The sequence below is a fragment of the Pelmatolapia mariae genome, linkage group LG10_11, assembly GCF_036321145.2.
Source record: "Pelmatolapia mariae isolate MD_Pm_ZW linkage group LG10_11, Pm_UMD_F_2, whole genome shotgun sequence".
Lineage (NCBI taxonomy): Eukaryota > Metazoa > Chordata > Actinopteri > Cichliformes > Cichlidae > Pelmatolapia > Pelmatolapia mariae.
In genome coordinates, this window is record NC_086236.1 from 70,562,367 (window position 1) to 70,632,523 (window position 70,157).

Below are 70,157 nucleotides of genomic sequence, written 5' to 3' on the forward strand. Positions count from 1 at the left end.
TAATTTAAAGATCTGTTCATATCTTGGAAGAATTATTTCTGTCTGTATCTTATTTGCATGAATGTCGGTGGGAATTCTAAGGAGCTTGGAAAGAAAAGCGTCTGGACTGTAAAAAGTGGAAAATACGCGTGCGAACGTGGGAAGTGTCGCCTCTCATTTTCAGAGTTGTGTCAATTTTAACAGGTAGCTGTAAATGCAGCGCTAATTCCTCCTTTCCCACGAGAAATATCTCGATCATTTCGATGCTGCTTTCTCTGTACAAATTAAAGAATTTTCTGAATTAAGTATATTGGTTCGTCGAAAAATCTGAAAATATTTCTCCTCCTATAAGTGATTGTTTTTTATTCAACTTAAAATAGTTCTGAAATGAAAACTGGTCATAGGATCACACCGTCGCTCCTAAAAAGCAAGCTATCCTTGTTTAAGGCACGTGTCAGCTTTGCATGCGCAAATAGCCCCCCCCCCCCAAAGAAAAAAGCAAAATGAGTTACCAGCTTTTTCAAATGAAGCACAAGAGCAGGAAAAAGCAGAACAGCATCTGGAGTAAAATTATGTTTTTGATTTAAGTTAAATTTTCAAACGTTTTTACGCAAGACTTTTATGTACTTTTTTAACTTTACGCACGCGACTGCGCATAAGATTCATTTTCTTGTTTTATACTCTTGACATCAGATCGAGATTAGACAAGTTCAAAAATAAAAACAAATCTAGGATTTTTTCATTTGCAGTGTTACCAAACGGTGAGACCAAGGGACCTGGAGGAGGGGTAGGAAAGTAGGAGGAGTCTGAGAGGCTGTCAGGACCACAGTAAAAATAAGTGGCAGGAAACTAGAGCCTCATTTCCAGATCAGTAAAAGACTGCGAAGGAAGCTGTTACCAGTAGACCAGAGCAGAACATGGGACCATCAGTTGCTAGGAAGCTGTTACATGAAGCGGAGGAAGCAACAAATAACAGAAAGGTAAAGGAAGTCCAGACACTTGTCAAGTGACGTGATTTCATTTCATATAGAGATTCTCTGTTATTATCACAATAACAATCAGATTCATTGAGGATTAAAGCATCAGCTTTATCAAAATTTCAGTAATTTGGAGATATGAAAAAGTTTGCATCATTTAGTGAGCTGAATTCCCTCTAATTATTTAGTCATTTCCATTTGCTCCTTTTTTTCTTTTTCTTTTTTGCTTTTCTTTGGTATTTTTTTTCTTTTTACGCGGTATATAATTAAACAAAATCAGTAAACCACTTTTAGACTTTGGTTTTCTTTTTTTTTTTTTGCAATAGTTAATAAAATCTCAGGTGGAGAAACGTCGAAGGGAGAGAATGAACCGCAGTTTGGAGTGTCTGAGGACCATGTTGCTGCAGGAGCCACAAGAAGTAAGAGAAGTTTTTAGTTCTCTATGAATTTTATAGAAATAAATCGATGTGGTTCATATTTGTGGTGTTTATTAATTTATTTTATGAAACATGAAGGTTAACTTGCTGCTCTCATGCAGGGCTCCACTCAGCACCGAGTGGAGAAAGCTGAGATACTGGAGCACACAGTCCTCTTCCTCCAGAACACTGCCAAAGGAGACAAGACTACAGGTGGACGTGGGGACCAGAAACGCTCCTTTCAGGACGGTTTCTCCACTTGCCTGCAGACAGCTGCGGGGTTTCTGGGCCCCGAGGGGAAAGGGTCGGAGCTCGGATCAGCGCTGGATGCAGCTTTTGCCGCTCGTTTGACCCATTCACACTCACAGCCCGAAGGTCTCCAAAGCAGAAACTTTTTGCCACACGCAAAGTTTATTCTGCGGATGCTGAGGCAGAAGTCCAAGCTCAGACTGCCGGCACGTGCCTCAGGGGAGAAACGTTTGATCCGACCTTACCCACTCCCACTCCAACAAAGGTTTCCCAGAGTCCCCAAACAGCCTCAGAAACAAAGAGAGTCTGAGATCAGAGCGGAGAGAGGAGCGACCAAACAGAGCTCAGCCCAGAGCTCCCCGTCCAGCCACACTTTGTGGAGACCTTGGCCCTGATCACCAGGCAGTGACTTCAGAACTATCAATGACTATAAACTATTTAGCAAAAACGCACAACTTCTTTTTAAAAACTGTAGTCTTATGAAGACGCATAACTGCAGGTCCTGTAAATATTGTAAATACCCGAGTATGACTTGATCTGTATGTGTAATAGGGTTGATTCACTGTTTTAAATACTTTTCAATGAGCTCAGTCAGCCATGTAAGTGGCTCAGGGGAACGGGGACTCTCTCAGGCTGCGACACAGGTGAGCTGGATCAGCCGAGCGGTCCAGCTGGGATTGCTGCGCTGAAGAGCGAGTGAAGAGGTGAGTTTCACGAAGCCGAGGAGATTTTGTCCTCTTTGATGCACTACTAAAAGCTGCTACTATGTGCCGTCATGATTAAAGAGCATGCTGCGGTAGTGGATAATGACTGAGTGTCCATCCATCACATTTCCAGGTGTGGAAGCTCAGGGTTTGAGGATGGGAGACCCACGCAGACCTTCATATTCACCTCTCTGCTGGAACGAGCGACATCTGTGTCTCTGTGTACAACATCACTTGTATTCAATCTGAAGATATTTCTGGTCGGTTTTTGCACAATAATTTATTCTGGATTTCTCCCTATGGCGAGCTGTACTCTTCAAAGTTAAAACAAATAAAATAAATCTTTAAAAACATGTCATATGATTGTTTCAAGATTAAAGGAAACCCGGAGGCCTTTTACTCTTTCAGCTCTTTTTAGTCCGAGGCAGAGGTGTGAAGCTCGACCTCCTGCAGAGTTACATCCTCCAGGTGTGAAGTCTGGTCATGAAATGAAAGAGCTCAGCAGCAGCTCTCACTTCAAAGACATCACAGATAGCCATTGTCGCACTTTATTTACTGGCACTGAAAGACTTTTGGATTAAGATTAGTTAATATAGTTCAGATAATTTAAGACAACTCAATAATAATAATAATATGAATAATAATATTAATAACTACATCCACTTTTTTCTGCATCATCCAGTTTCATTTCTCACAGAGTTGCCTTTAAATGTATTTAGAATGGCAGGATCCATTAAAGTCAAGATCATTCCACATAATTAACACACAGCTCACATCTGCGTTTGTTTCCTTTGTATTCAGCGTCTATCCTGTCACCAGCATCGCCCCCAGCTGCCCAGAGGTCATTTGTTTTCCACACGTGTGTGGTGTCAGGTCCCAGGGAGCAAAACGTGTCTTAACCCCTATTGTAAGAATCAGTGGCATTTTTTTCCCCCTATCATCACCGTTAGTTTGAAACTATATTGTAGGCTTTATGTGACACTAGCATTGATAAAGTGACACAGTCTCAATGCTGGTCATCATTGGTCACCCTTTTGCTGCTAAAGTATTTATACCTATATTTATATCTACATTCTATATCCATACTCCATACTTGTACTCAGGTTGGTACTCTATTCATTGTATTATTTTATTACTTGTTATTCTGTTTTGTAAAAAAAACAAAAACAAACAAAAAAAAAAACTATTTATTTAATACTTTTTAAATTCTGTTTTTTTAAATTCTGTTTCTTTGTTATTCTGTTTCTTTTCACTCCGGGACTGTGTGTACATAATTTCGTTCCACCTCATGTAAACATGTGATGCGAATGAGAAATAAAGCTCCTTGAATCCTTATAGCTACACATTTTATATGAAGTGCAATTTATGGACCCTGAATGCCTCATCACTTGCAGCTCATTATAGGCAACTTCCCCCGACAAAACCTTTTCTCCATTAATTTCATTCTTCTGAAGAAAATAACTGTAGTAACTTCTTGACAGAGTTTTACTGCTTTATGGCTCAGTCAGCACCATTATACTTGTATATTATATCTAATATTCATATATAATGTACATGTATATATAACACCAAATAACAGAACCTGTTATACTGTGGTTCTGTTATTTGACTCATGTGCATCTGATAAGGATTCTTCCTGAATGTCTGTGAAGACATTCCCCCCACTACCTGCATCCAAACAAGTGACAATAAATAAATAAAAGAATGGATGGATGGACCACATCCTGTGCAATCAAAAGGCAAAACATTTTATTAGATAAACAGTGAGTTTTTAAAAGAAACTTTGGATCATGATGTCTGATGGCATATATACCAGGTCTTGGTTTTTACATTTCTTGAAAAAATCTGTGGTCACTTCCACAGACTGCTAAGTGTAAGTCTACGCAAGAGATCGAACAGGCCTGACTGGTTTGTGTTCTCCAGTTTGTTATCTGGGATGCGAGAAAGTTCAGTAACGATGTTGCCGTGCCTCAGAAACAACTTAAATTCATTGAGCTTCTTCCTCCTAAAGCCTCTCTCCATCTGATGCTGCCGTTGGTCCCTGATGAAGTCAAGTCAAACAAACAAAGGGGTATGACTTGACCATAACTTAACTGGCGGATAACTGATGACAAGCTGCACATCCAGTTCAATCACAAGCTTATTAACACAATTTTAAAACTGTAAATCATTTACTTGCATCCTATCAAATTAAGATTTGCAGCATGAAGTCAGAGTAAACTGATGTTACTTACTTATTCACTGCAGGCAGCTTATTCACAGTGTTTGTCTAGGAGGAAGAAAATGATAAATTACAGGATGCTTTTATAAGTATTTTATAAATATTTAGAATACAAAAGGATCACATCCAACGTTTCTTTTTTAGATTTGGGAAGTATTTTCCTAATTCATCTCTATGGGTTTGAAGTTGAGATTTGCCAGGCTGAAACATTTTAAAGGATTGGTATTAGAGCAGAACAGTTTCAGATCATTTTACTGCACAGGGCCTGCAACACTGTGTTTGAATGCAAACAAATGTTTGAGCAGGCTGCTGGGAAAATTCACACTAGTCCAATACCAAAATCACTTTCAAATTGCCAAGCATTCAGAAAGCTGCTTTTCAAATTAATAATTAAAATAGTAAAAATCACTGCTGCAGGTTGTAAGAATTAAACTTGCAGGTTTTCTGTTATCTTTCTCGCCTCTGTCAGTGCGCCCCAGGGCAGCTGTGGCTGCAATGTAGCTTGCCACTGCCAGTGTGTGAATGGGTGAATGACTGAATGTAGTGTAAAGCGCTTTGGGGTCCTTAGGGACTGAGTAAAGCGCTATACAAAAATGCAGGCCAAATGCAGGCAGGCCATCTTTACAGTCTGTGTTAAATCATTTATGCATCACAAATTAAGAATAAAACCTAATGAAAAAATATTTTGATGTGGTTCTGTTGGCTTCATCGGGTGATGGCCTCCAGCTCGCACTGGAACGGTTCGCAGCCGAGTGTGAAGCAGCGGGAATGAGGATCAGTACCTCCAAATCTGAGGCCATGGTTCTCAGCCCGAAAAGGGTGGAGTGCCCACTCCGGGTCGGGGATGAGTTCCTGCCCCAAGTGGAGGAGTTCAAGTATCTCGGGGTCTTGTTCATGAGTGATGGGAGCCGGAGATCGACAGACGGATTGGTGCTGCGGCCGCTGCACTGGTCCATCGTGGTGAAGAGAGAGCTGAGCGTAAAAGCGAAGCTCTCAATTTACTGGTCGATCTACGTCCCTACCCTCACCTATGGCCACGAGCTGTGGGTAGTGACCGAAAGAACGAGATTGCGGATACGAGCGGTGGAAATGAGCTTCACCCAAAGGGTGGCTGGCCTCTCCCTTAGAGATAGGGTGAGAAGTTCAGTCATCCGGGAGGGGCTCAAAGTAGAGCCGCTGCTCCTCCACATCGAAATCAGGCCAGCCGAGAGATATAATCTCTCCAGCGTGTCCTGGGAACGCCTTGGTGTTCCCCCGGATAAGCTAGAGGAGGTGGCTGGGAAGAGGGAGGTCTGGGCTTCTCTGCTTAGGCTGCTGCCCCATGACCCGGCCCCGGATAAAGCGGAAGAAGATGGATGGATGGATGGAAAAAATATTTGTCTCAAGGTTGTCTGCACAAATATTTTTTACAACAAATATTCACATCGCATGCTGATATTGCATGTCAATATATGAATCAGACTCTGTATCAACATATATTCACTATCAAAGGACTCGAATCCAGATTAGAGCCACAAAAACTTTATCCGAATATTTCCTGGCTTTAAGTGTTGTGACGGTCAACAATTATTGTTTCACCGAGTAACAATAGTTCTGCTTCATCCACAGTAAGTGTGGATGAAGCAGAACGAGTATTACTGGGTATAAAGAGTGGAAAGTTTTGTTCAATTATTACCCTCTGTAGCCTTTGATGCCAACCCCAAACCAGTGTTTTTTTGGCTCAGCTGAGTTCACCTGCCCCCCGTCATGGTTCTTGAATCTGTGTTCTCCCTCAGTCTCTGTTAAGTCATCATCTCATTCAAAGTCCTTCACCCTCCCCCTGTTTGTTTTTTTCTTCTAGGATATTGGTATTAGTCTATTTTCCCGGTTTCCATTCTTGATTAAAAGTTCAGTTCAGTTTTAAACTTGTCTTACAGTCTTAGTTGTGTTTGCAGTTAGGTCCTGAGTAATTTTAGTGCAAAAATGTGAAAATCATTTACTGAGAAGAGAGCAGAGTTAATATTTGTGAACTTACCAACAGTAGTGACACCAGTTATTCCCCTCGAGGATCTTGGACCTGTACAGAAAATATTAAAATGACTTCATACTTGTTATAAGTCACTGGTATTAGAAAATCTAACCGTTTTGTCCCCCAAATGTCTGAAATGTAATCTTTTTTTCAAATTTGTCCTCAACTTTCTCCCCCTTCTGCCCTTGCAACATTTCTACCTTTGAATCACTTACTGCCTGAAAGTCTACATTTATCACTTCATATCACTTCTAACATGAACCGTTTATAAGTGAAACTGCACAACATGCATTCTTCTAGATGCAAAACATTAATAACAAGAACACAACACTGAATACTTTTCTACTTGATAGATTAGCAAAAGCTGTTTGGATCTCACCTTCCCCATAACCAGACTTTGGATGATCGTCTGAAATAAAATACAAAGCAAATAAAAATCTAAACAGTAAATGTTATTTTACAGTCACCATAAAGATTTTATACAAAATGCTACGTGCTATCTGAAGTATTATATTTAATAGTTAAATTTGATATATTCCAATCTCTTTGAAATAATAATCAACAAGTGAGCAAAATTGAAATGGCTCCAGCCAAATAAAAAGGACCCTGAAAGCTTTGGTGAGTGGGTTGGGATGACTTAAAAAAAAAAAACTTATCAAAGCTATGATCTCCATCTTTAAGTAAAAATATATTAAAAACATATTCTTTGACAATATCATGTTTTCTGACAATAGTATATTAAAAATAACAGTATCTAACCCTTTGAGTGTGCATTAGGAAATACAAATTTGATTTGTTTCATTTCAATTACTGACCTTTTTGGAGTTTACAGGTCCAGACAGGTTCATACACCGGTTCATATTTTTTTGACAAAGCATACTGAAGTTTTAGATTGAAGCATCCTTTGGGATTTTCAATGTACACTTCATAGAAGTTTGGGTCCTGGCCATCATATCTGAGGGTTATTTTCTAGTTAAAAATATAACAGAGAAGGGAGAGGAGTTAGTCCAGTTCCATCAGAAGCAAAAACAAAAGAAATTTCAGGATTAAAAATAAAAGACTGGAAAGAGTCAACTGAATATGCAGCTGCTCTGTGACTTAACCTGGAAATATATCAGCAAATCTGATGACAAAGCTTGTGGTGAAAGTCACCAATTTTTCAGTGCTTCTGGTCCACACAGTGGATTCTCAGGCCAGTATTTCAATTATGTCCACATGTTCTTTATTGAGGAACAGAGACGTTTAACAAGGTAAATAAAAAGCTAAACCATCTTTGGGTGACAGCCGTTGGTTTCCAGATTGCATTCCAGCAAATGCAAAACCTGCTCTAAGTAACCGATTGAAAGAACTATTAGTGGACTACAAATGGAAACCAGAAATCTTACTGACTCTTGCTCACAGGTTAGTGTATTCAAATGCATTTATCTATTCATAGAGTAGTAGTATAGTACTAATTATTGGTATTGTAAGCCAATACTGTTTAAACCATTTAAACATTAACAACGTAGGATTGGTCTGAATCAGCCAATAGTGTCATTCTAGTCCACATGTAATGCTATACTAACAGAGTTGCAAAGCTAAAGAAAAAAAAAAAGGAGGCATGGACGCCGCAGAGCAGTCAACTTTTTGTTATCTCCAGCAATGAAATGTGACAATATCTTATTGCAGATTCCTCTGTGATTCCCAGCCATACTGGTCACACTATTTACAACCCGTCGTAAAAATGCGCCGATCCTAAAGCACCATAGTTGCTGACAGAGTGTAAAAAGCGTACCTTTGGTTGAATTTCTGCTGAGTCTGTGTCGGCTATGAGGGAGAAACCATGATGCATTTTGAGGTACTCATCTGGGCGTGGCTTGGTAATTTTTTCATATCCATAACACAATTCTTGCTTGTCCACTTTCTGTGACAAAAAAAAAAAAATTCAACTCAGGATTATCCAATCACAACACCAGGTGCCTCCAGGTGCTTTCTATTGTGAGGTAAAGACCCTACAAATATACGTCAAGTCCAAAAGTCCTTCAGGATTGCCTCAGCATTTTCATCTGTTGTCTTTAAAAACAGTTTAAAAACAATGTATTGAGTTTACTCTAAATTAGTGTAAATACATTTGAAGAAAAAGTGCTGTCGCCGAGAATAAAGATATTATTCAAAGCAGAATTAAAATAATCTTTATAACACTCTACTTTTGTATCCTGTTTGTTTTCAGAACTCTAGGATTATATTTCATATATAATTTATATTCATCTTTTCATTATCAATTTTATAATATTATTATCTGCTTTGGCTATAAATCAGTGAGATTATATTTGACCTAAGTCGGTATAATGTGACATTATCTGACAGACAGATCTCTTGATTCTTACATGAAGATGAACCGTTTTCTGTTGTCACTGCAACTGCATTCACATACATCATTAATCCATGGGTTACCAAAACAAGTGTTTACAGCCAGCTTATAAAAACAAAACTGAAATATTTTTCACAAATGTATACATAATATCTTAAAGTAAAATGACCTCCTTCTCATAATATTCACTTTTATCCCTTAAATTTTTTAAAATTATCTTAAAATAACTTTTCTTATGAAACACTATTCTCCAAATTTGAACATCTAACTTCTAATAAAACAGACCTTATAAGTAAGTTTCATAGTTTGTGAAGTCCCTGAACCACAATCGCAATTTTCCTAGAGTAGACCAGAGGAGTCTTCCCTTTCTAGTAATTAGAAAGAATGCATATTCCGCATTGGCTCCACTTTTCAGCCCTGCAAGTTAAAGGCATCATTCAACTACAGCATATGTCTAATACTCTATTGGGGTCAGTCTGAGTCTGTTATTTTTTCTGTGACGAATACAGATTCAGTTACCCGTTGTAGAGCAGGATCATTTGGAATCACATAGACGTGGAGTTTGAGGAATGGGGTGTTGGGTTTGTAGTATAGCAGCACGTTACAGCTGATTTTAACAGGGGGGCCCATCTTCATCACGACTGCTTTCGGAAAGTAAGTTAACTCGTTTAACTTGACATGTGATGCTGTGACCTCACGCACTTCTTCTACAAAATCTCCGCAGTCATCTAGATGCAGGACTGCAAACTTGTCGGGGATGTCATCTGCACAAAAATACACAGAAAACACAAACAGAAAGAAAGTTTGGATGAGAAATGCAAAAGGTTTTTAATATATTAGTAACTTCTTCATGTCCTCTTACCTATACAAACCCAGTGTGGCAGGTGCATTTCACTTAACTGCCCAGCAGTGACTGCAACATCAATTACAGGACCTGCAGGCATGTACTGTCTGCTTTCCACTCTTTCCATGTGTCCTCCCCAAGAGCAAAAGTGGTACTGAAAGCTGATCTTTTCCTTACAAACCCAGCGCAAGCCAGAGACACTGCATTCAAAGTCTCCTGCTTCAGACTGAAGGCTAAAGTGAAACAATAAAAAGGAACACAGCGTCATTTTTAACACTTTATTTTATGTCAAATGCAGAATTAATATTTTGCAAAACTGGGTCTTCTTCTGGCAAAAAAATCTGAATCACTGTTGATTTCCTGTAATTCACCTGTAAGTTGGAGCCTTGTCTGCATCTGTAGTGTTCACCCCAGGCTCAAGTTTAGTCCAGTTGCTGGAATGCTCCTGCAGAAGACAATCAATTAAATAAGTGCAGATTTTACATTGTGTAACACCACATATATGAACAAATACATATTTAAAAAATTAATGAAAGAAACGTGAGCGAATGTATGAAAGTACCATCATAGTTGCACAACCCTCGATCTCAGAGCTTCTGGAAGCTTCTTGTCTTGAAACACAGAGAATTTAAGTGGACAAACTACAAAGTACAATGCAAATGAAGCTATTTAGGTCAGGATGCTTCGTGAGAGTTAATAAAACACACTCAAACATCAGTCTCTATTTTATTCCTTAGCTGTCCTCTCCTATCAAGTAAGCCAAGTGATAAAACTTAAATCTGGGTCTCCTGAAGTGTCATTTCCACACAGAGGAAACCTGTTTGCATCAAAAATTCCATGATTTTTGCACACTGACTAATCAGCCTCTCATTTCTCTAATTTGCACCTCATCTTTTGCTATACTGAACAATGTCTCAATTGCTGAAATAGATCTGGAAAAGAGAGGAGCCTTTGACAGAAGCACCATAATCACGAATGCAGAGGTCTATTAAAAAAAAAAAGTATAAAAGGGGAATAGGTTGAATATACAAACCACTGCAGGGGGAAGAATCTACAAACAAATTTTTTGGATTCATACTTTGCTTCAGTTATTTAAGATGTTTAACTTGATGATCAAACTGTCTTACGTCCACTATGTGTGAGATTAAGGGGTCAAAGGGTAGAGTTTTTCACATGTTGTGAATTTAATTAAAGGTTATTCAAACTATTAAAAAGGCTATGGACAGAGTTACACTGTAATGAAATCACGATAAGCAATCATGAGGCGACAGCAGACACCCTGCATCCCCTATCGAACGATTTTAAAATTGTTTAGATTAATTTCAAACCACCTCATATTTCAGCAGCCTGCTACTAAATAACTTTTAAGAATATTAAAATGTTAAAACGCCTTTAAATTTTTCATTTTTAGAACAAAAACCTGCTACAGAAAGATTGAATGATAGCTCAGACAAACTATGGCGTTACATTCAGTTGACGCTAAACGCGGAAATAAAGCCCACTCGCTTTCTCTCCCGTTGTTTTACGACTTGCTTATTTAAATTCGAAGCTCTGAAACGGGGGAAAGGGTTAGGAAACAGCAGCTGGCTCTTTCAATAACACGCTCAAACCAGTGAAGTCTAAAAGTTAGTTATTGCCTAGGCTTTAAAATAGCGTCCCCACACGAACCGTTTCTCCAGCCTCTTCACTCCTAACATGAACGCTCACTTCACTGCGCACAGTCACAATGCAGTTTGTGTAACAACGGTGCATATGTCTTATATGCTAATACTTCAACTTACATGGAAAAAGGTTTGTGTGTTTTTAACATTAACACCAACTACAAGACAAAAAATACCTTTTCCTGTATCCTACACAAGCCCCGCCTCCTGACCGAGTTTCACCAATAGGATCTGCGGGATCTTTTCCTGGTTTGTGACAAGCTGTAGCAACATCCGGTTGTGAGAAGCGCAATTTCTTCACAAAGTATATAAGGGAGGAAAAGAAAATCACTTTAAAATTTTAAATCCGTCCAATGACTATCTTCACAAGAAATTCAGTATAGATACGAACACCTGCACTTTCTGCAGTACTGATACTGAAACTACAGAGCATCTTTTTTAGTCAAGTTCCAGATGCTTTTGGGATGATTTTCAGTACTGGTTAACCTCTAAAAATTTTGACTGCCCTTCTCTAACCTTTCGAGTAATTAGATTTGGCCAACAAAAAAGAAAATAAAAAAAATAGACTTTGGGATTAACAACTTATTTATAGTTGCAAATTTTTTCATTCACAAATGTCGCTTCTTGAAAATTACTCCGTGTTTTGCTGGCTTTAAAAATGAAGTCCTGCTGTGGAAGGCTTCATTAGATAAGTGTAACTTAGCTCACACCTTACTTGAATTTTTAATGCAGCTTTTCAATTGATGTAGCTAGATTGTTTGTGCGTACTTTTGTTTTTTGTTTTTACTTTTATATGATAGGTCACCTTACTGTACTTGTATGCTGTTTTATGGTATCTCTGACCTATACTGTTCTTTAAATGTTCTTTGTTCGACGACTGCTTTGTTCTTAACTACTTATACCTGTATATAACTTTTGTAAAATAAGCGCTGTAATTGTTATTTTGTTTGACAAAAAAAGTATATAAAGGAGGAGACAGCGATTTTTATCAATCCTGCACCACACAAAAAATAATTTAACCCCACAGAAATTAAAGAGTAATACCTGCAGAATCACAAAGTAGAAAAAATTGGTGCTTTCAGGCTTTTATTCTTAATAGAATCGCAGTTTTGTGTTCTTAACAGAAATAGTCCACTATTTCACATTTAAAATATATGTTTTCGTCAAATTTGGATTAATTTATTTGTATTCATTTATTTTGACTGTATTTATTTATTTACGACGAATTCTGTGTGAAGAAGCAATGTTTCACGGCGTAGTAAATGTAATTTTAGTCAAATCTGCCTGCTTTTCTCACGGTTGCGGAAGGATCTGCTTATATATCAAAGTTGAGCTTAAAGTCTTTAAAGATTTCGATATTTTTAAAGCAAATGTTACCGCGTTTTCCAAACACCGTCACAATAAATAAACGAAGTCTAGTAAACCTGCGTTTGTCCCTCTAAACACGCGTGCATCGTGCAGACAAATGTTGCTTAAGTGGGAGCGTGTGCTTCAGCTCTTCTCTCTGGTCGTGCGGCCGTGGAGCAGCAGGCTCAATCTTCGCTTTATTACTTGTTAAACCTGATACCTCACTTAACAAATGTACTCGGAGTGGAAGTGACTATCTGGTTCCCACGCGAAACACACGTGAGAGGTAGTCACACGGGTCCAAAACAAGCTGTAATTTTGTTGTGATCATGTAACCAAACATGGCGATGTGAGGAGTCGCGCGTAAAACCATGGATTTTACGCATATCAAAGTTTCTTTTGAAAATCATTGTACAAGAAATCAAAGATCGCATTTTAATAATTCAGACTAAAATGTGAAATAAAATGAAATCCCGTGTAGATTATCTAAAACAGAACAAAAGCTCAAGCTGCTTGTGGCTGGATGTGGAGCATATGCGCACTTTCACACTTTCATTGCTGATTTAGTGTGGGATCCCCTTACCGAACTCTTTTCCGTCAAAATGGAGCGGTGAAAACGGTATTTAACACTTTATGTATTTACACACTTTTATTCATTTACACACAAATAAACACAAACGTGTCTACAGACCATGAACTTCTTATGAAAAGTCAACTGTTTACTCTTACTGTGAAACATGCTCAGAATAAAGTTATTTGCATATATAGGAAGATCAGCACAGACTGGCTTTTTTTCCCCCCTTTAGGGGTTTCTAAAACCTCCGTCAGAGATGGCCATAACAGAGATGGCTATCACATCGGTAGTTAACTTCTTCTGCGTCAGGCTTTGTGCTCGCTCACATGAAAAGGAGCCTTTAATCCGTCATGTCATTCTTTTTCTGCAGAAATAATCCTTATGAATGGCAGCAACCAGGACAGGCTGCAGAAAATCATAAATGTTGGGATTTACCTCAAAGGACAGTAAAAAAGATGTTTTTACACCTCCAATTTATTACTTTATCGCTCAGTTTTGTCACAGATCTTTGTTAAATTTGTCTCACAGGAGCTGATGACGCCTCTCATATGCACGTGTCTTTCAAACTTGTAACGGGAGCCGCACGCGCCAGAACATTAATAAAGGGTTTAATTAAATAAATCGAATAAAGGGTTACGGTCTCCTTACTTTACACGGATAAATATGAAAGAATTCGGGCATCAACGCGACAACTGGTTTACGGCCACAGAGGTGACGTCAAAGTTACTGTTCTAGGGAAGTCACGAGGTACGAGGTAAGTGTTAAACAGTGGTAACAGTCTAGTTAGCTTAGCAACAGCATTTAGTGGTTTGTTTGTGTTTGTTTTTTCAAATGAAAGCTGCTTGGATCTCGGGTACAAAACAGAAATGTGGGTGTTTTGTTAAAATTCCACTGAACATGTGTTGTCATATATATATATATATATATATATATATATATATATATATATATATATATATATATATATATATATATGTATATATATGTATACTTCCAAAGGGAATTCCAAATGAAGCCCAACTGTGAGAAGTAAAACAAATTTAATGGAAAATATGCATATGCATGTATTCAGCAGTGTGGAAGAGATGGGCAGTACTGACACACTTCAGTTTTCGTAATGTTGTTTTTAGCCTTTACAAGTAAATTATTCCTCTGTGGGAATACATTTATCTTTGCATGAAGATCTAAAACTGAATGGCAATCTTTCAAATTGCTGTGGAGAAATTTTGGCTCAATCTTCTTTGTTGAACTATTTTAAATCAGCAACATTTGAGTTTTTTTTCTTTTCTTTTCTTAATATCATGAAAGACCTGTTTTAGACAAGTAAACAAATCTCGATGAAACATTGCATAAACATCACCTGGGGTACCAAGTAACAATATCTGGATTATTAAATTGTAAAGATCCTACAGTTACACAGAGAAAACCACCACAATCAGATATTCTCCTATGAGAAAGTACTGGGCAAAAGTTGGAAGGAAAATTCCTCTTTAACAGAGAGAAACCTGAAACAGAACCAAATTCAGGGAGAGACAGACATCTCCTATGAGGGTGAGCGGAGGGAGAGAGGACAAAAGTGGGAAGTGTGTGGAAGAGAGAATTTAATAATAACTGATTAAAAGCAAAGCAGTATGTAAACACACATCCATGCAGTGGGGTTGTCATTAACACAGAAAAGCCCATTAATAGATGACATTTTTCCATCGAATTTTTAAGTCAATATTATCATTTCAGAATAAACTTTGTCAAAACTAAATTCAAAACTAAAGCAAGAGGAGGATTCTCACTCTTGGTCTCAGACATTCGGGGCTCCACTGCATGTCAGAAAAGATGTTATACCTTTTCCTTTCAGCACACTGATCTGACAAGTTCAGCTGATGTTTCATCAGAAAGCGTTTTTCTACAATAAAAACCTCCAGGAAGTATCAGATCAGTATTTAAAATCAGCTTAACATCATGGAAGCAGTAAAGCAGAGGGAATGAGAATGAAAGGCACAGGACAAGAGAGGACATGCTTTATCTGTAAACTATTTTGGCCAACAAGGCAGCTTAACACAACACTGCTTTTCACATGAAGCGAAAGGCTTTCCCAGAAGGTCAAGCTTCATTCATTACTGAATCGTTAAATACTACACATATCAGAATCAGAATACTTTATTAATCCCTAAGGGAATGATGTGGGTTACTGTTGCTCCAAGACAGTAACAGTAACAGACTAAACAATTTCAACACTACAATATGTTACAGATTTTACACATTTAAGAAATAGCACTAATATATACAGCTCACTTAATAATAAATATCAAGAATTAGCACAGGTGATTACAAATAAATATCAAGAAACACTGACTTGTTGCGCTGACTTTGACATACATCACTTAAAAGTACACACAGACCATTATTTTTTAAATGTGGACATTTTTATTTCAAATTAAAGTTTATTTATAAGGCAATAAATCACAACAGTCCTCCCAAATCTCTCTGTACTGTATGGGAAGGACCCTGCAGTATTTGAGAGATAAACCCAAAAAGGGTTTAACAATCCCCTATGAGCAAGCACTTTGGCGACGGTGGGAAGGAAAAACTCCCTTTTAATAGGAAGAAACCTCCGACAGAACCAGGCTCAGGGAGGGGCAGCCATCTGTCGCGGCTGGTTGGGTTGATGTACGTTTTGAACTGTTGTGTGTATTGCCTGATCAAAATGGTAAGAGTCTAATGAATATTGTTATACTCCAGTAAAGATTTTATAGCTAATTTAAAACAGTTTTAACCAAATCAAGATTTTGTTGTGCCTCTTTAAGGACACGGTCAATACTTTCCCCATCTTGCTATTTTAAGGAATCAGTCTGTCTGACAGATCCATGTCCTGTCAGTCTCACTGATGCTTTCTTCTCTAAGATTTGACTGAGATTCATGAATTTCAGTCCAAATCCAGAAAAATGTCAGCAGTTGGATTCGGTACAGAAATGTCATCCTGACTGCTGTGTTTCAGCAGAACAGCAGCTCCGGATGTGCAAACAAGAGTTTTTGGAACTATGGACTGACAAGATCCTTCTGAACCTTTTTGAAATTGCTCACAGGATTCATCACATGGTGTATCCACATCTGTAGAACAAGTATTGTTGAGTAAATTATCTCTGCTGATGACAGACGTGTGCTGTTCAGCTGTGTTCTGGTGAGTTTTACTCAGGCACTCCAAGCCTAAAGTTGTCATTAGGACCCAGCTCAAAGCTTGTGAAACTACGTTTTTGAATCTAAACAGAAGGTTTACACAAAATCTGAAGCAAATAACACAAATTTCAGTGAAGCACATGCTGAGAGCTATAAGTAGTCCTCTTTTTGGCCCTATCTCCATGGCGACTTTGGCAGAATAATGAAGATCTTCTCTAGTCAAAGGGAATAAAATTCGAAGCATTACTCTGATTTTCGAAAGGCCATCTACCGCCATGTTGAGAAAAGTTGTCACAGTTGCTTTAGTGAAGTTAATTATGGGCCTCGTGATAAACATAGCAGCTCGGCATGAAGTCAGAACAGCAGCTCTGGGTATGCAAACAAGAGCTTTTGCAACTATGGATAGACGAGATCCGTCTGAACCTCTGTGAAATTGCTCACAGGATTCATCACATGGTGTATCCACATGTGTAGAACAAGTATTGTTGAGTAAATTATTTCTGCTGATGACAGACGTGTGCTGTTCAGCTGTGTTCTGCTGAGTTTCACTCGGGCACTCCAAGCCTGTGGTGTAATTCAGTGACCTTCGATCTGTGAACCTGTTGGCTACAAAATCTGTCTCAGTATTAGGTGGACAAGACTCTGCCTGAGGTTGTGCCAGAGCAGATCTCACGAGCTGTCGAGCCGTTTTAAAAGCCCAAGGAATCACATGATGAGTCAAAAGCAAGAGAGGCATGCTTGCTATAAAGGTAGTTCAGTGGAGATTACAGAAACTGTCTAGTACGATCCTTCAAGTTTTACAATCCTGCAAAACAGAGGTTTGTCCACCGTATTGTCAAGGTGCTGCTTGTAAGGGGGATAACTTCTATTTAAGGGAAACAGATCAAAGCAACTGACACGTCAAAAAAAAAAGATCAAAGGAACAACCATGACGTCAAGGTGATGTCACAGTTCAATTTTAGCTTCTGCGTTATGGTAACATTCCTGCTACCATGGCAACAGTCTTCAGTTTATCCACTTTTGCGCATGTGCTCAGGCGTTTTCATGCAGCAGTTTCTCGAGCAGAAGTGACAGAATTTTTATGGCTCTAGGAATCACTCAAAATCCAAGACATCTGAAAAATCTTATTCTAAAGTCGAGGTGTTCAAGATCAATTAAATCAATACTGAAACTTCCTCTGCGTGACAAGAAAATGTGTTGTTAAAAAAATCATTTTCATTTAGTCCACTTAAATAAATTTTTGTGTTTAGCGTCTATCCATGTGCGCACCCACGGAGATGAGCCAACTTCTTGCTTTAAAAATACATAAAGAAATCATTTTCAATATCATGTAACCAAGTGTGGCGATGTAAGGAGTCGCGCATAAAACTATAGATTCTTTTGAAAAATCATTATACAAGAAATCAAACATCGTGTTTTAATCATCCAGACTAAAATGTGAAATAAAATGAAATTCCTTCTAGGTTATCTAACACAGAACAAAGCTCAAGCTGCTTGTGGCTGGATGTGGAGCAAATGCGCACTTTCACACTGTCATTCACTTACACACAAATAAACACAAACGTGTCTACAGACCATGAACTTCTTTTGAAAAGTCAACTGTTTAGTCTTCCCGTGAAACATGCTCAGAATAAAGTTTTTGCGTATATACGGAAAATTGGCACAGACTGGCTTAACCCCCCCCCCCCCCACACACACACACACACACACACACACTAGGGCTTTCGACAAAACCTAAAACCTCAGTCAGAGATGGCCGTGACAGACATGGCTATCACATCGGTAGTTAACTTCTTCTGCGTCAGGCTTTGTGCTCGCTCACATAAAAAGGAGCATTTAATCAGTCATGTCATTCTTTTTCTGCAGAAATAATCCTTATGAATGGCACCAGGACAGGCTGCAGAAAATCATACATTTTGGGATTTACCTCAAAGGACAGTAAAAAAGATGTTTTTACACTTCCAATTTATTACTTTATCGCTCAGTTTTGTCACAGATCTTTGTTAAATTTGTCTCACAGGAGCTGGTGACGCCTCTCATATGCACGTGCCTTTCAAGCTTTTGTAACGGGAGCCGCACGCGCCAGAACATTAATAAAGGGTTTAATTAAATAAATCGAATAAAGGGTATGCCGGCTTGTACACATACACGAGAGATCTTCTTTACTCATGTTTACTGTGCTCTTGTCACGGCCTCTGGCCATAGGAAGTCTGTGTGACCTGCTGTGTTGTGTTCCCTTACTGTGTCTTAAGATTCTCTGCAGGTCCTTCCTCTGAGGAAGAGCAGTGAGCTGCTGATTGGATCATGGGGCACGTGACTGAGTTCAAAATGCCGCTCTGACAGCTGCCGGGAGAGAGAGAGAGAAGCGAGTGATTGCCAGAGTGAGCAGTTTTGACAGCAGACGCGGAGCAGGCCCTGGTTTCCGAATTCTTGTGCTACTTTGTATATGTGTAAGCGTGCTCTGTGAGAGCCGCCAATTGTGTGTATAAATACAGTGCTTATGCGTGCATAGGCTGAAGCTGAAGGGGTGAGCCGCCTTCTTTTGAACAGTTTTTCTCCTGTTTCTAGGCTAGGAAGCGAGGGATAGTTATTGTCATTTGTTTGTTTTGTTTCTTTCTTATAGTTTAGTCAGTTTTCTCTGGCGGGACGTAGGTGGTTTTGTTTATTATTTTGGCCTGGGTTCACCCTGGAGCTATGCTTCCTGACACTAAATAAAATCACCTTTTTTTTCTTTTCTTTTTTTACTCATAACCGGGTTCGATTGTTTGGTTTGGGAACCAGGGCGGGTACTTGCTTCTCTCTCCTCAAATCTTATGTGCGTCTCTACACGCCCAGACTAGGGGGGGTCACAGCTCCTCTTAACGTACACAGGTACACCGTAGAACTGGTGAATACAAATCTACAAGAAAATTATATTTCAGCAGTAAAACATATTGCAACATAAAATTCACAAAATATAAACAAACATAGCACTTTGGCCTGCAAGTGGACAAACCGGTGTATTTAGAAACTTAGGACTTGTTATTTCTTCTTTAGCTTGACATTCACACGGATAGACCGTCACCATGAGCAGCTTCTCTCAACAGGAAGTGACCTCTGCCCTTACCTTAAACTTACAAAATTAACCGATTATTTTCCATGTATCAAATGCGTAGTACACAAATCCGGTATGCAAATAGGAAAATGTTAACATGCTCAAGATAAAAAAATACAACATACAAAATAAAATGCGTTAATGACATTTTCATTACAAGAGCTCCGCCTAGTGGTCAAATATTAACATTTCAACAGCTGTTACAAAGGGTTACTGTTGCCTTACTTTACAGGGATAAATATGAAAGAATTCGGGCATCAACGCGACCTCAGACACCGTCTCTGTTATGTATAATTATTTTGCGTTGCAAAACAGAAGTGTGGGTGTTGTAATTCCACTGAACATGCGTTGTCATTTATATGACAAGTGTTTGTGTGAAGAAAGAGAAATAGGCACCTATAGCTTACATCAGCACCATGGACAGAGCTGGAGTTCAGTAGGAACTTTGACTGAGAGGTGAGGAAGACCGTAATGTGATCCATGCACACTTCTCACTTTCCAGTCTTTCTAAAGCGCTCGTAGTTCCAAAGGGGATTCCAAATGAAGCCCAACTGTGAGAAGTAAAACAAATTTAAAGGAAAATATGCATATGCATGTATTCAGCAGTATGGACACGGTGGGTAGTACTGACACACTTCAGTTTTCGTAATGCTGTTTTTAGCCTTTACAAGTAAATTATTCCTCCGGAGGAATATTCCTTTGGAGGAATAATTTAGCTTTGCATGAAGATCTAACACTGAACGGGAATCTTTCAAATTTCTCTGGAGAAAATATGGCTCAATCTTCGTTGTAGAATTGATTTAAATCAGCCACATTTGAGGGGGGTTTTTTGTTTTGTTTTGGGTTTTTTTTGGAAAAAAGCATTTATTTATTTATTTTAGCATGAACAGGCTGTTTGAGGCCATGCCAAAGCAAGTCAATAGTTTTTTGATCTAAACTTATGTTTAAACTATCTCTTCTTAGAAAAGTAAACCAATCTCGATAAACCATTGTATACACATCGCCTGGGGTACCAAGTACTGAGTCCCAACATTTAACCTCAAACAGAACCAAATTCAGGGAGAGACAGACATCTCCTGTGAGGGTGAGGGGAGGGAGAGAGGACAAAAGACATGAGAATTTAGTAATAACTGGATAAAAGCAAAGCAGTATGTAAACACACATCCATGCAGTGGGGTTGTCATTAACACAGAAAAGCCCATTAATAGATGACATTTTTCCATTGCATTTTTAAGTCAATATTATCATTTCAGAATAAACTTTGTCAAAACTAAATTCACAACTAAAGCAAGAGGAGGATTCTCACTCTTGGCCTCAGACATTCGGGGCTCCACTGCATGTCAGAAAAGATATTATACCTTTTCCTTTCAGCACACTGATCTGACAAGTTCAGCTGATGTTTCATCAGAAAGCGTTTTTCTACAATAAAAACCTCCAGGAAGTATCAGATCAGTATTTAAAATCAGCTTAACATCATGGAAGCAGTAAAGCAGAGGGAATGAGAATGAAAGGCACAGGACAAGAGAGGACATGCTTTATCTGTAAACTATTTTGGCCAACAAGGCAGCTTAACACAACACTGCTTTTCACATGAAGCGAAAGGCTTTCCCAGAAGGTCAAGCTTCATTCATTACTGAATCGTTAAATACTACACATATCAGAATCAGAATACTTTATTAATCCCTAAGGGAATGATGTGGGTTACTGTTGCTCCAAGACAGTAACAGTAACAGACTAAACAATTTCAACACTACAATATGTTACAGATTTTACACATTTAAGAAATAGCACTAATATATACAGCTCACTTAATAATAAATATCAAGAATTAGCACAGGTGATTACAAATAAATATCAAGAAACACTGACTTGTTGCGCTGACTTTGACATACATCACTTAAAAGTACACACAGACCATTATTTTTTAAATGTGGACATTTTTATTTCAAATTAAAGTTTATTTATAAGGCAATAAATCACAACAGTCCTCCCAAATCTCTCTGTACTGTATGGGAAGGACCCTGCAGTATTTGAGAGATAAACCCAAAAAGGGTTTAACAATCCCCTATGAGCAAGCACTTTGGCGACGGTGGGAAGGAAAAACTCCCTTTTAATAGGAAGAAACCTCCGACAGAACCAGGCTCAGGGAGGGGCAGCCATCTGTCGCGGCTGGTTGGGTTGATGTACGTTTTGAACTGTTGTGTGTATTGCCTGATCAAAATGGTAAGAGTCTAATGAATATTGTTATACTCCAGTAAAGATTTTATAGCTAATTTAAAACAGTTTTAACCAAATCAAGATTTTGTTGTGCCTCTTTAAGGACACGGTCAATACTTTCCCCATCTTGCTATTTTAAGGAATCAGTCTGTCTGACAGATCCATGTCCTGTCAGTCTCACTGATGCTTTCTTCTCTAAGATTTGAATGAGATTCATGAATTTCAGTCCAAATCAAGAAAAATTTCATCTTCTGAATAACTGTAAGATAGCTCACAGAATTCGTCACATAGTGTATCCACGTGTGAAGAACAAGTATTGTTGAGTGAATTAATTATGTCAATCAAATGCATGAGCTCTTCATCTGTGTTCTGCTGAGTTTCACTCAGGCACTCCGAGCCTAAAGTTTTCATATGGACCCAGCTCAAAGCTTGTGAAACTTTTTTTTTGAGTCTAAACAGACAGTTTCCACAAAATCTAAAGAAAACGAGAGAAATTACAGTGAAGCAACAGGTGAGAACTATAAGTTGTCCTCCTTTTGGCCCTATCTCCATGGCGACTTTGGTAGAATAATCAAAATCTTCTCTAGTCAAAGGGAATAAAATTTGAATCATTACTCTGATTTTCGAAAGGCCATATACCGCCATGTTGAGAAAAGTTGTCACGGTTGCTTTAGTGAAGTTAATTATGGGCCTCGTGATAAACATAGCAGCTCGGCATGAAGTCAGAACAGCAGCTCTGGGTATGCAAACAAGAGCTTTTGCAACTATGGATAGACGAGATCCATCTGAACCTCTGTGAAATTGCTCACAGGATTCATCACATGGTGTATCCACATGTGTAGAACAAGTATTGTTGAGTAAATTATTTCTGCTGATGACAGACGTGTGCTGTTCAGCTGTGTTCTGCTGAGTTTCACTCGGGCACTCCAAGCCTGTGGTGTAATTCAGTGACCTTCGATCTGTGAACCTGTTGGCTACAAAATCTGTCTCAGTATTAGGTGGACAAGACTCTGCCTGAGGTTGTGCCAGAGCAGATCTCACGAGCTGTCGAGCCGTTTTAAAAGCCCAAGGAATCACATGATGAGTCAAAAGCAAGAGAGGCATGCTTGCTATAAAGGTAGTTCAGTGGAGATTACAGAAACTGTCTAGTACATCCTTCAAGTTTTACAATCCTGCAAAACAGAGGTTTGTCCGACGTATTGTCAAGGTGCTGCTTGTAAGGGGGATAACTTCTATTTAAGGGAAACAGATCAAAGCAACTGACACGTCAAAAAAAAGATCAAAGCAACAACCATGACGTCACAGGACAACCCAAGTCGAGGGTTAATGTTGTCATCGGTATGCGCCACTGCCCTCTGTGATTTATGGGAGCAACGTGCTTGCACGCTAGTACATGGAGAGAGACGGACTTTATATGTTTTTACCTCTCCAGAAACCTTTGCAACGTTACGGGTTCTTTGAACACTGTCTGTCATGTTCGATAAGCAGCAGCCGTTCAACCGGGCCTTGTATGGTTGATGAAGAGAATGTGCATTAAAGGATACGCTGTGGAATTCCCAATACCAATGTGATCGTGTATTCTTCCTACTATCCTGCTAAGGTTTCTACCGCCTCCTCTCAACCACTGAACACAACCCAACATTACAAAATGGCGCCCGAACATCTCCTCTTGGACCTCAGTTTGCAGTAACTCCGAGCAGCTGATGATTGATACATTAAATGGTACATCGCGGCAAAGTAATGTCTGACATACTTCGCGGAAACAGACCAGGCTGGCCTCGACGCGGACGTCGGGAAGATCACCGGATCGCGGAGGTGCGTTTCCATGGCAACGAGTGAAGCCGCCGCAGCGCTGTTTTCGGGATATAATATCGTTATCTGCTGAACACCTTTACCGCGATGTTTTTGGATTAACGTGGATTCACGATACCTGGACACGAGACGGATGCCGCTTCTTCATAGTTTCTGAAGTGCATGTATGAAGCGCACCGGGGGTTTTTTCTCCCTCACCAGCTGAGCTCACGCTGCAGACTTTGCTTCATGCGTACGGTCTCTGCAAGTGGGAACTTTTCCACGGGACACAGCTCTATACCGTGTTAGGACTGGACGAGTTTGGCGTGGACTGGACTGTCACCAAACTGATGTTGTGAGTGTATATATTTAAAAAAATAAAAAGAAAAGAAAGAAAGAGACTCGTGTATTTTTCAAAATGACTTATTACTGATTCTCATTGGCTTAACTGTTTTTATTAGGAAGCTGTTTTAATTGCATTTGACTTGAAAAGGTGTTACTCATACACAGTTACTCATAAGTTTGGATCTAGTTTGCAGCTAAACACTTTTGGTTTGGGGTTCTTACTTCTTCTACCTCCACGTTTCAAAGTCAGATAAAGCATTTGCTGCTCAAATTAAGAATTCACATGCTTTGGATATTTTTGTGTGATCAGAACTGAAGTTGATTTCAGCACAACTGCTACCTTATGTAGATTTGGGGTTTTGATAAGTGTGTATTATGGCTACTCATCCTGACTTGACTGACGTGTGTGATGATATAGATTTTATGTTACACCCCAACCGACTTACTGCCAGACATAGTACTGCTGACCTTGGGCATAAAGTGCAAAGTTTACAAGCAGAGGTTGATATGCTTCAGCAGTGCCTTCATGAATCTTTGGACATCCAGAGGAATATTTTGGAGCAGTGGGCTCAACCAAAAAGACCAGTCCCAAAAGTACCAGCTGCCCAGATTACTCACCCTTTCCCTCTGGCCTCCTCTACTCCATATGTGCCAGGCCTACCGACCAGGGAAACGGAGCAATCTATCTTGACACCTGGCCCCACACAACCCACCAGGACCCTGTCCCAATCCCAGTCAGATTCACTGGAGCTAATTAATACAACCAGAGTCCTTGCTGCAGCATTGCACCAAACTATATTAGAGCCCACTGTGTTCGCTAATGATGGCAGTCTTCACCCAGAAGAATGGCTACAGTCTGTTAATGCTTATAAAACCTCCTTAGACCTATCAGACGCCCAAATCCTCAGGGAACTACCATACTTCCTAGCTATGGAACCAAGAAAGTGGTTTAGTGTGCTCAGTCCTCATGTATCTACTTGGGCTAAGTTTTGTGAACTTTTCAGAACTGTCTTCTTGCCTGCTGACAACCAGGAGCACATTTTGAGAGGCATCCTGGACCTTTTCCAGCACCCTGACGAGCCTCTGCCAATGTTTGTTGCCCATATGCTCAGTGAATTCAGGAGACTGAGGAGCCCACCATCTGAACAGGAGCAAATTGAGCTCATCTGTAAACACGCAGTGGAGAAGTACAGAGTAGCACTGTACGGAACGCCTGTAAGGTCAGTAATTGATCTAGTGCTGCGTGCCCATGAGCTGCATTCTGTTATCGGCACCAGCTTTTCACAGTCTTCCCGAGTTCAGCTGAAAAACAGAGCTGACGGAGGACCCCGCTGTTTTAAATGTGCCATCCGTGGTGTTACATCTCACACGTGCCCTAACTGTTCCACTGATTTTCAGGGAGCTCGACACTCTCCCAGGTCGGCTCTGGAGCTTCCTCAAAAGCTGCCTCCTGATCACCATCCAGTAACTCAGCCTGCAGATCCAGATGGAACTGACGCTGTCAGGGAGACGAAATCAGCTGGCAGAAGGCAGGGAAACCTCAGGGGGTGGAGAGTGTTTCACAGGGGCAACCCTCCCCCCAGCCAATAACTCAGTCCTCATTGCCTATGTCAGACCCAAGTGTGCCACCTGTGCTCAATCACGTTGAAGATGGAGCTTCGCAATCACCATGGAACACCCCTCTCAGAGTTAAAGTGAACTTTAATGGGGCAGCTCTGGATGCCACACTAGAAACAGGTGCGTGTCTTTCGGCAGTAAATGCAGACCTGTTACCTGAGAAAAAACAAAACCAGTCATTAAAGAATCTGTGGGATTCTCCACCCATAAGACTGGCCAATGGCACTAACTGCAGTCCATTGGGAATAACCTGGTTAACCATTGGATTTATGGGCAAGCAAGTCTATCAACGTTTTGCTATAGTGCAGGACCTGTCATCCTCCTTGGTTCTTGGGATGGACTTTATGACTCGCACTTCACGAACAATACATGTCCCAATAAGAACTGTAATTATGGATGATAACCCCCCATGTCTTGATGAACTCTGTGAAAATGGCTTTGTGGAAGCTGATCTTGAGTGTGGAACTATGACTCTGCAGAACACCCCGCAGCTCTCCCTCCATGATAAGGCTGAAGAAGCTAACTTGGATTCTGTGGAGAGAGAAGGACTGTTAGAGTTGTTAAATAGTTTCAGTGACCTGTTTGATGGCCACCTTGGTCGCACTTCTTTGGCAGAACATGTCATTGTAACTGGGGATGCAAAGCCTGTTAACTTGCCACCATACCGCACCTCACCAGCTAAAAAGCAAATCATAGAAGAGCAAGTGCAAAAAATGCTACAGGATAACATCATCGAACCTGCATCAGGACCATGGGCAGCCCCCGTGGTCATTGTGAACACGCGTCCATTCTTCATTCACACTGATGCATGTGATGCTGGTCTCGGAGCAGCATTAATGCAGAAAGATGAGGATGGCAAAGATGTTGCTGTGGCAATTGCTAGCCATGCTCTGCATAAATCGGAAAAGCCCTACTCAACTCCAGAGAAGGAGTGTCTGGCCGTGATCTGGGCCTTGGAGCATTTCCGACCCTATGTCAAAGGCTTGCATGTAACCATTTACACTGACCACAGCAGCCTCAAGTGGTTGCTGTCTCGACCAAATCCCTCCGGCAGGCTTGCTCGGTGGTCTCTTTGCCTTCAGGACTTTGACTTCAGCATTATCCACAAACCTGGAGAACGTAATAAGGTGCCCGATGCCCTTTCACCTCTCTCAGATGTGCATGCCCCTATCGATCTTCTCCCTCCCTATGCTGTGATTGTAAGCATGGACCCTACCTTCTGTAATTGTTTCAGACCACCCGCATGTTCGTCAATTGCAGCTTGAGGACCCAGTCACAGGCTCATTGCTCAATCAACTGGAAAGTGACCAACGAACTGGGGAGGATAATCAAGATCTGGAAAAGTACGTTGTACATGATGGTCTCCTCTATTTCCTCGTCCCAAAAACGAAATGCGGTCTCCACCCACTCAAGCAGCTTAAACTGTTTGCTCCTACTACACTCCGTGGTTATCTGCTCAAGTATTACCACGATCATCCTACAGCCGGACATCTGGGCATTGCAAAAACACTGGCACGCTTGCATCTCAGATTCTTCTGGCCACACATGAACTCTGATGTGAAAAAGTATGTGGTCTCATGTTGTTCGTGTCAAGCCACTAAGCCAACTCAAAGAAAAACAGCAGGCCTTATGGTCCTCATCCAGCCACAAAGACCATGGGAGTACACAGGGGTGGACTATGTTGGCCCACTACCCCGCACACAAAGAGGGAATGCTTATATCCTTGTTTTTGTGGACTATTTCTCAAAATGGATCGAGGTGAGTGCTGTGAGAGAAGCCACTGCTCAAGTTGCTGCAAACAAGTTCATTACTGACATGTTTGCCCGACACGGTTCTCCCTCCTACCTTATTTCTGATAGGGGAACACCTTTCGTCAGTGAACTATTTGAGCATGTTTTATTGACTCTTGGGACTGAACACAGACTAACAACTGCATACCATCCTCAAACTAATGCAACCGAGCGTGTAAATCGCACTTTGAAAACGGCCATTCAAGCATATGTTGGGGATAAACACACCTCCTGGGACAAATATCTTCCCCAGATCTGTTTTGCACTGTGCACTGCGCCTCACGAGAGCAGCGCAGACCTGAGCTCGTCCAAGATGCTCTATGGGGGAGAGTTGGACACGCCTTTGGATCTCCTCACTCAGCCCTTGTGGGAAGGACTGAATGACCTTGAAACGTCTTACTCAGATAACCTGAGAGCTTCACTTCAGGGTGCTCATGAACATGCTCGTTTGGTGCTTGCAGAGAGTCATAAGCAGCGAAAGTACTACTATGATCTGAGACGTCACCCGGTCTCTTACGAAGTTGGAGACCTCGTCAGAGTAAAGTTGCACTCAAAATGAGATGCATTGTCCAACTTTCCTGCAAAGTTGACCCCCCTTTACACTGGTCACTACCGTGTCTCCAAGAGGATGTCTGATGTGAATTATTGTCTCACCACAGTGGACACTGGAGAGAAAGTTGCAGTTTTTCATGTTGCAAACCTGCAACCATTGTACACCTGGGCCACAGCTTTATCTGGCAAACGTGCAAAGCCAAAGGCTGCAGCAGCTTTGGATCTCAGTCCCCCGGACAGCAGCTTGCCTCCTGCTCTTTCAGACCCAGACCGTAGTGACTGTGACGATGTTGACACAAGCCCTATTGTCTCTAGCAACACCCCTGCTGAGACTGACTTTGACCGTACCGACATTGTCCCGCTTTTCGTGGACCAGAACTCTTTACAAGAGACTGCTGACATTGCTCTGGAGCCAGAGCTTAACAGTTCACCTCCTGTTGACCACGGGTGTGCTGTTGGAGGTTCTTATAACCTCAGGCCAAGACGTGTTCCTAGAGTCACCACTGACTGGTCGGTCAATAGGTGAACCAACCCTTTTCATACCGACAGATTTGACCTAAAGTGACCTTATTTGCTTTTTGGTGTGTTTTATGTGGTCTACTGTTGTAATAGGACCGTTGTTTGAGTTTTCTACAGTACATGTTGGTAATATTTTCATGTTTTGGTATTGTGTTCCTGCTGACTGTTGCAGTTTTTGAAACCGGGGGGGAATATGTAACAGTCACAATGGTATAGTATCTCTTTAAGACAACCCAAGTTGAAGGTTAATGTTGTCATCGGTATGCGCCACTGCCCTCTCTGTGATTTATGGGAGCAACGTGCTTGCACGCTAGTGCATGGAGAGAGACAGACTGTATATGTTTTTACCTCTCCAGAAACCTTTGCAACGTTACGGGTTGTATGAACACTGTCTGTCATGTTTGATAAGCAGTAGCCGTTCAACCGGGCCTTGTATGGTTGATGAAGAGAATGTGCATTTTTGCTACCATGGCAACAGTCTTCAGTTTGTGTTTGTCTTGACATTAAAGCTGCTTATTTCTCAGTTAGTGCTTCAGTTGAAGCACAAAAATATGGGTGTTGTCTTTAAAAATCACTGATCATATATTAATGTACAGATTGTATCGTGCGGCGTTGTCATAAAATATTTATCACATGTTAATTTTTGGCTACAGCAATATTATACGCCAAATGTTTAAAGTTTCTCTCAGCATCATGGACACAGTCCATCAGGACTTTTGACTGAGAGTGGATGTTTTGTCACCAAAAGTAGAGGAATTTATTATTTGACGAAGTTGGTGTTTTAAAGGTCCGAGTCTCGTTTTGTGCAGGAAGTGGGAATGGAACTGAGACATGCATAAAATTAACTTTTTATTTGCAACTTGGCACATTACTGGGATTCCAGGACTCCAGTCTCAGCCACAAATGCATGCAGTCCGTGGGGACACAACTCACCGCTCTTTTAAGCACATTTTGTAAGTGATGTATTAGTTCTAACAGGTATATTAAAGTGAGGATCGAGCCTCCTAGAAAAAGCTGAACATTTATCTGCGTGATGGCGATTTTCCCCCTGCTTTAAATAGACTGGGGTGTTTCTTCAGTATACGCAGCCTGTGGGAGATCAAGTGTGCTTTACACACATAAGGAGTTAAGCATAGGAGTATCTGTAATCGTTTTTTTGTAATATGTATGCCATATGGACAGACAGCCAACCTGTGGGATATAGAAAACAATGGGTTCATAAAGTCTTATTTCACTTTATAAACAATATTATATATAACTTATGGATAACAATGATTGAATATTAAAAGGAAATGGCTGAAAATTAAATGAAACACTTTTTATTGAGTGAATAAAAGTGAAATTTCATAGATGAAATGTAATGTGTATTGTTCAGCTTTTACAAAATCATATTTTCTGTTGCAAAGCACTAACACTCATTTGTCTGTTGTCGTTTTTGGTATCAGAATAATAGAAAATATGGGGGAAATTTGATCATTTCAGTGTTTAGTTGCAGTCTATAATATTTTTTACCTTGTCTTTATTAAAAGAAGTCGCATACTTCATTTAGTACAACATTGCTTAATAAATGGCTCATCACCTTAATTGTCCAGTAAATGTGAACACTGTAAAATGTAATTCTAGATGTTTGTTATTTCAACATATTATTCTATATCAGTTTGACGATAGATGACTGAAGTTGTTGTTATAACATAGAATTACAAGTTAAAAACGTCCCAATTACACCAAAAAAAGCTAACTTGAAAACTCATGTCCAGCTAAATCAGAAACTTATGTGAACTTGACAATGCGGGTAAGTTGAGCACAGCAGGATTCAAAACTGCCTCACGTGACTGCTACCGAGGTGCATCATGGGGAATTGGCGGTTAACGACATGCTCACTTTACTTGGACGTTTTCTAATCGTCTTCTTTGGAATATGCTTTCAAGGTGAGTAACATTGGTTATAACTATAAGGAAAGAGAGCTACAAAAGTTGGAACATGTTTTGAATTTATGGCATGACGTGTGTTTTTCTCTTTTACCGAAATGTTTGCTTTAGCTAATGTAACTTTAGCCGACAAGGTCCAGCTTGTGTGTCATGACCAAACTTGACCTAATAAACTGACATATGGCCTTTTTTATGGGTTTAATGTGGCGCTGAGCAAATCACAAGTATTGTGCCGCTAGCTTTAAGGTTGTGCACTCACCCTGTTGCGATATTAGCAAGCTAACTCAGCTAATTAATAAAGCTTATTTCATATTGTCTCTGTACTTGTAAATTCCTTTCAAGTTCACAGGCTGTTGTATTTTGGTGGAAGTTCATTTTGGCAATATTTCCAATAACTGGCTGGGTTCAAAAAGACCTTTTTGGCAGGACTCGGATGCTTGTTGTCATCTGTTTATCCCTATGTAATCACTTAAGGTGTTATTAACTGCTGCATGCTAAGCTGCAAGAGTGCACTGAGGACAGAGACAAAATATGGTCTACAAACCAGCATTATATTAGTTTTTATCAGATAGTCCTCCAGTGTGCTTATTTTTTGCTTTAATTATATTGTGCAGTTATTTGTTACCCTGAAATGCTTTATGCTTAACAACAGTTCACTATTTTGACTTATTTTTGAACTCTTGTGATCAGTATGACTAGATTGTGTGAGTTTCCATACTAAACGAGCTGTAGTGATAAAATAATTGGCATCAGAGACACTGATTTTTGGCATGATATACTGCAGAAGTTTGTTTTTTTTTTGCATAATTTACCTTTTAATTAAACTGCATTCTCTGTATTGTAACAAAACTAACATTGTTTATATGTCAGAAAATTAGCAAACATGAATAAATGGCGAAAACAATATAATTATAACATATATTTTTATTTTACTTATTTTAGGTCTGTGAAGCCAAACTTGATGCTGGGGATTTATTTTTGTCAGTGGAGTCAAATGGTAAGTTACAATTTGTGCATTTTGTCATACTGGAAACACCTCAGATTATATTGTAATTTAATAGCTCTGTAGAACAAATGATATAAAGATTGTAGTGTCAGGGTACTTCTTAAGAAGTAATATGGCACTATTGATGATCACATGCAGGTGGCATAAACTAAATATTCAGACGTGTTACCAACAAATGATTCATTAACAAAAGCAATGGAGCAGACTGTTTAGGTTCTTGTGGTTGTAATAACATCCATAACTGCAGGTTTGTCATTAATTTATTTTCACAGGTCTAGATGATCACATTTGACTTTGTCATTTAAATGAGGTGGACTTGCAAACTTTGCGCTCTTTGGGGTAAATTGCTGTCCACTACATATACACAGAATCTGCACAGTATTTCAGATCTAAAAAGGGAGTATGTAATGGACTTGCTGGCTTTAATGTAAAAAGCCTGTTGTGTAACTTTAATGAGGCAGTTGGACTAAAACAGTATTGCTCATCAAGGTAAACATCTGAGGAATAAGGAAACTGTTACTTGTCCTTTTACTCAGTGTTCTTTTAATCGCACGTTTACTAAAGTTTTACATCACATAAGTCATTTTCACAATCATTCTACTTTAAAAGATTTCAAGACAGAGCTTATTGTTCTCTGAACTTCCTTGTTTGCTGAACGGCAGGTAAAGTGCATCTTTTTGTTTGTTTGCTTTTGTGTGTTTGTGTTTTCTCTAATGGGCCTCAGATGACTGTTTGCTTAAATTTGGGTCTCAAAGAATCTTTTTTTAATTCTGCCTGTACTCTCCACCCCTCTTCTTCTATTGCTCAGGTTGAAGCAGAATTTGCCCGTCTTACATCTGTTGACCTGAAAGGGTTCCTTTTTGCTGTGCTTGACCATTATGGAGAGGTTCGTGGAGCTGTACAAAATCAAGAGCGGCATAGAAAGGCTAACTAGGCTCATAAGATGCTTCGGAGATGATGTAAGTGTTCAACTGCGAAATCTAATCCTTTGTTTAAGTTTTAGGTTATCCAGTTCAACTGATGAACTCATTGAAAGAAAGCTGATAAGTAAAGTCTGTCATCATATTTCACAACTGGACATTTAGTGTGGTAACTTTTACAGAATCTATGTATATTGGTGGTAGGTTGGATATCATATTCTACTTGAATGTCCTGATAAGCCTGATTCAAAATCTCCAATGATAATCATATATTGATGGAATTATGCATCAAAAAGCTGTGAATTTGGAGCTGTCTACATGCTTCATAAACACTGTTTAAAAAGTGTTTTTGTTTTCTTTTTGACTTCTTTGACCAGAGCCCTACACAAAGGAAGAGGACAGAGGACCTCATTTTCTAAAGGAAGATCCCTCACACACTTTCAAGACTGTGAAGGTTAGCATTGTTTCTTTTAGTAAATTTAATAATGACAGCACCACAGTGGATTTTAAATTAAAAAGTACATGTGTACTTTTTCCTCACCAAATGTATTATTACAAGATCTTTGACACTGGATTTGGTCTGGGTTTCAGAGAAACTAACTGGCAAGCTAGCATTGATATTATTAGTGTCTTGTGTTTATTCATGTCTTCACCAGGGTCTTTGACATTTCGCTGCTGTACTGTTCACTTCAGCTTTACGTTTGATTTCTCACATTGTATATTGTAATGGCAGAGATATTAGGATATTTAAGGGGCTGCAGTGGCTGCTACAGCTGTGGGGGGCAATACTTTGGTGAAATGTCCTGGACCCTGGAAAAGAGACTGTGTAGACTGGGTAAGCAATTTAAGGTTACTGGCCGAGAGTCATTGGGCAGCTGGGTAAAGGTGGATGTTGATATTCAGTGCCAATTATGCAACCTGTTCAGCCATGTCTATATGCTCTTTTTTCATGCTGTTAATATAGGGGGAAAAAATGAACTTTAATCAATAAACTGATTAAAGAAGCATTGTCTATGGAGCCATAATCTGATCCTGTAGTGTAGCTGCAGTTTGCACATTTCATGTATTCTCAGCCAGATTTGGTTTAGAGCACAGCCAATATTTAGCATAAGTAGATTTAAATTCACACACTGGTGATGGCAAGCTACATTGTAGCCACAGCCACCCTGGGGCGCACTGACAGAGGCGAGGCTGCCGGACACTGGCACCACCGGGCCCTCTGACCACCACCAGTAGGCAACAGGTGAAGTGTCTTGCCCAAGGACACAACGACTGAAACTGTCGGAGCCGGGGCTGGAACCGGCAACCTTCCAATTATAAGACGAACTGTCAACTCTTGAGTCACGATTCAGTCATCCACCCATGTGTGTGAATGACTGAATGTGTAAAGCACTTTGGAGTCCTTAGGGGACTAGTAAAGCACTATACAAATACAGGCCATTTACCATTTAAATTGAAAATTTTGTTTGAATTCTGCAATTGAAGACATGCTCAGTTATTTATGAACATGGTCTTTGTTTAAAGCAAGAAATGGATTTGTAACATGGGGATGCATATCTCATTCTGAAAAAACTTTAACAACTAATAAGTGTTACCCAAAGCCAATCACCATCATCCAAAGCATCAGTATGGCTCTTCTTTGGAAAGACATGAATTGTTAAGCACACGGGATATTGTGTAATTGTAATTGTGTAATTTTTTTTTTTTTTTTGTCTTTGAACCCTTTTATAGCCGACAGGTATTGAAGACACGTTTTCTAAGAGGATGAAAGTTGGCATTGCGATGGTGAAAGAAGAAGACATCGATGTGTTGGTTGTCCTTGAGGCAGTAGTAATCCTGTCTAATCTGAGGGATGTCTCAAGTGCCATTTCCATGCTGATGGGCCTTCTTTTTGCCCTCAACATACACTATCCAAAGGAACTTAAGGACATCTTTGAAGTCATTCAGAACATCCTAATGAACATTGGTGGAAGGCAGTGCGTCTCACTAGTGCATGGTCTAAGAAACAGACTCTTGCAGAAAGCCATGCAGAACTGTAATTGTATGATCCTTAGTGTTAAGGACAGTTTTTATTTTACTGTTTGTTTTTTTATTCTTGCAAGTTCTCATTCTCACTTTTGTATGTCACTAAATGACTACACTTTACATTCCAGATTAGACAATTACTCATTTGTTCATGGTTTAAGAAACTTATGTGAACAACAATATAATGCTGGACTTTGCAGATGCTTATCTCATGCAAGTCAGTAGTTTTTCCTTTGTTTTGCAATTGAGCAGACTCAAACTAATGTTTCTGAAATATCCATATTATCAAATGTTTCAGAAGCATGCAGTCATTTTCAGAGATATTGGTTCTGTGGAATTTGTTGCAATTGTAAACGAAGACAAATACAAGAGTTTGATGTCTTAGTTGTTATAAACTGATCTTTACTGTCACTTATCAAAGGTTTTGTACTATTTTAATATTTCAAGTTTTATGCTAACAGGTGTGACTGAGCACAATGAAGTTTAAAAATTTTGTAAATGTAAAGAATAACTTTTCTAAAATAGCAAGTGTCCCGTTGATACATTACATTAATGCAGACTTTATGTTGTTACTTCACAAGAATCACTACTGCTCCTAGAGTATTGGTCAGAATTTAATCTTCACCCAAACTGGGCTCAAGACCAAGTTCAAATTTATTGTTTCACAGGGAGCAGCCTTTGAGTTTTGATGGATTGTGAGCCTGATGAGCTACGTCACTGATTTTTCTGTTTCTCAGATGACTAAGATGGCACAATAAATGTTGAATGTTGGGTGCTCATGAGTAATTGTCTTGTCATGTTCTTAAAACAAACTTTCTGTATGAAATGATCAGATAGACTTTAATGGAATCTGTGGGGTTTTATTTTTTTTCTGTAAACAACAGAAAATTAATTTAAAGGAATGTAGATATTTAAACCTGAGATCTAAGATAAACCTAACAGGTAGTTTTGCTGAAATGGATGTTAGAAAGCCAAAAAAAAACAAAACAAAACTTAAGATGTTTAATACACATTTTTCTTTACATCCAGTCAATCAACTCTGATAATTAAAATGAAACTGATTTACAAGTTCACTCAGCTACCTTAAGGAGCTCAGTTAATTAATAAACTTAAATCAACTTAGCTAACAGATTATGTTAGTTAAGCTAAAATAGATTCCTAAGTTAAAAGAACTACTAAAGTATTTGAATTAACTAAAAAACCCAAGTCAACTGAACTAGGACAAGAGTTTAAACAATAGATGATTTTAATTTAGCTGAAAGGGTTTTCCCAAGTAAAGATGACAATTAAAGGAGTTGAACTGACTAATAAATCTCAGTCAACTAAACTAAGATGAAAGTTTAGACAACATGTGATTTTTCATTAAGATAACAATTGGTTGTGTTATAAGAACAAACTCTATTTCTTGACTTAACTTAAAATTTTAAGGCAGCCCTTTACCTCATATTTTTAAGTTGAAACAACAAGTTATATTTTACAGTGAATGCACTGATTGTTTCAGGTGCTAACAGTGGCAGCTGTTAGACAGCTGCTTATGGAAACATTGAATAAATTGAGTGACGAGACGTTTGAAGAACTTTGAAGGTTCCTGATTTTGTTTTGAATCTCGGATATGTGCTTATTTAGCTGAGACACTCATAAGACCGAGCAGATGTAGTGGACCTTCTGATAGGAGAGTTTGGCTGACAGTCTTTGGGGCTGGTCTGGGAGGTTTTTAAGGACTTGAACTGAACTGAACTGAACTGAACTGGTGGAAAAGCTGTCAGCGTCCAACGGCAAACCCAACAGATCATCCTTACTGAAAACGCTCCAGTCGAAATTTTAAATAGATTAGAAGGCCTAACTGGGACAAATTTATAGAAACAAGAATATTTCATGTGTCATGTTGAGATAAGCAGAAAAGGGGATTGTTGTTTTGTTGTTGTTCATGTTATTAAAGTAATAAAATTATACAGCTCTGTTTGTAAAGAAAACAAAGTAAGTAAGTAAGTAAACTTCATTTATATAGTGCTTTTCACAGATAAAAATCACAAAGTGCTTCACAATACAAAGAATGAAAATACAGCATATAACAATGTAAAAAACATAAAAACAGCAAATTAGTTGAAAGCTTGTCTATATAAAAATGTCTTCATCTGCTTTTTAAAAGAATCAGTGGAGTCAGTACTGCGTAAAAACAGTGGAGGAGAATTCCACAACCGCTGCCTAAAAGGCCCAATCACCACGGGTTTTAAATCGAGTGCATGGGGCCACCAGCAGTCTCTGACCTGATGACCTTAGAGCTCAGGAAGATGAATGCGGTTTCAGCAGGTCAGAGTTATACTGGGGAGATACCAGCGAGCTGCACAACACAGACGCCATCTTGCCAGGTGAGACATAATCAATCAATACTACTAATCCTGAATGATCAATATGATATGATTCTTTATGTTTTCTTGAAAACAAGAAGACACTACATTGAAGAAAAAAAAATTAAACTTTCCCAAATGTGAATGTACACATTTGCTTTACATATGATTTTTCAGGCTACAACTATACCAGCTGTGAAACAGATTCTCTTGGAAACACTGAGAGGTTTGAGTGAAAAGGATCAGAAGAAATTCAGTCACTTCCTGCAGTTCACCTACTTCCAGAAGGGCCTCCCACAGTTCCCATGCTACCACCTGGAGTATTTACACACAACCATGAGTTAGTGGATCTGATTGTGCAGTTCTACAGCCAACAATCTGTGGAGCTGACCAAGGAGGTTCTGATGGACATGAACAGGACTGACACAGTGAAGACCACCACTCAATCTAAGACAAACAACTCTAAAATTACACAACAATGTTTCTCTCATAAATGTCTCGTGAAAGCATTGTTTTAAATAATTAATTTATTGATTGACAATAAAAAATATAAAAAGAAAGAGGCAGGATTTCTGAGTTTTCATTTGAAGCTGCCACTGTATCAGAAGTTTATTTTGGCCAATACTGCAGTAGCAGACTAGTTACTATGCAAATCTAATGTGAAACAAAGTTTTTCAATTTTTTTTAAAGCTGTATTACTTCGACAGCTCTGTTTGCAGCCTGTGCTGTGGGTTGTTCTGGTCTTAGAGCTGTGCTGTGAAGCCCAAAGTGTTAAAGAATGAGTGAAACTGACAACTGATTGTAAATTGTTAAAAAAAACAAAATAGTGATAACTGAATTTGTTTGGTTTGTTGGTGTGAGCATCGCTTATTTTTGTTTTTATTTTCAAACAGCAATTTTTTTAAAGGCAGTCTATTGGTAAGTAGTTATTCAAAGCTACTACCTACTGCAGCTATCTGTCTCTTAATGCATTTTCAGGCTGACTCCAACATGATGCAGAGATCAAGTCTCTGTGTGAGTTAAACCATCTGTTGCAGGACTCCTTGTTGACTCTGGTGTATGTTTGGGCTGGTTTACTAGCTGCATTTATGGTCCTGTTGATAGATAAGCCTGTACTTCTGAGCATTCATTAGATTGATGATCCAAAATTAGAGGTGCTTTACAGTTTAAATAAACTGTATTTTTTAAACATAACAGGCAGCAACATTGCCTGCTTACTATAAAAGGATCAACATGTTTTACAATCTGCAATAAACACCCCTAATCTTTATGTTGGTTTTGAATTTTTGAGAGAATGATATCACATGTGAAGCAAGTATATTAATCACATGACCACTGAGCTTATTTCCCACTATGTGAAAGAATGGTTGTTTAGTTTTTTGACAGTTCAATGTAAGTAAAAAGGAAATATCATCAAATAAATATGAAATATAATTATAAAAACAACAAAAAGTTCAAAGAGTTACTCGATTTGCATTTAACTCAGGATCACAATAACCAAAGGCAGCTTAAATAGTGCAGTCAGTAGACCACAGGTCAACTAGCCTGCAGGTTAACACTGCCTTTGTGAGCTGAAGTAAGTAACAGATGAGACCAGTAAATAAAATCAAGTTAGCAAACATCAGGACAATAAGACACAACTTTGTGTTTTTTATGAGCATCAAATAATATAATGTCATTTTTGGGATCAGTCAGGGGCCATAAATTACAACAGACAGGTCTAATTACACATTTCAGATTTTTGTTTTGTTTTGTTTGGTGACAGGATAAATACTGATCACAACACAACTTATAGGTTTGTTTCCATAAAGAACCTTTTGAAGGTAGCCTGACTTTCACCACTGCTGGTCACTGATATGGGATATGATAGATATGCGTAATCAATGCATTTGAGTCATTCTATACTCCAGGATCATCTTTACCGGTTACGAGGGGATTTCACCAAGAATCTGAAGATGAATACAGACTGAAAGGCGCCGCTGTGGGAGCCCATCATTAATCCTCCGGCGCGTGCAGCTGCTGCGATAAATGAGAGCTGCACGCGCCTGTGAAAGGTGTTATCAGCTTGTGTGAGGGTTATTTACATGTGTGACCAACATCCGCCCAAACAGCGTGAGATCAGACAAATGACTGTAAACTTTCAGGTGATCATAATGGAAGGAGAAATGAGATGTGTCCTCAGGCGACAGGTTCTCGGGTACTCAGCGCTGCTAGGAAGAAAATGTTTATGAAGCCCCACAAAACGCGAAATACAAAAACTCATTCAAGGATAGAAGCTTTCAGTAGTAGTCTGACTTTTTTCTTTTTATTCACAACTCTTCAAATTTTAGTAATCATTCCCTCGGTACAGAATGTTGGCAGCTTTGAAAACGTGGCCAGAAGTCTGTGTATCAATCCAGCTGTGAATGCATAATTTTTAGGAGCCCTGCTCATGGGAAACTGATTTCCACCTCTTCTTCCAGATACTCTTAATTACGACGTATCGATTTTAACAGGTAATAAAGTGTGACATTATTCCACTGCCCGATTCCCACGAGAAAGTTAGGTGAGGTGATCACATGCAACAGAAGAGCTGAGTGTGAGCATACGCATTTTCTGATCTTATATAACTTGCAAGGAATTCAATTGTAATTCAAGTTTTCAGTCTGGATTTTTGAGAAATTATATTAGATTGTTACAAAGTATTTTTAACAGAAATCAACTATCCAAGTAAAATAAATCTTTTTACGCGTAACTGTTCAAATTGTTGAGTCACACGAATAAAACAAAAGGAAATTTAAAAAAAAAACAAAAACAAAAAAGAACTTTTGGCTCGCGTGAGAACCTCCAGCATGTGCTGTGCGTGGGAACCCGAGAGCCACCTCTCCTCCAAGGACACAATGAAGCATCAATTTTAACAGGTAATAAAACAACGACTGAGCCTTCTGCTCCACATTCCCACGACTACAAAACGTCTCCCACTATGACACGTATCCAACATCTGTCTGCATGACATTTTTTTAATTATAATAATTATTATAATAATTAATACTTTTCTATTAAGATCAGTCACCTGACCAACTCAGAAATGCACAACAACCCATCCATCAATTTTCATCCTCATAATTCATACTAATTTTTCTTTTCGAGTTATATGCTGTGTGCGAAGTTCTGCGCTCTTTTTTTTAGGTTTTTTTTTTAACATTCAGTCCCCATAACTTCTTAAATACATGAGATAAAACTTTATCAAGTGTACTTTATCAAACAAGTACACTGAAAAAAGAGCATGTTGGATTTACTTAATTCAATAGTGGACATTGGTTGCACACAATTGTTTTGCTTTGGCAGAAACTTAATCAACACAAGTTATTCTGTTTTAAAACTGAAATCGAACCAGTTTAGCTCCTATTCCCGAGTCAGACAATATGAATCTTTTAAATCCTTGTAAATTGAGCCCACCTAAGGGCTTGGATCACAGAAGGTCTCAGGCCACCAGCAGTTGAAGACACTGCACTAAACTCCAGGGTCACAGTAAATTGTATGTTGTAATAAGGCAAGCCCGCCTGATTGAGTGAAGCCATTTGAGAGCTTGAAAGTCTCTAATGACGTTCTCATTTCAAAATTGTGTTATAAAGAGCCGCTTCCCTCGTGTTTTCCTACAAAAAATGGCACAGAAATCTGTCTCATTGAGCTCAGTCATTGGACAGTAATATCTAAGCAACCCTAAATAGATATTTAGTGTGTTAGTACAAAGATTTTTTTGGCGAATGAGCAAATACACTTCATGTGTAGACAGTCTACGTCTATGTTGGTTTGTTTTTGGTTATCTCACTGAAAAAAGACTAAAAGAACAAGCTCAGTCAGACAAATTTCTCACCAGAAAAATGTGGCAAATGAAGGACAAGCTTCCTCTGTGCCTGAAACTCAAAGGGTTACATGAGGTGTTAAGACGCGTTTTGCTTCCTGGGACATGACACCAGACACGCGTAGAAAACAAATGGCCTCTAAGCAGCTGAGGGTGGTGCTGGTGATGGGATAGACACTAATCACTAGAGAAACAAACGCGGACGAGAGCCATAAACAGTGTCAGATGTTCGGTTCCATCCTGTCATATACACTGATAAGCTATCGTGACTGATTGTTCAAATAAGGAATAAAGACAAAGATGCGATGCTCCTCTAGTTGGGAAAAGAATGTGAACTAATCCAGTGGTATTAGCTCAAAGAGGTCGAGTCTAAGGTCAGTGTAATTACAGGTAGAGGTTAATAATAGGAGAAATTATTGTAGAGAAAAATGTAAACTTACTAAACAACAACAACAACAACAAAAGAATAGAAATGATGAATATGAGGGGAAAAATACATGAAATGCATGGAATAATTTTAATTTTGTTATGTCTCGGTTTTCTTAAGTCTTCCTAGTTATAGTAACATTTTTCAGTGAATACAGAAGGCTCTCTGTGATGTCTTTGAAGTGAGAGATGCTGCAGAGCTTCATGCCCAGACTTCACACCTGGAGGATGTAACTCTGCAGGAGGTCGAGCTTCACACCTCTGATCCAGACTAAAAGGAGCTGTCAGAGTAACCGCAGACTAGAGTCCTCCGGATTTCTTTTAATCTTAAAATAATCACACAAAGTGTTGTTGTTGTTTTTTTAAAGTCTTTTTATTTTAAAGAGTACAGCTCACCATAGGGAGACATCCAGAATAAATTATTGTGCAAAAAAGACAAGATTTAACATCAGATTGAATACAAGTGATGTTGTACACAGAGACACAGATGTCGCTCTTGCCAGCAGAGAGGTGAATATGAGGAGCTGCGTGGGTCTCCCAGCCTCAAACCCTGGGCTTCCACACCTGGAAATGTGATGGATGGACACTCAGTCACAGCACAGCACACCTGGATCACGATAGCAGATATAGCAGCAGGGTTTGTTGTTTTTTTTAGCAGTTCATAAAAGAGAATAGAAGCTCTTGAGTTTCGTGAAACTCACCTCTTCACTCGCTCTTCAGCGCAGCAATCCCAGCTGGACTGATCCAGCTCACCTGTGTCCCGCGGTAGAGTCCCTGTGTAAGCAGATTAAATGGATGCCCCACTGACAGAGCTCATTGAAAAGTATTTAAAACAGTGAGTTAACCCTATCACACATACAGCGCAGGTAGAAAACATACATTTAGCTACATTATTTACAGGACATGAGGTTATGCGTCTTTATAAGACTACAACACCTATCCTTTTCAGTTACAACAAATAGATACCAACAATCATTATTAAATATTTTTGACTGTTTATGTTAAATAGTTTATAGTCATTGATAGCTCTGAAGTCACTGCCTGGTGATCAGGGCCAAGGTCTCCACAAAGTGTGGCTGGACGGGGAGCTCTGGGCTGAGCTCTGTTTGGTCGCTCCTCTCTCCGCTCTGATCTCAGACTCTCTTTGTTTCTGAGGCTGTTTGGGGACTCTGGGAAACCTTTGTTGGAGTGGGAGTGGGTAAGGTCGGATCAAACGTTTCTCCCCTGAGGCACGTGCCAGCAGTTTGAGCTTGGACTTCTGCCTCAGCATCCGCAGAATAAACTTCGCGTGTGGCAAAAAGTTTCTGCTTTGGAGACCTTCGGGCTGTGAGTGTGAATGGGTCAAACGAGCGGCAAAAGCTGCATCCAGCGCTGATCCGAGCTCCGACCCTTTCCCCTCGGGGCCCAGAAACCCCGCAGCTGTCTGCAGGCAAGTGGAGAAACCGTCCTGAAAGGAGCGTTTCTGGTCCCCACGTCCACCTGTAGTCTTGTCTCCTTTGGCAGTGTTCTGGAGGAAGAGGACTGTATGCTCCAGTATCTCAGCTTTCTCCACTCGGTGCTGAGTGGAGCCCTGCATGAGAGCAGCAAGTTAACTGATCTTTACGTTACATAAAAAAAGAAAACATTAATAAATAAACAGTACTGAAATTCATGAACCATATTCAAAGAGAACTAAAATATTATCTTACTTCTTGTGGCTCCTGCAGCAACATGGTCCTCAGACACTCCAAACTGCGGTTCATTCTCTCCCTTCGACGTTTCTCCACCTGAGATTTTATTAACTATTGCAAAAGGAAAAGAAAAGTCTAAAAGTGTTTTTTTGTTTTAATTTCTGTGTTACAAGTGATACAAAGTTGATCAGACTTTACCCGAGAAACAAACTAAATATAATCGCAGCTGCGTCTAAATTCCAATTAGATTGAAACAAACGACTAAATCCTCATTCGAGTCTTTGTCAAAGTGGCTGCATTTGCCCATGTGAATAAAAAAAATCAAAGTTGTTGTTTGTTTTTTGTTTTTTTACCTTTTTATTGTTTGTTGCTTCCTCGGCTTCCTGTAGCAGCTTCATGGTTGCCGATGCTCTAACACCTTCCTTCTCAGGCTGACACCGATCAGGTAATGAGGCTCTTGTTCCTTTTGACTTCTTTTTACTGACTCCCTGCAGCTAAAAGACTCCTCCTCCTCCAAACCCCTCCTCCTGGTATCTCAGCCTCGTCGTTCCTTAAAACCCAACCAAGATTTAATTAATTTAAATCGCCTATCACAGTCTCATATTCACCAAACACGGAGATCTTCCCCATTGCGCAGATATGTGCGCATATTTTACGTGTATGCATAAAAACTCACACGTAAAAATAACCAATAAAAATAATTTAAATAATAAGAATGACATTTGTAACTCATTTTTGTACACACTATAGGTGACAAACATTGAATGAAATGCTTCACAACAGCTCCTTTACCCCGAGTGACAAAACCAGATTTTGAGTGTTGGAAACTGTATTTCCTATAACGCTAACGCGGGAGTTTCTGGTCATGTGTCTGCGCTTTAATCCCTTTATATTTCAGTAAGATTTGGGGTCTTATATTCTATGAAGTCTCGTGTATTGTCAACACAGAATCTGATTTATTTAAAGAAACTTGACTTTTCCTTGCCGTCTCTGTACCCGTTGAGCTGTTTACGCAGTGAATGAAATTCTAAACAAGGTAAAAAGGTAAGGTAACATTTTATTTGTATAGCACCTTTCAAGACAAAAATTACAAAGTGCTTCACAGAAAAGCTAAAACAGAAAAACAGAAATCAACCAAATGCAAGTTAGGACAATAGTCCTGCTAATCCTGAGATTGTCTAAACTGGACTAAATGTTTCTTATTTTATCATTAAAACAGTTCACGAGAAGGCATTGACGCGTGTAAAACGAATAATATGGTATTCGCTATTCGCAGTAGATTGGGGGTTGATAGTTGTTAAACTGCATTTTATCCCACGTTTACTTAAACGCTAAATCGTGCGCCATCGTTGCTTCCCATTAAAAGTTGGGGGAAAATATTAAATTGTTTGGTAGAGATTTCGGAAAACCACTTGCATGTGCTTTTATAATTCTGATATATATTATCTTATTCAAACTTGTTCCTTAGGGCGAATACCGACACCTCCTTATTCACACTTCACACTTTTGCATTTGTTAGTCACCCCGCAGGGGGAGCGTGCAAGAAGCTTACATTTTTGCATTGACACCTCCGTGTCACAATGGACCACGCGTGCCATTTGGGCCGCCGTCTCGTGCTGACGCGCCGTTTAACCCCGCAGTTGTTCGACCTTTACTTGTGCAAATCCTTTGATCTTGGAAAGTGACCGTGGGAAAGCAGGGAACACACCCCACGTGACACCCTTATAATTTAACGTGTGAGGCAGTGATTCCCAGGCTGGAGAACATGGAGCCCCAGAGGTCCCACATATGGATTAATTATCATTCTTAATTACATTAGACCACAATGTAGGTGCGAAATTTTAATTATGATTCCGGATTGAACTCCACACCCCACGTGATGGCACACAGTCTCAGATTCGTTTTTTGATTACTTAGACAGTTCAAAGGAAGTGTTTGTTTGTTTTTTTTACTGTGAAAAATATAATTTAATGTTCCCTGTTTCATTTTTAAGCAAAGTATAAAAACACTCAAAATTGAAGATGGGTTTACTTAGCACATTTGGATACAAAAATGGCTCTTAATCAGTGACTGCAATGTTAATGCTTCAGTTCATCTAACCTCTGTGTACTGCTGATATGTAATTCTAACTTTGTTGTACAAAGGACTGAGCAAAGATGGGAAGCAACTAAGAGTAATTCAAGGTCAACACCCATTTCATTATCAGGCTGTTGCTTACATGATGGTGAGAACTTCCTACATGTGAATAGACAAAGACTGTATCCGCACAAAGGGTATAAAGGAGCTGTTATAATTTTACCCTTTGGTCAATGTTTGTATGAAAACTTTCCATGTGGTATTGATTCCTTTGCAAAAGTTTTATTATTTTTCTTTCAATAAATTAAAAATGAGAAAGCTTTATATACAGTAAAACATATTTTAAAAGCACTTCAAACTTGGACAATAAGCAAAGATATTACCCTGGATGAGGCAGTGAGCACATGGCCTGTAGGGCTCAGTAGTAAAAAGGACCCTCTCTATATAACTATCCAATGGCATTCTTGATATTACACATGACACTTCTATTCACGTCATTATGCTGAAGTGGAAAGGTTATAAGATGATATATTTAACTAAATGTTTAAGTCATGTTCTATCTTGAGACTCAAAGTCCAACTTTGAGTATAGCATATATTTATGCAGTATGGCATATAGCTTACAAATTGAATTTTAGCTGCAGATTCAATTATTTTCCACTGCACTGATTAAGTTGTGTTTTAATGGCGGGAGACATGCTGGGAAACATATTGCATGTGTTCCCTGACCTTGCTGTCTGTATAATGTGGTGGTGATATCTTTTAACTTGTTGATATCAACTATGTAACCATTTCTTTTTTGAAAAGTATCCTGCAGAGTTGTTTTCATTTATGTTTGACCAAAGCAAAACAACAACAACAGCAACAAAAAACGAGTATTCTCCGAGGACTTGGGAATTAAGCAGTGTTGTCAGTGACTTTGCTGAGCACAAGGCCTTAAAACGAACGGGTGAGTGGTTTGTATTTGTAAAGGACTGAAACATTTTTACTCATGTATATGTTGAAAATATGGACTCATACTGTAATATGTGGGTGCGATGTATCTAGAAGCTGGTCCACTGGAAATAACTGATGATGATGATCATGAGTAGGCTATGCTTGTTTGGTAAGATGCCTCCTCCCCTAACCCTGGTTGAAGAAGATGATGTCAGCGTATAGTATAAGTTTAGGTAAAAGTTTCCATTCCCCCAGCTTCTGGCTACAGTTGCTGTCCATGGTGCTGATCAGCAGCTATTGACGCTATTGATTATTGCTATATATTGTTTTTGCATTTACTATGTGTGTGTGTGTGTGTGTGTGTGAGAGAGAGAGAGAGAGAGCAAGATATGTCTGTGTAAGTTCTCTGTCATCCAGGTCATGGCCTTCTAAGGAGGTTGGAAAGAAAGCAAAGAAACTTAAAGATGTCCTCTCGGATGACCGGTGGAACGTCTTCAAAAAAACTTACAGAAGTCCTGTCACTTTCTTTGCGAGCGCCTGAGACCAGAGAACAAGAGAGTGTATCAGAGTGATTGAAATTCACATTAAACATGACTAAAATTTCAGATAATGAGATATGTTGGCATAATCCGAAAACTCTAAATTCTAAGTTTTTTTCTCTTCGCTCTGGAGGAGGTCTATTACCACGTGCTTATTTATTTTATTTTGCATCTACATTTAAAAGATAGTGAATTTTAGTAATTTGGACTTGAATACACTCAATCTTACTTTTACATTTGCACAAGTACTTTACTAAAGTACAGTCTTTAAGTATTTATATGATTTCTATTTTCTACTGCTGCTACAATTTGGATGAAAATTTAATATTTTGCTCTCCAACCCAATTATTTTAAAACTTTACTTATTATCTTGAAGATTTTAAAATATTAATATTTGATGATGTTATTAATAAGTAATTAAAATCACTAGCTGCTGTAAGAAATATACAGATGCATGCCTATAATTATGATCTATTATAATAATAATATAGTAAATTCTGAGTACTACTGTAACTACTTTAAGGACATAGTTTTGCTAAAACCTTTGCCATATCAGTTAAAAAGGATTATTACTTTTATTTAGATACTTATAAATACTAGTACTGTGGTACAATACCACCATTTATGCAGTAGCCTACATCTAAGCTACACAAGAACTTGATCAAATACTCTGATTTCCTGTGGGACCCAACAAAAGAAAAAAAAAAACATGATAATGCCCCTGAGCAAACACAGTACATGTGTAGTTTTTAGGTTGCATGCAATCCTTAGCCTATTGTTTAGTTTTGCAACATTACTTCTGGTTAGGAGTCAAACTGCTTTTCAGAAATTAATAATCTAATGTTGGTGATTGTCAACGATATTGATAAGTTTCCTTTTAAAGCTATGAGCAACATTCTCTGCTTTTGTACTGGAGTAATTATAGTAAAAAAAAACAAAAAAAAAAACACAGGTCCTCAACTCAGAACAAATTCAAACAGTCTAAATGGTGCTGATCCACTACAAACTCCAAAACAATGGCAAAATATCAGAACTACCAATAATTATACTACCATATATATATATGTGTATGATTGTGTGTGTGTGTTAGTGCTGCTAATGAATCAGTTACTGTTTGTGTCTTGAATAAAGTAGCCCATTATACTGCCCCCTAGTCTTTTAGTTTATTCATTATGACCCCATGAATGTGACCGATCTCCAGCTGCTTGTGAATACAGAGAGTCTTTATTGTAAAAGAGGTAGAGAGAGGATACAGGTGTTTCACTGTACAGAAAAAAAGACAGCACTGTTGATACACTCATTCAAACCATTAATATGGACTCAGGCACACCTCATTCACTTTACATGGACACATAAGCCCAGTAGAAAACAAAACAAAACAGAGAAACAAACACACGGAGTCTTTGGATTTTTCTCTATTGCCCTCTCATTCACTAAATGTCATCTCTCTTTATGAACTGTTAAAAGAAAATAGCTGTAGCACTAATATTAAAAGTAATAATATTAATAATAATGATATAGTGTGCTAAAACAATCATGATACAGTCGCATTTTCCCCCCCTCCCAACCACAAACAGATCTCAGTAACATGTCAAAAGTAGTGGAAAATAAACCCTACAACCCCAATGAGAAAACCACGCCAGCATGCACACGACACACACGTTCACTCTATCATCTGTGCACTCAGCTAATCAGACAAACATAATAATGACCAACGCTGAGCGCTAAGAAAAGAAGAAAAAAAATAGACAACTTACATTTAAAATAACCAAACCAAACAAACAATATACAAAAACAACTGCAGCCAAGTGGGAAGTGTGATATCATTCTTTCGGTCTTTTTCCGTCATCAATCTTTCCGTCGCTGTCGTTCTGTGTCAGTGGGTGGGGCCATCAGTCAGAGTTTTCTGACTGGTCGCTATGAGGCGAGGTGCCAGATGGGGGCGAGTTTCGACCCTGCCAGTTTCCGTTAGCCTAAGAAATCAAAAGAGAGAGAGAGAAAAAAAATAATGTTCAGGGTTATTCTGTCAATCCTGAGTGGCATCAGCTGGATATAATGTTGGGTACAAGATTGGCCGCATATGAATTTTCAAAGGCTGACAAATTTAAAAAGTAAAGAAGAGACAGGAGAAACACCCCTCAACCATATTTTAAGTGTTTATGTTGGATAGTTTGTCCACCAGAGGGTGCAACTCCCCTGTTGGCAACACTTATTTTAAATGCCACAAATACAACAAGTTGATCCTAGCAGATTCAGGCAGAGCTTAAACAAGTAATACATAACTTGCAGTAACAATAATTTATTTATTTAATTTATTTATTTATTTATTTTTTTTGCATTGGCTCAGCTGCAAGGAAAACAGCATTTTGAGCTTTAGCTACACAGATAGACATGCTGTTAGATGAAACCTTTGTTGGTTTGATTATCATTGGATCTGCTGATAATACGAATTTGCACAACTAGTCATCTAGATGCTAGTCGGAGCGAGACATTCTGTCATTCTCTCGTGGACAACACAGTTCTGCATTGCTTTGATGTGAACGTAAACTAACATATAAACACACATCCAAAGCGCTCTGCAGCCACATTCTGCACAGGCAGAACCTGTGAACCTGATGCTGCTAGCACTTCTAACAGCAGCCTCAGTCAGTAAATTAATATGACACTGTCTTATATACACACTATATACACACTCAAACACACACACGTAGAAAAACATATTTAGTATACACATTCAGTAATGTATATACCTTTACATATTGTACATATATTTATTACTTTTTAGATTAGCCATTTTTATATTTTGCTTGTTTTACATTATTGTATTTTGCACAACTCTGTTGCTTGTGAAGCTCGCACACAAGAATTTCACTCACATGTACTGTACCAGTGTACCTGCACATGTGATGTGACAATAAAAGTGATTTGATTTGATTTGATTTGATGTTCTACAAAACACTAAGTGTTAAAACATGATTTGATTATCCAAAGATGTTTCATTTGTTACTGTTTTCTGAGCTTTTTTCTTTCTTTTAGACCGGGCGACTAAACTGATCTTACTTCTCTACTAAGTTCCCAATTAGAAAGGAAAAAAATACAAGAGAGGCACAAGTTAATATTTAAACATATGTAAATACCTGCACTCCCATTTGGTAGGCAGACTGTTCACCGTTCACAGGTGGAACCCCGAGGAACAGGTCAGCTGATCCGGACAGAGAGAAGGACCCTGACCCTGAAGAACGACAAACCTTGATAGTCATTTGTGACAGACATATTTTTATAATTCACCATAAAGAAATCCAAGGGGTTTTTACTGTTACCTGACATTTAATAAACAAGTCATTAATCATCAGGCATATCGGCATGACTCATGTAGGTGTGGAGAATCAGGGGCCAGAGAAGGGCTGAGTTGATAAACAACTGAGTTTATCGCCTAAAGGCAAGTAGGCATTTACTGTTAATGTCATTTTCTTAGTTACCTGTGGAATTGGGAGTGTGTGGGGAATCATCGCCCTGTCTAGCTCCCAAGGCTGTTTTCATGGCGTAGAGATTGGCTTCCTCTTGGAACTTGCCAATGTTTTTCTTGTAGCGAATTCTCTTGTTGCCAAACCAGTTGGAGACCTTCCAAAAATAAAAGGTAATCATTAAAATGACCACATTTTGAAGAAGCATTCTTAAACCTCCAGTAGCCATTTCAAACAGCTTAATACAAATTGTAAGCATTTGAGGTCACCTAAGCAGAAATCAGTCACTACTTTTTTTTTTAAAATTAAAATCTTTAAAATCCTGCCTGTAACAGTTGGAGAGTAAATGAATGCTATATGAATCCATGGACACCCACAACTTTTCCTTTCTCCTGGTTTCTTGACGCATGCTCACCTGAGAGACGGTGATACCACACTGTTTGGCAAGTTCCTCTTTGGCTTCTTCACTGGGATATGGGTTAGACAAGTGGGAGTAAAAATACTCATTGAGGACCTCTGTAGCCTGTTTGCTGAAGTTGCGCCTCTTGCGTCTGAAAAAGGGTTAGAACACAGTGAACAGGGGTTTTCCTGGCTCAAAAAGGATGTTTGGGGGTGACGACATTAGTTTCTGAAATCATACCGATCCATGAGGAGAAAAACTGCTTGAAACAGATCATTTAAAGCAGTCTGAAACTGGAGCTGGTAACTTGCAGGGATTACTTTCACAAACACTAACTCCATTAATTGAAACTTTGATCACATTTAATGTAAGCATCTATCAGTGCAACATTCTATATGACCTAATAAACCATAACAGGTCACCTTAAAAAAGAAAAAAAGAAAAACTACAATGCTCACCTTGCATCTAGAAAGCGGGACCTCAGTATCATGACCGCCTCACAGGTGCTCTGCTTTAGCTGGGTCTGGATCGAACTGAATTTGCGGTGGATGATGCCCACCATCCGCTCAATCTCCCGTGGAGTCACAGGCCGTGTGCGCGACTGCTCCCTCAGCAGGTTCATCACATGGGTGGTGAACTCGGTGCACGCCTGGTGAAAGGTGGTGCAAGACGAAACACAATGAAGGAGAGAAGTGAAGCTGCTATACATGTGTTATTTTATAAAACTTCATTACTTCTGTTAATTATGATGTTTTCTAGCTGGAAAGACAATTCCATGTTGAAAAAAAACCCAGTTTAATTGATAATAAGGATAATTGGTACGACAATTGTTCTTATTGGTAAGCACGCACACTTAGTGGTCTCTTTATTAGGTCACTCTGTGCACTGCAACAAATTGTCGTGAACATGTGGTTATTACTAAAGGTGTTTTCTGGGATTACACTAATGATTCTGTTCTTCTAATGACAAGGAATGAATATTAGAAATACCTCTGAATACTTACTGTAAACTTCTTGTTGATATAATTAATATTAATATATTATATTACATACAATATACTAATATACAATGCTATGACATTAAGATAACACCCACATCCATTAATCCAATGTTTCTCACTTTCTGGCTATAACAAAAAGCATATATTGCACTGGTCTACAAACAAACGCTTCCAAAAGCAACATAGTCAAACCTTACTCATTTTGAGTCGCTGAAACTGAAATGATGCCTAAAATAATTGGTGGGCACTGGTTTTCATGAAATGCTGCGAAGTCAGATATAAGACCACAAACTGAAACCATATATTACTAAAATATATTATGACCCTGAAGTGTTGGCAAAAAAATGGCTCAAAGCTAGTGGTGGTTTTCAGATATCCACTTTTCTTAAACTATTCATCTGATTTCAAACTGGACTTGAAAAAATGGAATGTATCAAATACGAAATGTCAAATTTGAATTTGATGTTACCTTGGACGTTTTTTAAAGCATATTAAAATATCAAAAAGGTAAGAGTTTAATTTCTTTCATAATATGTTCCTAAGAGGACTGTGACTAAAATGTATATAATCTCCACATTTCATCTATTAGGGTCCTACACAGCTAAATACTTTGATATTTAACTTTGACACTTCACTGTGAAGTGATGAAACCAACATATCTACATTTCATAATATTCTGGGTAACTGATGAAATTGACATTTCTCCACAGTAATTCATCGTGACCAAGTCTGGCATAGTGGGCTCTAAAAAGATTCAGTGTTTTCTTTTCAACTAAAGTAATAACTTCACTATCCTTTCTAACATAATGTTTGATATTAACGCTCCTCTATTTTTAAATGGTTACATAATGAAGAAAGCTATTATCATAAGATACCACCATAAACATAACAAGATATAAGTTTACAAAACTTGACAAATGTGAAAACTTGCAAACTTGAAAAACAAAAAATTATTTTGCAAACAACAGCCATTAAAAACTTCTGAAAAACTGCTGACCAGTGTTATCAAACACACCTGTCTTTTTTTAAACTAGAGTGCAAACCCTGATACTCCTAAACCTACTCTGCAGTTTATGTGTCCTGGCAGTTCTACTACAAATGTCAGCGGAAAGTCTTGCAACTAGCTGCTGATGGGCGCAAGTTTGGAAATACAGTTTTTATGACAAGGTGATGACTGGGATCTCATACTTGATCTCCTTGAATATGCCGCTCTTTTTGTTCTTAGATGTTTTAAAAAATCCGCCCTTGAAAATGTGACGGAGTTTGCATAGTTTTTGGTTTTCTTCTTAAAACTCTAAAACATTGAAATCTTCATTTTACTAAAAACTAATATTGCATTGCTGGAGGGTGGTATCGGTTGCCTTGGAATAGTTTTTCGACTACATGACCACAGTCAGATAGACACCCCTGACTGATATCAGCATATCCTTAATCTTAAGTATGGGGCAAAGGTTTGTGTTTGTGTTTCGGGAACTTAATTGTATGTTGCATTTAAGAGGATTTTATAGCAGATCTAATTTTCTCTTTGATACGAGCTCACAAGTAGGGCTTCAGTGGAGCTTATTGGTCTAATAAGCCTAAAATGCCTCTCAACATAAAGATTTACTGAGTCATACCTGACACAAATGGAAAGGAATGAATCCGCCCTGAAGCAAAGTTATGTGCTGTGAACTCTTGATCTAGCATGCCAGTGTACAACATTGCTTCCAGGTACCTCTAGTACAAGCAAGCACGTACAGGCAATGTCAGTGCTAAGCTGCTGTTGCGACACAATACCTGCTCATACTTCTCCAGCTCAGTGTGGTAGATACTGCGAATCTGGCTCAACTTGCTTTTGTAGTCGGAGTGCTCGAGAGAGCTGTCAGGTGACATCCCCCCAGAGCTGGTGGCAGCAGAAACAGCAGCAGCAGCCCCGCCACCCTTCTCTGGCCCCGCTACGCCCTCCGCCAGCAGCATGTTGTCCAGTCGCACCAGCTGAGGATCTTGAGGCTCTTCCTCCTGGGTGTTCCTCATTGAAAGGCCTGTCAATGAGACAAAAGTCTGTTGGTTTTGAAGGTAAAAGATAAGATGACCTTTATTAGTCCCACAGGTGGGAAATTTGTTTGTTTATTAGTCCCACAGGTGGGAAAAAGACTCGCAACTCTCTTAAACCAAAGCCTTTACAAATAATGAACCATAAAAAAATGATGGAACCATGTTTGGAAATAGATAAGTAGTTTTTTTGTGTGCTCTCCTTTTGTTTTGTGCATCACTCTCATAACATTTTCACTTCAGACTGTACCTTGGTGCAACCTAGTTATTTTAAGTGTTCATCATACCTGTACAGGTTCCTTTACCCTATGACAGATATTGTAAAATATCTTGCAACTCTAGATCTGTCACTCATGGTTCAAAGATTATAGTTTAATGACTGGAAGGGGACAATTACAATAAAGTCAAAGCCTTTAAACTATATCACCAGTTTATCACCAGAAGTCATAAATAACCTAATTTGTTCATTTGAAAGGTAAATATTTACAAGAAGAATTTAGAAGAATCTAGTTTTTTGCTGGTTTTGAAGTGCAACTATAGGTGAAATCTAAATAAAAGATTACTCATCGCCCTTCTGTTATATAAATGAATGCAGTGAGTTGACCCTATGCTTCGTTGTAGAATGTGAAGTTATAATGCATATAAAATGCGATAAAATCAGTTTTATTTATCCCAAGTTGGTGTTATCATGGCCAAAACATTAGACACAACACATAACACAACAGCTTAAATAAAATAAAAACAAGACAAAATAGCTCAATAAGTTAAGCATTACTCAAAAAGGCGCACAGCTAAGTAGAAAATATTTTTAAAAATAAAATAAAGAAAAATATCCCAATGTATAAAAATCACATCTATGTGTGTATATAGTGTACAAGAGCTTACCACCTCTGTACACTGACTTTTTATTTATTTGCATTGCACTTCTTCTTGTTGTATACCATCTTGCTCCTTTTCTTAATGCTTTTGAACTATTTTAACTACCCTTTTTTCTCCATCATGAATACTAAATATAATACAAAATTAGCTTATTACGAAGAAATCTATACAAAGTCAATACAGGTGATGTAGAATGAGGAAGAAACAATTTACTTTATCAGTCCTTGTGGCAGCTTAAAGATAATATAGTCCTGACAGCAACCTGATATGACTATAATATATTGCACTGTAGCAATTGTACCTTATGTTTGTCCAGCTGTTGTCATTTGAGTCCACTTATACTCCAATAAGCATTTATTAAGAGGGCTGTCGGATTATTTTGCTTTTGACTCTGAAAGTATAAAAACTATCTCTGTGTGTTTACTTGGCCATTCAGATTGTTTATGTCTTTATTGGTTCCTGATGACAGAATGTCAACACAGTCTAATAACGCTCCCAAACAAAATTAAAGCCATGGCTGTTGACAGAGAGCACAAGAAAACTCCTGCAAATAGAGCAGAAACCTACCAGTTTTTTCCTTGATCTCGCACAAAACGCTGAACAAAGCGGGTTTCATTCGGTGACAGTTGAGCGCATGTTTCCTGTACATAAAAAAGAACAAACATGACCTACCAGCCTATTTGTAAACAAAGGCATAGAATGACAGTACGCAAATCGACCAAAACAAAAACAGAAATCACAAAGTGACTACATTTAGCCGAGCTAGCAAAAGTTAGCTCCTGGCTAGCTGATAGTTAAGGGGGTAACCTTTCACTGCTAGTATGTCTGCATATGACAGCCAACATGTTATATAGTATATTTAGTTGTTTACTATGTAATTAAATTGTAACGCGTGTTATAGCGCAGTGTTAACATTTATATCGGCGCGGTCCTTAGCTACCTATTTTAGCATTAGCTTGTTAGCCTTGGTTAGTGTAGCATGCTAACAATACCTACATATTAAACAGCCGCTGCTGAAAGAAATGCGTGTTCCTAACTTACAGCACAGAAACAGTAAACACTGGCATGTGAGTTTGAATCTGCACAGGTTACACCAAAAGCAACTTTATGTCATTAGTCCAGCTAATTAGCTAGCTTCTAGCTGAATAATCTAAACAATAGAGTGAAGTTCAGGAAACTTTGTCACTGCGAGACGGAGTCGACAAAGCAGCACAACAAAAAGCTGCTGCAGCGTCAATACCACTAAATAACAATACTTAAAAAGAAAAAAACATAGCTGTGACTCACTTTGCTTGTGCCTCGTCCAAACTTTGGTCGGTGATAGTCATTATCTGCTGCAGTATGTCCCCAATATCTCTGCGGGTTTCATGTCCGTTCTCTGTACCCTCGAGGCCCGACTCCGCTCCGTCGGGCCGATGCTGGGAGGGTTGGTGAACTGAGTTGAGCGCGTGCATCCCGGGGTGGCCACTCACGCCGAGTCCCCGGCCGTTGGATGGCCCATTGCCCGTCAGAGGCTGCTGCTGCTGCAACATCTTCGGCGACGCACAGTGGCGACGACTGCTGCCCGACTGTGCTCACAGACACAACACAGACCAGAGGCATCGCACAGAGCTGGGTCCCCTAGCGACTGACAGGAAACGGTGCAAAATGTGCATGCACAGTGCAGCGCGTGATAGACAAAGCGTCGCTGTGGGTACAGTGGAGTAGCACTATTGGTTTAAAGGTAACCACAACAGCAAAACATCTGCACTCCCTGCATTTTCACAAAGCAGAAGTGCGCGGGGGTGGTTGCATGTGCGTGGGTGGATAACAAAGAAATGACATTTAATTATACAAAAGTAGTTTATGTGGCTTTTTGATAGGGCCTCCTGATCCCAACAAACTGAATCTGGGGCAAACAGATTCATCTTGTGTGGGAGATGTTAGGCTAAGAAAGAGACTTTCTTTTTTTTGTTTAACTAACTTAAAAGACTGACACATATGAATATACAGGCGACGTGTGTGTAAAGGGTAACTATTCTAAATAGGCTCTAAAATGTTTTATGGTCTTATGCGATTGCCTTTGTAAACCTCTCTTTTTCTATTTTGATTCTGGCTATTTAAGCAGATTTTCTGTCTAATCAAGTTTGGGTTTTACTAGAGCTGCACATTTCATTTTCAGCCACATATTTCTTATGATACTCACGTGTTAACTTTAAAAAAAAAATTAAATGTGATATTCCCTAGTTACCTAACTTATTTCTCTTTTTAGAATGAAAAACGTGGCTACAAGCACTAACAGAAGCATTCAAATAAAAGAAACTGCTTTTTCAGTCTGGTTTTTCAAGTAATAATCTCGCTTAGACAGCTTCCCTTACTTGTCTGAGTCTACTTCTCGTTTTAGCTGCAAGTCAACAGGATGTGAAAACCACAGAGAGTTAAGAAAAAAACTGCGCCTGTTTCAACATGCTGCACTTGGGGTTAACATAACCAAATGAGCAGCAGTTAAAGCAGCAGCTGCTTTAACAAGTGTACATGAGCATTATAAAACCTTTCCTTTGGAACATGATTGCATTAACCACACACATCGCACATATAGAGAGTGATTCTGCTTTTAACAGTAATATTTCATGCCAACCTGACTTGTCAAATATGGGCCGAGTAAATAGGGGTGGGCTGTGGTAAGAGGAACAGGAAGAGATGAGATGAGAGAAAGACAGAAGGTAGCAGGGCAGATAGAAAAGGCGAGAGCTCATCACGACGGCATGTGAAACTAGCAGATTTTCTTTTTTTCTTCTTTGCTCTTAATAAAGACGTTGACAGGACGAGTTATAAGCCAAAAATGCTGTGTTCACTGGATCAAGACTTTGAAAGATGATGTTTTGAGGAGATAAAAGGAAACGAGGCAAACGAAAAGGTAAGGGCAAAAATTAACTGAAATTTAAATCACTTTGTGGTAGACAGTAGCTTTAGGGGGGAAATAACAATGTGATCTGTCAGCAAGAGTTATTCGACTGAACTGTTTGGGAAAATACACAACAGTGATCACCTACCAACAAGACGCTGACATTTGTGATCACATAGTCAAACGTGGTTGTTTTTACATAGCTAGGAGGAGTTTGTGACTTCAAGTTTCTTTTAAATTTCTGCCTAAACATCTGTTGCCCACATGCTGAAACCTGTCAAACTGGTTTCTCACACGTTTTGTTTCAAAAGAAAGGCACAGCAGCTCTGCAGTACTCATCATGCTTTTAAGTTTCAGTGTTTATAGATGTCGTGTTTTTCCTTATGGTATTTTTTTAAAGTACTAACCGAATTCTGATATTTTGGATCACCTTTTTTTTTATTCACCTCCAGCTTCTTTCTGTTTTCTCATAAGGATCATAAGGATTGTAAGAGAGACGACTGGACAACACAGATATCAAAGTTGAAATGGCTGAAGAGGAGCTGTTGGAGCCTCTTGTCATCATTGAAGATGGAGATTTGGTAGAAAGTATTACTGAAATTAGGGCGCCAAGCGGTGCAGATGTCACTGTACAAAGCTGTAGCGAGGAGTTTGCTATCAAAAAGGAAGAGGAGCACACAGAAGAGGAAAACAGTCAACAAGAAATAGCGGGTGAAATAAATTTAGAAGAGCAAAGCCCGGAGAAACAGCAGATAAACAGAGAAGAAGACAAACCAGAGATAACAGAAAGCACAAATGATGGACTCAAAGGAAATGACAGTAAAAGTGAAGGGCAGCCGGATGAAGTGCTTAAAGAAAAAACTGAAAAACCCTGTAGCACAGAGGATGAAAAGGCCACACAGAATGACCCTGAGGCAGACACAAACAAGCTAAATTCATCTGAGCTACAACCCGAGGGGGGACCAGACCACAAAGAGGATCTCAAAAAGGTTGGTATTTGCTCTTCTTACCCTGAGATTACCTGTGTTGTAAATCAGTTGACTTTAACACTTTGCCACCAGCCACTGCAAGAGAAAAACAGTCTCGTGGTGGAAGAACTGCAGGTACCACTTTATTTCAGAGCATGTGGGAGTACGTAGGAGTGGATTCTTTTGCTTTGCCAACAAACAGTTTGTGCCACTCACTCAGAAACCATTCCTCTCTCCCTCCGTCTTTTTCACCCTCCCACCTGTGTTTTCTCAGGCTCACCGGTTAACCCCTGACTTCCCAGAGGCGCTGTATGACCTGCTTTGCACCTTTCAGGAGGGCAGACGGCTCAATGACCAGCGCTGCTCCTTCAGGCTGGAGAGTGGGGTCAGGCGGAGGAGGTGCCACTCTGAGCCCAACACCTCCAAACCAGTTAACAGAGGTAAGCGCTCTGTTTTGCCATGGTAAAGTGTGGAAAGGGATACAACTTTTGCATTTGTTTTTGAGTTATGACTCATGTTGAACAACCAGAATCAAATGTAGCCACCCATTCTCCCTGACTCAGGAATTTTCAGCTACCATGTTTCCATGTTTTTTTCCTTGACCACTGACCACTGCCTTTCCCCCGCCTTTTGACCATTTAAGCTCTTTTCTCTCTCATTTCTTTACAGTCGTCTTTTCCTCCATGACTTCACTGCAGAAAGAGGAGTTTTTTGACCTGGTGGCCACTGCACAAGGACGGCGGCTCGAGGACCAGAGGGCACAGCTTGGAAGGTCTTCACCGCCAAAAACAAAGACCAGAAGTGTCAGAGGGAGTATAAGACAACTGTCCCTGTCTGTGAAAAAGCCTGCACCAGTTCCTGCGCCTAAAGATGATCTGTACGATATGATTCTAACCACACAAGTAAGCAATGAGCTTGTTTGTTTAGATGTGTTTGTCATGAGCTGAGGTGTTTTCTGCTTTGTTTCTGAGAAGAAAAGTTAGTTTGGCGCCTGTTCTCACTAATGCGAGAAAGAGTGTTGGCAGCAAACCTTTTGCCTACTTTCATTGCATTGCTTTCATTTTCACAATTTGTTTTGACCCACAGGCTCAGGGCAGGCTAGAGGACCAGCGCAGCAGGGCTCCAGGTCCCATGGATGATGAGGACTTCTTCTCCCTCCTCCTGAGGGTCCAGGGGGGACGCATGGATGAGCAGAGGACCGAACTACCATGCTTGCTGCAAACCTGAGATGGAATAAAACCCAAAAGTGTGGGGCTGCTGTGTGTGCCAACTGCCAATGTAGCCTCCCTGCTTAAGTTTCTATTTAAAGAGGACTTTTTTTTAACCCCAAAATGCTTTGTTTTGGGGGCTGGGGTGGAATTGCTGTATCTCCTAATAGTGTTAAAGTTGTCAAAATTGGAGCAAAAACGCTAATGTTTGAGCAACAGTGCTGTTAATGTAAATTAGGAGAGTTCATGATGAGAAGTTTACTTTTAGTTAATTTTTTCCAGTAACCAGGATCAGTAGATATGTGCTTTCTCTGGAATTATTCCATTGTATTGAATGTCTGCAATGAGCTCTTGAATGGTTGCTGTGTGTGTGCGCGCATGTCCTAATTGTAGAGGAGGCAGTCTGATGAATTCTATTGTTGTCATTATTTGTACAGATCTAATGTAGCACAACAGAAATAACAGTGAGCTCCAAGTTCAGGAAGTGCTGGGACTAGTTCTCCAAAATAAATCGAATGCATCCTGGAGAGTTTATTCTTTAATTTTCATTATGTCTTTACATATAAATCTTGTAGTAGCCTGTAACTACAGGCATTTTGCTTGTGACACAGGGATGCATAAGACCTGTTCTGCTATGTTCATCATTAGGCATCATTTGCTGTTCTAGTTCACATTCCCACAACTTTGTGATAATGTTTAATCTTTAAAAAAATCCCCCTCCGCACATAAAACACTCACATATGAATAGATGAGCCTTTTAGGGAACAGGCGAGGCTAAGATAAAGCTGTTAATTTTTTACAGACTTTGTGGTCTGAAAACAGGTGTTATCTCAGAGTTCCTGAATTTCTCTTTAATAATGTGACGTAACCTCAAAGGAAATCAGTAGTTACTCGTTGAACATTGTTCTAGATGTATGTAATATTTTCTTCAGTCTATGCAAAAAAAAGTTAACAGATAATCACTAACCAGCTGTAATGGCTACTTTCAATTTAAAATGTCCCCCAAAATTTCATGTAACTCTAATAACAAGAATCAGTCAACTAGGGTTAACCTAAAAACATGGCACCAGTTGTGAAGTTAATTGTTAACACTGCTTCAGTGTATTTGCTTTAAAACAGAGTATTGTAGTCACTGCAACCCGTGGTCACTTTCTGTAGTGCTACAGGCAATAATCAGGGCCACTTTGAGCGGGGCTCTTAGAGCAATACTGTTTAGTCCACTCAGCTCAGAGGACAGCTTTCTGAGGAAGCCCTCGTTGATCAAGGCAGCATAGAGTTGACAAGAGGATGCTGTGTCACTTCCTTAAACAGTATAGAGTTATATAAGATGAGACAGGATTGTAGGGGGAACTGAAGAAGAAAGCATAAATACTGCATATATATATCTTCATATACATATATATATATATATGTGTGTGTGTGTGTGTGTGTGTGTGTGTGTGTGTGTGTGTGTGTGTGTGTGTGTGTGTGTGTGTGTGTGTAGCCACACTTTTCACCTAAATTGTGAAAGAGTAAAACAGGAAGAAACAACAGAAGTTCATCTTACCAAATTCAAGTTCCACTTTTAAGATGAGTGTGTTTATAGGGTTGAGCCGAACATGTTGTACCCCTTCCCCCGTTGTTAGACAGATTACTGGCTGCTTATCAAAGACCATACAGGAAGACCATACAGGAAGATATATTTGCCATAATATTTATGGAACCCAGGTGATTTAGAGGTCCTTCTGGGCTCCAACAGATTCAGGAACGTCTTTAAAAACTACAGTTACGCAACTAAGTTTTAAACTAACAATATTCAAGGGGAAAAATATTGAAAATGTCTTTTTAAAGTAGGGGAAAAGTTCAATCTGCTTCTGTTATAAGAAGTCTAATTATTATATTATATTATATTATATTATATTATAAATATTATATTATATTATATTATAAATATTATATTATATTATATTATATTATATTATATTATATTATGTTATGAAAGGTGTTTGTAATAGCCGCTTTTCAGGGTAGGACCGCCTACCAGGTGACGTCATCAACCACATGACTTCATGAAACTAGGACTTTTTGAGAAGGATAAGTTTCGAAGTTTTGGAGCATTTAAAACAGTCTTCACGCCTAAACCGTGAGAGCTATTTAGGATTAATTGGATTTTATTTCTTTAGTGCGATAATTTTCCTGCAGTGTAATGTCTGTCGTTGGTAGCGATCGCTCCGTTCTCTTTCTCATACGTCATTGTCTCCTCCCGGAGCTTTCGGCCGAGATCAAAACAACCAGTCCCTGTAGGAAACACTTGTAGGCTGGGATGCACTCGAAGAAGACGAAACTTGAGGCCACAGCCGATCTTCGTGCAGCAAAATAAAATAAGACTTTATTGAGAACATACGTGAGGGCAAACAGACAGAGCTAAAGGTATGTTGACTCAAACTTATACTGCACTTTTTCACTTTTCTATCGCAGTTATCTGTAACCGCTAACGATTCCAGCGACTGATTATGCTTTGATTTATAGGATCAAATCATAAGTATTATTAGATTCAGCTGAAGATAAATATTAGTTAAACGTTTTCATATTAAAATCATTGTTTCTGTTTTTATACAGTATTTTTGTAGTCAGGAGCTTTAGTTTTTACGGTAATACTAAAAGTTTCTTTTCATTCATTTTCCAACAAGTCACAAGATGAGGTTATAACTTACCGGTGATAGTATATACCCACTAATGCATGGGTATGAAAAATATAAAAATAAATAAATAAATAAACCCTTCAGTGGCTGGACATTTTTCTGCTTATACTTTAATATTTCTACTCCAACAAAAAAGACTTTACACTGTTTTATTGGTACTTTTACTTGAGAATACTGAAACTCTTTACGAAGGAGTCATTATTGGTAAAAAGAAAAAATGAGCTTCAACCAGATATTTTGAACGTGAACTCATCATTTAATTTCCTAACACATATACACATATTTAACTGTAGTTATTAATATCTCTGTCTCTTGTTCTTAGATGCTTCTGTTCCTGTCCGTGCTGATCCTCTACGTGCCGTTAGAGGGCAGCAGCTCACCAATCAGTTGCTACAATGACCAAGGAGATGCAGTTGATTGGTAATTCATTAATAACAATTCCTGAGAAATCACGTACAAAAGTCCTCCTTATTTGTTTGTTTTAACCTAGATGTATTATTCTGATTAAACAGAAGCAATATTTTCAATAACAGTTTAGCATTTACAGACATGCACCAATATAAGCAGTTCTTACATGTACAGCCTTTCTGTCTGTGTCTCTGTTTGATTTAGGTTCTATATATACAAACTTCCCAAAGAGCATGGCAGTAAGTCTCCTGAACAAGGTGAGATGTATTTGCTTTTGGACCAAGGGAGTGAAGGATGGACTGAAGGGAAGGGGACAGTGAATGACACCACGAGCGCCCTGGGCAGGACGGTCGGACAGCTGTACACGCAGGGGAAGGTTTGTTTCCACCAGGTTTCTTTTTTCTGCTACAAAGGTGGAACTGAGTACAAAGTTTAAAAACTGTAAGCTCAGTTTCATTTGGAAAAACGCCCACATGAAAGCAAGTGTTCTTCAAAATGTGATTATCATACTCTTTTAGGTTCTTTATTATTAATTGATTTAGCATATGCACAATTAATGCTAAAAGGCAAAAAAACTACAGCTGTTTTAAGATGAGTGGACCTTCAGTTTATATTTGACCCCAAAATATGTCATGTTTTAGAAATACTGATTTGTCACAAGGTAAAATGTAATATTCTCCTAAAACCATGTATAATAAAGTTGAGTTGAACTTCCAATTCTTACGACTCACAAAACTTAAAATACATTTTTGTTTATCACAATAGCCAAAAGTGACAGATAGTGCTGGTGCATCGACTTCTGTTAACTGCAATACTTCTTTGCTTTAACCACACGCAGAGCAGTTATGCTTATGTGCAGATTTTAGTCCTAGAAAACCACTGAGCTTAGGGTATTTCAATTTTTCCTGCTTCTTCTTTGTGACCCCAGTCACAAGACTTCTTGTTTCACCAACATGATATGCAATAATAAGCATTTTTTTCATAGACATCTGCTATATCCGGTTGACATTGTTAGATCAGAGGAACAAACATATAATGAGAAGTGAAACTGCATCTGTTCATTCAGGTGATCTGTCTTTCTGGGCGGTGATTGTGCAACTAGGAGGCGGAAAAGGTCATTTACTAATTGAAAATTTGATAGATTCATCAAAACATGTCAGCGAGTTTGTGGATAAGATTCTGAATCAAAAATTACTGGATGCATCCATCTGTGCGTAATTGTATTGGTTAACATCACCAAAAGTGATGGATGTCAGTGTGTGCCATTTTATTTATTTGTTTGTTTTCTTTTGAGGTGAAAACATTTGTTTCTACATTTTCTATGATCGGTGAGTACACATGCATGACGCTACAGTTAAAAACCTTTTTGTTTTTGTTTTTTTACAGAATACAGACATTGCATACATCCTTTACAATGACCAGAAGCCACATGAGGACTCGTCTGGTGACAGATGGGTTCATAACAGTGAGAGCAGAGGGGGTCACACGAAAGGTGAGCTCTCTGATTGTCCCAAGACTGCAGAAAGTTCGATTAATACATCTGTTTTCCAAAATCTTGGAATAGTATGAAAAAAATGAGATGAGTGGGGGGTACTACTCCACGCCAAAATGAGCCAGTTGAGGTGTTCCGGGCATGTCCTAAGAGGCGGAGAATCTGGGGTAGGCCTGAGACTTGCTAGATAGATTATATCTCTTGTTTAGCTTGTGAACATGTTGGTAGTCCCCCTGGATAACGTGGTCAGGGAGAGAGACATCTGGGCATCTAAGCTTAGACTGGTCCATCAGCGTAACTTTGTGCTGAACATTTGGGGGGTCAAGATCTCCGTCTAAATAAATAAATAAATCTGCGTAAATTCCCAGATGATTAAACATGCAACTATTTTGCTGGTAATACCTGAAACGATTAAAGAAAATCAACAGCCTATTTATGCAAGATAATTCATAATTTTATTGGGGGGGGGGATTATATTGGTTGGGTCTGATTATTGGGGGGGGGGGGGGGGGGGGGGGGGTCATAACCCCCCTATCCCCCCTGGAAATTATGCCCCTGTCCACGACCTGATCATGGATAAAGAGCGAATGGATGGAAAAAGCAAAATTTTTTAAATCAACGTTAAATAAAAAAGCATAAAGACAACCTATCACATGTTTAAGCTCCTCTTTTTACTTACATGAAAAGTATACAGTATGTTCATTATAAATTTGATACTAGGAAGATTTAAAAACGCTGCAACAAGGGCAAAAAAAAGTCTGGCAAAGATTTGTTATAGTAATAAAAACATGTTGAAACATCTTATTATCAACCTCACGTTCTTCTTTCATCATTTATATATTCTAATTCTACTTATTAAAAAAGAAGTGCAGATTAATGCCCATTACTTACATTTCCTCTGATGCGTAAAAACAAATGAGCATAGATAAATATATTTTGTTTTCACTTGAATGTCCACGTTAACCATCTTCAGGGAAAACGTTTGATGTATTTTGCTTACTATTTTAATATCTCTGCTCCTCAGGTGTTGTGCTGCTGGATAAAAATCAGGGTTTCTGGTTGGTCCACAGCACCCCTCAGTTTCCTCCTGTTCAACAGGCAGGGGAGTATTATTACCCCAGCAGCGGGGAGAATAATGGGCAAAACTTCATCTGCGTTACATACCCGCTCGACCATTTCCAGACCATCGGTAAGACTGGAGCCATGCCATGTGGCCTCTTAGCGAAAAAAGAGTTGATATAAAAATGCAGTTAACACTTAATGAGGATGTTTAAATGGATGATGGTATTAGATTGCAATCACAGTATGAGGGCTGGGAGGAGAAGGTCCAGACAGCTAATGACGATTCATATTCTGTTCCCTGTCTGCAGTTATGTTGGTCTGACTAAATATGCTTTAATTAACAAGGAACTGAAGAGTTTCTTTTCAATCTCATATCTTTATTAGGGTAATATTTTTGCTTGGTAGTTAAAAAGTCAAGCTGTTGTAGCCTGTGGTAGTATTTTGTGAGAGATTACGAATAAGAAGTTTATGTTTATGTAGTTTACTGTGTCAGCCAAACATCTTAACCATGTTAACTTAAGGCCTGCAGACCAAACTGGGGCTCACAGAAGCTGTTGGATGTTCTGCCAACCAATTTCTAATATACTAAATAAAATAGAGATAAAAGAGATTCAATTTCAGTTTAATGTAATCTCAGCTACGATGCAGCTGTTAAATAGAGTAAAATATGTATTTGCAAAGTTTTTGTAAGTTTCTTATAGTCCCAGTAGTCTGGCTTCTCTAAGTCACCCCCTTCCCTCCCACTATGGCTCAGGAGGTAGAATGGGCCGTCTACCAATCAGAAGGTCGAAGGATTGATTTCCCAGCTATTCCAGCTTACATGTCGAAGTAACCTTGGACAAGATGCTACACCCCAAGTCACCCTATGCATCCACTGTGCGAATATTATACAAAGTGCTTAGGTATAGAAATATAGCTTATATGAATGTGTGTGTGATTTGGTGAAAGAGGCTTTTTGTAAAAAGCACTTTGAGTGCTCAGTTAGAACAAAAAAGCGTTATACGAATACCAGTCCATTAACAAAATAAAAAAAAAGAAAAAGTAAAAAGACAACCATGCAAAGTGTTATGGTTTAATGCTATTTTATATTTGTCCACATAAAGGGCGACCTGCTCTATTCATCTACAGCTCCACTTTTATTCTTGAACCCTACAAAAGTAGTTTTGCATGATTCACAGTTGAAAATAATCAGTATTTGTCTCATACTTTGACTTTAGTGAGATTTCTCAGTTTATCCTCCTTATGAGTTAAGCTCTCTTCCTCTTTCTTTTAAAACAACTTAGTCTGCTTGCTGTTTGGGCTTCTGTCCTCTCAGTGAAAAAATCCAGGTAGTCAAGAATTTTAAAAAAGCCTGATTGACACTTAATCTTTATCGCAGTCTGAACTAGTTTTTTTCACGTTTTTTTCTCACAGAGCTTATTTGATTATTTGTTTTGCCATGTTTAATATGAACATCCTCACTGGAACACTGTCTGTTAGACTAAAAACAAGGAAAGTAAAAAGCAACCAGTCAATATCATCAAACATCATAGGTCTTTCTAATTAAGTTCATTGATTAGTGATTGTGCATCTTTGTATATGAATGGTTTACTACTAGGTATGGTGCATACCAGCACTTCTTACTATTCATATTAGAAGTAGGAGATAATGCATCCCTGATGAAGAGGGAGAGATATATGCAATAAAAAATACATATATGTAATACTTAATTTATATATACCTAAGTTTTTTGACATGGTTAACAAAGTTACAAAGTGAAAAGAAGAAGCAATGTATTTAAGTAAATGGCAGTGCAATTTTTTCAAACTATAAAGCATATTTTCATTATTAGTCTTACATATAAGACAACTTTTATACTCTCTTTGTCACAATCCAGCTAACGGACTATGACAAAGAACAAGAGACAAGGTGAGCTGGTAACTTGGTAGACACAACCGATTTACAAAAGCACAGCTAAATTTAGACATGCTTGTCTGCGGGTCAGTCGTGTAGTGTAGACTCTAGTGTAGAATCACACTGAGATCACACCAGAGAGTGACTGCGGAAAGAAGGGAGCTTTTATAGGTGAACACAGGTATAGCTCATGCTGCCATTTACTCCCCTGTCAGCTCTTACAGGACAAAGCAGAGCACAAACCAGAACAAAATGGAGACATCTAGTGCCAGGATGGCCGAGGGGTCATCCATCACAAGATAGGTTAAGGAAGTCCTTCCCCAGGAATGTTTGAGCATACAGTACTTCTTTTTCTGCGTTGTGATGAACTTTTATCCTGTAATTTTGCCTCTGTTTTTTAAACAGATCATGGTTGCTATTGTTTATTTAAAGAAAAGGACAAAAATTGGGCCTCCATCAACAGTTATATAGTAATGATTTCCCTCTGTGTTCTCTTTTGTTTAAGGTCAACTAAACCGTAAATGTCCATGTGGTGCTCAAAAATACTGCTGATTTATGCCGGTATATGTAATAACGAACACTTCTTAAACACATTTAATCACTAATCTGTGTCAGTATCTACAATTATTATTATTATTCCCCGGAGAAGATGATTCAAGTATCGTCTGGTGCTTAATAATCGACTCAGGTATTGACACAACAAAAACAGCCTGAACTGAGATAATCAGCATAAACAGGTGTCATCACCATGTCACCCGGCTGCCTCTGCAGTTCCCTGGCAGACCCAGCAGTTGGCACAGTTGCTATGGCAGTGCCTGGGGTAATGTAATTAAACTGAGGTATGTAACCATAGAGATACTGGCCCTCACACTCTAGCAGGGATTTGCTTTATCAGATTCTCGTCTCTCTAGCTGACATGCTGAGACTGTCAGAGTGTTCAGTCTGCAGGGTTAAATAGCAGAAGATGAGCACAACCTCATCATGTTTTTATTTTAAAGCACCTTGCAGCATTCATTTGCACATAAATTTGGAAAAATGGAGATTTCATACTACTGTCTATAATGTTTTTATTATGTTGTCAGAATTATTTTCCTGTTAATGCTTTAATTAAGCTACTTTCTTGTTTTTTATTCTAAGCACTGCTTATGTTTCAGTTTGTGCAAAAACATTAAGTATTTAAGTCATTTATCAGTTGTCACAAACGTATTTTCTTCATTAAACCAGTATGCCAATATCAGCTGGCATATGTGGGTAATTGGCCTCAAACCAAAGTATTAGGCAAATAAAAGTCTGTTCTGCAGCCTGTGCCAGATGAAGGTGTGTCAGGGGATTCATCGTGAGAGTCGTTTGAATGTCAAGACGTTTTAATTAAAACCAAAAATGTCATCCTCATGGTGACAGGACGAAAAGTCAGAGGATTACCAAACTCAGAAGAACTCATCCTCTGAATGCTATTAATATCTCACCAGAAATGCATGGAAACAGCAGATAGTTGTGAAAGAATTTCAGTCCAGAGTAGTCGACCAATTGGTAGACATCGCCATTACGTAGCTTTTATGGGTAAAAATGACATTTTCAGCCTCGCTTATGCATGAATGTATATAAAGAGAATAGAATTGAAGTTTTTTTTTCCAGTTTTTCACATGTTCTTCAGTGCTGCATACACTGCTTTGGTTTATATTTTGAAAGGAGAGAGCAAGATTTTATTTTCCGATTTACTTTTGTGTTGCTTTAATTTAAAATTCAGTTAAAAGTAAAGCCAGAGCAATACTTAAACTGGAGGCTGATGAAAATAATTTTTAATAACAACCTGCTTAACTCTGCATGATGGCGGTTCTCTGCTACATGTGCCGCAGACAGCGCTGAGCATAAGCAATAATGTATAAATAACAACTAAGTGAAAGCTGCGATGCTCAACAAACTATGCAGTGACACAATTTCTAATTTACCCCAATAATCTTTATTCCTGCGTAATGTTCTGTGTGCACAAATAAAACAAACAAAATGTCTCAGTGTTTAAACTTAGACATTTTACTGTTTCATGAAAAATATTAGTTCATTTTGTTATGGGGGCCATAAAAGGCTGGAAAAGTAAGTGGAACTAAAAAGAAACAGCTTGTGGAACATGCTAGTGACATTATTGGGGTATAAAACGAGCATCTTAGAGAGGCAGAGGTTTGCCAATCTGTAAAAAAGTACATCTACAAATTGTGAAACAATTTCAGAATATTGTTCCTCAAAGGAAAATTGCAAGTACTTTGGATAGCTCATCATCTACAAAACATAATATCATCGAACGATTCCAAGAATCTGTAGAAATTTGCGCAAGTAACAAGAAAATCAGTATTGTGGGCCCCCAGGCAGCACTCCATTACAATCAGGCAAGAGTCTGTCATAGATATCACTGCACTGGCTTAACAACACTTCCAGAAATCATTGTCTGTGAATACATTTTATTGTGACATCTACAAGTGCAAAGATCCAGAAGCCCCTCCATTTTCTCACAGCTCATTTAAAATAGACTGAAACAAAGTGGAAAACTGTTCTCTGAAGAAGTCTCTCAAAAAGTGCTGCGACGGGTCTTCTCAGTTCCCGGGTGTTTGTTTGTTGTAACCTTGTTACAAGACCAGGGAATGCTACACAGTAATAAACACAGCCCTGTCTCAGCTCTGTTGGAATTGAAGTTGTATGTATTGGTCTGGTGTGACATAAACAGAGATCTGATTATGGTTTTAACTTGCTTTACGTCAGGCATCAAACAGGAAGAAACTTTAAAGTTATTCCTTAATTGTATGTACAGTTAGATTATACCTTAGTTATATGTTACTGTGCACAGTGTTCCAGTACAGGTCCGTCAAATGGCTTTGAACCAGTGTCACCAGTGCAGTGCTTTTTATTTGCTTTACTTAAAGGATGATGTTATTATAGGGTGTGGTTTGCTTTAAATCTAATTTCTTTTGCACCACAGGAGAACAGCTGGAGATCAATCAGCCTAATGTGTATGACTGCAGCATCCCAGAGTCCTTGGCATCCCAGGTGCCTTCGCTCGCTGCTCTTTGTGACAAAAGAAATCGGAAATATGAATTCTTTCCACATGCCAAACCTGTGTCCAATCGCAGTGTGACACTCACCTCAAAGGGTGGGACAAACTTCATCAGCTTTGCCAAAGGAGCCTCTTTTGACAACGGTACAACTTCATCGAAATAAAAGCAGTCTAAAATCTGTGCTGGCAACAATCCATCCTTGTTTGAGCTCAAACATCAGTGGTTATGTTTGAGCTGAAATGTCGCCAGAAATAATCCAATATCAAATTTTACTTTGTGATTGTTCTTTGATGTCTTTTCTAACCCTAACCCTTTTCTTTCTTTGTGACCCTGAATATTTTTAGAGCATTCGTACAGTTTACTTGCAATAAAAAATGTAAAAAAAAAATACACCCTCATCCATCTTGTGTCCCCTTCATCAGATCTGTATCATGCGTGGGTGGCCCCAACCCTCCAGTCAGACCTCTTGGTCCAGTTCTGGATTCGCTCCACGGGCATCCTTCCTTCCGACTGCTCGGACGACTGGAAGGTCCTGAACATCAAGCTCCTCAACCCTGGGCAGACGTTCTCCTTCAAGACCAGCCAGGACCACTCCAAATG

General features: G+C 38.9%; 6 protein-coding genes and 1 long non-coding RNA gene across 9 annotated transcripts in view; 4 read left to right on the forward strand and 3 right to left on the reverse strand.

Annotated features, from left to right (window-relative positions):
• Positions 1-896: 896 nt before the first annotated feature.
• Positions 897-2,016, forward strand: LOC134635548 (transcription factor HES-5-like). Its single transcript, XM_063484924.1, has 4 exons — positions 897-959; positions 1,283-1,375; positions 1,495-1,849; positions 1,898-2,016. The coding sequence occupies exons 1-4, from the start codon at positions 897-899 to the stop codon at positions 2,014-2,016; spliced, it is 630 nt and encodes a 209-aa protein (XP_063340994.1).
• A 2,055-nt stretch (positions 2,017-4,071) lies between these two features.
• On the reverse strand, positions 4,072-11,625 carry LOC134636956 (NACHT, LRR and PYD domains-containing protein 1 homolog). Of its 3 annotated transcripts, none has more exons than XM_063487238.1 (11): positions 11,586-11,625; positions 10,311-10,389; positions 10,120-10,193; positions 9,767-9,981; positions 9,424-9,668; positions 8,329-8,457; positions 7,370-7,523; positions 6,934-6,963; positions 6,561-6,602; positions 4,560-4,594; positions 4,072-4,366 (listed from the first exon to the last, which is right to left on the reverse strand). In XM_063487238.1, exons 2-10 carry the CDS (start codon positions 10,314-10,316, stop codon positions 4,578-4,580), a joined length of 912 nt encoding a protein of 303 aa, XP_063343308.1. In that variant the 5' UTR covers positions 10,317-10,389; positions 11,586-11,625; the 3' UTR covers positions 4,072-4,366; positions 4,560-4,577. The 3 variants fall into 3 exon arrangements, with proteins under 3 accessions (XP_063343308.1, XP_063343306.1, XP_063343307.1); XM_063487236.1 differs by having other exon boundaries at positions 10,311-10,359; positions 11,530-11,592; XM_063487237.1 differs by lacking the exon at positions 11,586-11,625 and adding an exon at positions 11,417-11,501 and having other exon boundaries at positions 10,311-10,359.
• Positions 11,626-32,085: 20,460 nt separating this feature from the next.
• On the forward strand, positions 32,086-34,167 carry LOC134635861 (uncharacterized). The gene is made up of 3 exons (XR_010094982.1): positions 32,086-32,319; positions 32,658-32,734; positions 34,012-34,167. It is a non-coding gene; the product is annotated as an uncharacterized LOC134635861 (long non-coding RNA).
• Positions 34,168-41,971: 7,804 nt separating this feature from the next.
• On the reverse strand, positions 41,972-42,991 carry LOC134635752 (transcription factor HES-5-like). The gene is made up of 4 exons (XM_063485265.1): positions 42,947-42,991; positions 42,612-42,704; positions 42,139-42,493; positions 41,972-42,090 (listed from the first exon to the last, which is right to left on the reverse strand). The coding sequence occupies exons 1-4, from the start codon at positions 42,989-42,991 to the stop codon at positions 41,972-41,974; spliced, it is 612 nt and encodes a 203-aa protein (XP_063341335.1).
• A 4,361-nt stretch (positions 42,992-47,352) lies between these two features.
• On the reverse strand, positions 47,353-55,523 carry pbx2 (pre-B-cell leukemia homeobox 2). Its single transcript, XM_063487547.1, has 8 exons — positions 55,205-55,523; positions 54,485-54,558; positions 52,784-53,028; positions 50,466-50,656; positions 50,023-50,158; positions 49,623-49,764; positions 49,281-49,375; positions 47,353-48,116 (listed from the first exon to the last, which is right to left on the reverse strand). Exons 1-8 carry the CDS (start codon positions 55,447-55,449, stop codon positions 48,036-48,038), a joined length of 1,209 nt encoding a protein of 402 aa, XP_063343617.1. The 5' UTR covers positions 55,450-55,523; the 3' UTR covers positions 47,353-48,035.
• A 1,047-nt stretch (positions 55,524-56,570) lies between these two features.
• On the forward strand, positions 56,571-59,496 carry LOC134636758 (uncharacterized). The gene is made up of 5 exons (XM_063486889.1): positions 56,571-56,813; positions 57,276-57,790; positions 58,044-58,209; positions 58,439-58,671; positions 58,856-59,496. Exons 2-5 carry the CDS (start codon positions 57,329-57,331, stop codon positions 58,994-58,996), a joined length of 1,002 nt encoding a protein of 333 aa, XP_063342959.1. The 5' UTR covers positions 56,571-56,813; positions 57,276-57,328; the 3' UTR covers positions 58,997-59,496.
• Positions 59,497-61,237: 1,741 nt separating this feature from the next.
• Positions 61,238-70,157, forward strand: part of dnase2 (deoxyribonuclease II, lysosomal) — a 10,024-nt gene continuing 1,104 nt past the window's right edge. Inside the window, exons 1-7 of the mRNA XM_063485630.1 lie at positions 61,238-61,386; positions 61,981-62,078; positions 62,271-62,442; positions 63,453-63,558; positions 64,583-64,747; positions 69,482-69,700; positions 69,980-70,157. The exon at positions 69,980-70,157 is cut by the window's right edge and continues 1,104 nt beyond it. Of these exons, the coding sequence (XP_063341700.1) occupies positions 61,981-62,078; positions 62,271-62,442; positions 63,453-63,558; positions 64,583-64,747; positions 69,482-69,700; positions 69,980-70,157 (938 nt within the window). The 5' untranslated portion in view covers positions 61,238-61,386. The remainder of the gene's footprint in view (positions 61,387-61,980; positions 62,079-62,270; positions 62,443-63,452; positions 63,559-64,582; positions 64,748-69,481; positions 69,701-69,979) is intronic.

Bases quoted from the DNA above. Each gene is read 5' to 3' on its own strand.
- LOC134635548 (XM_063484924.1), top strand. From the start codon at position 897: ATGGGACCATCAGTTGCTAGGAAGCTGTTACATGAAGCGGAGGAAGCA. The intron at 960-1,282 runs GTAAAGGAAGTC...TTTTTGCAATAG, and splicing joins AAGCAACAAATAACAGAAAG to TTAATAAAATCTCAGGTGGA. The intron at 1,376-1,494 runs GTAAGAGAAGTT...GCTCTCATGCAG, and splicing joins TGCTGCAGGAGCCACAAGAA to GGCTCCACTCAGCACCGAGT.
- LOC134636956 (XM_063487236.1), bottom strand. From the start codon at position 11,558: ATGTTAAAAACACACAAACCTTTTTCCAT. The intron at 10,194-10,310 runs GTACTTTCATAC...TGTCTTCTGCAG, and splicing joins AGGGTTGTGCAACTATGATG to GAGCATTCCAGCAACTGGAC. The intron at 9,669-9,766 runs GTAAGAGGACAT...ATTTTTGTGCAG, and splicing joins GCCACACTGGGTTTGTATAG to ATGACATCCCCGACAAGTTT.
- LOC134635752 (XM_063485265.1), bottom strand. From the start codon at position 42,991: ATGAAGCTGCTACAGGAAGCCGAGGAAGCAACAAACAATAAAAAG. The intron at 42,705-42,946 runs GTAAAAAAACAA...CTTTTGCAATAG, and splicing joins AAGCAACAAACAATAAAAAG to TTAATAAAATCTCAGGTGGA. The intron at 42,494-42,611 runs GTAAGATAATAT...GCTCTCATGCAG, and splicing joins TGCTGCAGGAGCCACAAGAA to GGCTCCACTCAGCACCGAGT.
- pbx2 (XM_063487547.1), bottom strand. From the start codon at position 55,449: ATGTTGCAGCAGCAGCAGCCTCTGACGGGCAATGGGCCATCCAACGGC. The intron at 49,765-50,022 runs GTGAGCATGCGT...TATTTTTGGAAG, and splicing joins GTGGTATCACCGTCTCTCAG to GTCTCCAACTGGTTTGGCAA. The intron at 49,376-49,622 runs GTAACTAAGAAA...GTCGTTCTTCAG, and splicing joins ACACACTCCCAATTCCACAG to GGTCAGGGTCCTTCTCTCTG.
- LOC134636758 (XM_063486889.1), top strand. From the start codon at position 57,329: ATGGCTGAAGAGGAGCTGTTGGAGCCTCTTGTCATCATTGAAGATGGA. The intron at 57,791-58,043 runs GTTGGTATTTGC...GTGTTTTCTCAG, and splicing joins ACAAAGAGGATCTCAAAAAG to GCTCACCGGTTAACCCCTGA. The intron at 58,672-58,855 runs GTAAGCAATGAG...TTTGACCCACAG, and splicing joins ATATGATTCTAACCACACAA to GCTCAGGGCAGGCTAGAGGA.